At 54.4% G+C, this 66,020-nt stretch overlaps 7 protein-coding genes across 12 annotated transcripts in view; all 7 read right to left on the bottom strand.

The window, feature by feature from the left end:
* The window catches only part of Klk5 (kallikrein related peptidase 5), an 8,129-nt gene extending 6,170 nt beyond the window's left edge, over positions 1-1,959 (bottom strand). Inside the window, exons 1-2 of the mRNA XM_046466165.2 lie at positions 1,750-1,959; positions 1,406-1,489 (exon numbers count right to left, since the gene is read on the bottom strand). Of these exons, the coding sequence (XP_046322121.1) occupies positions 1,406-1,478 (73 nt within the window). The 5' untranslated portion in view covers positions 1,479-1,489; positions 1,750-1,959. The remainder of the gene's footprint in view (positions 1-1,405; positions 1,490-1,749) is intronic.
* A 4,415-nt stretch (positions 1,960-6,374) lies between these two features.
* Positions 6,375-14,286, bottom strand: Klk6 (kallikrein related peptidase 6). Of its 4 annotated transcripts, XM_046466162.2 has the most exons (7): positions 14,159-14,286; positions 12,983-13,092; positions 12,558-12,608; positions 12,019-12,175; positions 8,683-8,930; positions 7,453-7,589; positions 6,375-7,004 (listed from the first exon to the last, which is right to left on the bottom strand). In XM_046466162.2, exons 3-7 carry the CDS (start codon positions 12,604-12,606, stop codon positions 6,852-6,854), a joined length of 744 nt encoding a protein of 247 aa, XP_046322118.1. In that variant the 5' UTR covers positions 12,607-12,608; positions 12,983-13,092; positions 14,159-14,286; the 3' UTR covers positions 6,375-6,851. The 4 variants fall into 4 exon arrangements, with proteins under 4 accessions (XP_046322118.1, XP_058442003.1, XP_058442005.1 ...); XM_058586020.1 differs by lacking the exon at positions 14,159-14,286 and having other exon boundaries at positions 12,983-13,215; XM_058586022.1 differs by lacking the exons at positions 12,019-12,175; positions 12,558-12,608; positions 12,983-13,092; positions 14,159-14,286 and adding an exon at positions 9,002-9,684.
* A 7,316-nt stretch (positions 14,287-21,602) lies between these two features.
* On the bottom strand, positions 21,603-26,218 carry Klk7 (kallikrein related peptidase 7). 2 transcript variants are annotated; one of them, XM_046466163.2, is made up of 6 exons: positions 26,109-26,218; positions 24,871-24,988; positions 24,380-24,543; positions 24,028-24,271; positions 23,699-23,835; positions 21,603-22,418 (listed from the first exon to the last, which is right to left on the bottom strand). In XM_046466163.2, the coding sequence occupies exons 2-6, from the start codon at positions 24,941-24,943 to the stop codon at positions 22,263-22,265; spliced, it is 774 nt and encodes a 257-aa protein (XP_046322119.1). In that variant the 5' UTR covers positions 24,944-24,988; positions 26,109-26,218; the 3' UTR covers positions 21,603-22,262. The 2 variants fall into 2 exon arrangements, with proteins under 2 accessions (XP_046322119.1, XP_058442002.1); XM_058586019.1 differs by lacking the exon at positions 26,109-26,218 and adding an exon at positions 25,980-26,079.
* Positions 26,219-33,280: 7,062 nt separating this feature from the next.
* On the bottom strand, positions 33,281-38,422 carry Klk8 (kallikrein related peptidase 8). Its single transcript, XM_046466160.2, has 6 exons — positions 38,316-38,422; positions 37,815-37,889; positions 37,209-37,368; positions 36,752-37,014; positions 34,950-35,083; positions 33,281-33,867 (listed from the first exon to the last, which is right to left on the bottom strand). The coding sequence occupies exons 2-6, from the start codon at positions 37,882-37,884 to the stop codon at positions 33,712-33,714; spliced, it is 783 nt and encodes a 260-aa protein (XP_046322116.1). The 5' UTR covers positions 37,885-37,889; positions 38,316-38,422; the 3' UTR covers positions 33,281-33,711.
* Positions 38,423-39,023: 601 nt separating this feature from the next.
* Positions 39,024-44,323, bottom strand: Klk9 (kallikrein related peptidase 9). Of its 2 annotated transcripts, XM_046466159.1 has the most exons (5): positions 44,210-44,323; positions 43,881-44,037; positions 41,290-41,555; positions 40,047-40,183; positions 39,024-39,719 (listed from the first exon to the last, which is right to left on the bottom strand). In XM_046466159.1, the coding sequence occupies exons 1-5, from the start codon at positions 44,250-44,252 to the stop codon at positions 39,567-39,569; spliced, it is 756 nt and encodes a 251-aa protein (XP_046322115.1). In that variant the 5' UTR covers positions 44,253-44,323; the 3' UTR covers positions 39,024-39,566. The 2 variants fall into 2 exon arrangements, with proteins under 2 accessions (XP_046322115.1, XP_058442001.1); XM_058586018.1 differs by lacking the exons at positions 43,881-44,037; positions 44,210-44,323 and having other exon boundaries at positions 41,290-42,042.
* Positions 44,324-46,897: 2,574 nt separating this feature from the next.
* On the bottom strand, positions 46,898-51,433 carry Klk10 (kallikrein related peptidase 10). The gene is made up of 6 exons (XM_046466158.2): positions 51,362-51,433; positions 50,760-50,861; positions 49,783-49,960; positions 48,835-49,109; positions 48,442-48,575; positions 46,898-48,039 (listed from the first exon to the last, which is right to left on the bottom strand). Exons 2-6 carry the CDS (start codon positions 50,845-50,847, stop codon positions 47,887-47,889), a joined length of 828 nt encoding a protein of 275 aa, XP_046322114.1. The 5' UTR covers positions 50,848-50,861; positions 51,362-51,433; the 3' UTR covers positions 46,898-47,886.
* Positions 51,434-52,362: 929 nt separating this feature from the next.
* Positions 52,363-61,569, bottom strand: LOC124107800 (kallikrein-11). The gene is made up of 11 exons (XM_058586039.1): positions 61,533-61,569; positions 61,070-61,229; positions 60,127-60,386; positions 59,506-59,639; positions 58,585-58,692; positions 57,419-57,479; positions 55,777-55,851; positions 55,237-55,393; positions 54,605-54,870; positions 53,954-54,090; positions 52,363-53,447 (listed from the first exon to the last, which is right to left on the bottom strand). Exons 1-11 carry the CDS (start codon positions 61,567-61,569, stop codon positions 53,295-53,297), a joined length of 1,548 nt encoding a protein of 515 aa, XP_058442022.1. The 3' UTR covers positions 52,363-53,294.
* Between the last annotated feature and the right edge of the window lie 4,451 nt (positions 61,570-66,020).

Genomic DNA, 66,020 nt, shown 5'->3' with positions numbered 1-66,020 from the left:
GGGTGGAGTCGGAAGAAGTGGGCGGAGCTAGAGCAGGACAGGAAAAGGGCCACAAGTGTAGGGGTAGAGAGGGCTGGCTTTCTTTTTCTTTTACTCTTTTTGGTACAGGGGATTTAACCTAGGGGAAATTTACCACTGAACTACATCCCCAACCCTTTTTATTTTTATTTTATTTTAAGGCAGGGTCTCTCTAAGTTGCTTAAGGCCTTACTAAATTGCAGAGGCTAACTTTGAACTTGTGATCCTCCTGCCTTAGCCTCTCAAAGTTGCAGGGATTATAGGCGTGCAACACTGCGCCCAGGGAGAGGGCCGGCTTTCAGAATTGTGCCTTCTGAATCCTCCTACAGTTCTCTCCCACCACTCACAGACCCACGGACAACACTGACACCCGCTGTGTCACTGTGTCACGGGAGAAGGGAGGCCTCGGCATTGCCTGCATTCACAAGCATACTCCAAGAAACACGCACACAGCCATTGTCACAGTCGTGCACACGCGTAACTGCACAGAGAGATACCATGGTCTCCTCAGGCACTGCTGATGTACAGTTGTCAGGTGGCACACTGTCCCTATGCACACACACGGGGGCAGACTAGCAGCCACCTAACCTGTCAGTGGCATGCATAGTTGCCACTGTGGTTGGATTGGACACTCCCACACACACTTCATGCACAGGCACGCTGACATGGTGACAAGATTGTACTCAGTGGATGTTTGCATGTCCAAGTCACTTACCTACATTCACCTTCCTGCAGCCACCTTTGCACATTGACAGTGGCTTCTGCACCCCCCTACATACACACACACAGCTGCACCATCACAAATACAGCAGCAGTATATGCATAGCCTCACACAAACACACAGTCACCCCCGTGGGCTGCAGCCAGCACGAGGTCACAAATGCAAGTACCCAGACACAACCACACAAATGGCTACCTGTAAGCATATGGTCACTCATTTTTGGTGACTGCCATTTTGATGGTATGCAATCTCACAACACGGAGGGAAAGTTCACGGTAACAAGAACCCTAGGACCCTGCGGTCATACAAAGCCAAGTAGCCATACATGGCTGAACATACAGTAGCATTCAGCACATATATTCACCCACAGTAGTGGAGCCAACCACAGACTTAAGTGTACACGCGTGTGCGCGCGCACGCACACACACACACACACACAGCCTCAAAGGTCAAGTGTGGCTGGCAGTCACCTGATACGCAATAAGTCACCATGCACAGGCACCTGGGTGTGTGCCCCATGCAGTGCGCAGCCACAAATACAGATACAGACTCACACTCGCCCAGTCCTGGAGCCACAGATGGTCTCACACAGTCCCCAGGGGACAAGCTCCCCGGTGTCACACAGCCACCCAGAGTCCCATGCACACACATGGGGGTCCTGTTTACCTGTGATACTTAGAATCAGGGCTGAGATCAGGGTACCCAGAGTCCACATCCAGGGAGGTCCTGCTGTAGCCATGGCCTCTGCACCTGAGGGGGCCAGAGGATGGGGAGGCCCCGTGACTCTGGGAGCCCTTAACCCACTTTCCCTCCCTATTTCTGGGCAGTGAGGGACCAGGAGGACATTGCCCCACCATCTGAGCCAAGATGAGACCCAGGGAACTAGAGTTCAGGGCAGAGGACGTTTCCGCGAGGAGGGAGGACAGAGAGAAAGAGGGTGCCTTCAAGATCAGAGCCACACGCGGGGTCGCTTCTCCGTCCCTGCCTGCTGAGCACCCTCCAGGCCTCACCTGCCGCACTTCCCCGCGTCCCCGGGCAGTGGGTGGGGGACCTGCTCCCAGCTCAGCCGCAGACGTCTCGGCCGAGCTGCCTCCTGCCGCCTCCTCCTCCTCCCGGGCTCGGGCGCAGTGCTGGGTTATAACCACCCACTGGTCCCTGGGGCGCATTCCCCGGTAGTGAGGCGCCAGCCGATCTGCCCGGCCGCCGCTCCTCCTGCCTCCCCTCACCTCCGCCTCCGGAGCCCCCCACACCCATCCCGAGGCCACGCCCTCCGCCCTGGCCCCGGGATGGGGAGGGTCTCGGAGGTCGCGGGCCGCTCCCCCGCCGCGGCTGCCCTGGGCTCCGGTCGCCCTGCTTGGCTGGAGGCTTTCTTCCTTTCTTCTCTGAGTTTTTCACGCGCTCAGCGGCCCCGCACCCCGGACCCGCGCTTCTCTTCCCGTCCTTCCTCCAGACTCTTCGCTCTCCCGCCTCTGAAGTTTTGCCTCCAGATATTTGGTCTCCCGCCAAGTCAGTCTCTCTCCCCCCAACCGCCACACCCCTCTTAGGATCTCTTGTGTCTCAGTGTCCCTGTCATTCCGTGTCCCTGTGTCTTGCTGTTCTCTGTGATTCTGTCTTTTGCAATGGTCTGAATGCTCTGCTTGTCAAATCTACCTTAGAATCCTCAAACCTTTATTTTCCTCGATTTCCTTCTGTTTTGTAACATTCCAGCTCTTTGGCAGCATAACTGAAAAGCAGGCAACCATGCATATTTGAAGTGTGCAATTGGATGAGATTTTACATCAACACGCACGAAACGTGACTATAGTCAAGATGATGAAGGATCCATCGCCTGCTGCTCCTCAGGCCCTTTCTGTAGCCTGCACCTGTGTCTCGATTTGTATCTTTCCTTCTCCATCTTATACCTCTTTTCTCTGGGACTGATTCTTCTCAATCTGTGTCTGTCTCCTTTCTTCTCTCTGTGTCACTGGTTGGGTGTTGGTCTCTCTGTATCTTCATGTATCTGTCTCCCTCATTCTGGGTTTTGGTCAGGGGAGACCCAGGCCACTGAGCAGAGGAACCCCTCAGCCCCTCGTTCTGCCCCTCTCCCTGGGGCCCAGGACATGGGGCAGAAAAAGACAGGGACTCAGCCTGGGGCACCCCACAGGTGCCTTGGCCCGGATGGTGACAGAGTTGAGCAAGGCTGCCTATGGATTGGAAAAGAGGCCAAGAGCCAGGATATGGGGCGGGTGGCTCTTGGCCCTTCAGGAAATGGGGCACTGGGTGGGGAGCCTGAACCGCGGTTTCTCCCTGCCCAGTCCTGGCATGTGGCGCTACCCCTCCTGACCTCTTTATGTCTGCCCCCAACTCCATGTACAGACTCCTGCCTGCACTAGGAGATAAGAGTCAAAACGGTCATCTGCCATGTGCCAGACTCAGATCTGTCCTGAGCAAAATGACCTGAGATATGCAGTCCTCCCTGGGCTCTCACCTCCGAGGGCAGGTACCTGGCTTCTGCAACCCAGCACCTGTCACATGAGAGGTTTTAGAGCCCAGAGGCTGGAAGTAGTGCACAGGGGAAAAAAATCTGAAGCTACGAACACCTGTGCTGAGGTTTATTTTGTTATGGGCATTGATATTTCATGCACAACGAGCGACCCACTTCTCTGGGTGTTTCCGCCCCACTTCTGTGGTCTTTTAAGTTCAGTTTGCAAAACTTTTAATTCTATATTTATCTTAACAGTCACTTTTATGGAGCTTTACAATACTGTTTGTTCCCATTTATAAACTAATTAAAAGCCTTTAAACATCTTAAACCACATTTCTAAAACCTATACATTCGATGTCTTCCAAAAGTCCTTAATTTTTAGACCCAATATCAAGGATTTCAGTAAGTTTGTGCATCTAATTGTATTGCAGTTATAAATACAATTAACAGTGCATCCTTCCAAATATCCCAATATTGGATGTAAATTGACAACTTAAAAATCACAAATCAGTGAATTACACATTTTAAGCTGAAGTCGTAAGGCTATCCCTATAGAAAGAAAAACTCTCTTAGACAAAAAGAAAAGTATCATAAATGCCAAATGCAAGAGGTTCTGCTTCAAAATAATTCATGCAAAGGGGTGGGCTTTAAAGGCTTCTCCACTTAATTCTAACACATACCAGCATTAAAAGAAAACTTAAGTGTAGAAGAGCAGTTAGGAGCCCACCCCATGGCAACAGTCCCTTGGCATCTAAATGCTGGCCTGGCCACCACCAGTTGTGAAACTTTGGCTGCGCCACGGACCCTCTCTGTGCCTTGGTTTCCCCAACTGTAAATGGGAATGATAACGTGTGGGAGACCAACCTTGTACGTGACTGAGTCACACTCCCCGGCTGGGTGCTGAGGCTCTCAGTCGCAGAGATGTGGCAGAGCTTTCCCCACCCTTCTTGGGTGCGAGGGTCGGTGTCTCGTGCATGGGTGTGTCTTGCTACAGTCCCAGGGGTGAAGCGACCGCTCACCTGTTCCTTTGTAATAGAACCCCTTGCCCTGTTTAGGATAGAATCTTCCATGGAAGTGCCTGTGTGTGTCCCCTCCTCTTACTGTGCCCTTGGGTGTGGCCTACCCAGGTGTCAGTCAACCTGCTGACAGTGGACATCATGAAGATAGACTCAGCCCCCTGAAACCTGACCCCTTGCCTCATTTGAATAGCTTCTCCTCAATAAAAGGGGTCAGCGCGTGATCTCGCTCTCTTTCTGCGGACCCTTAAGGTCAGAGAAGCCGTCACAGCGACCCCAGAGAAAAAGGTATTTGTGTCTCTTGTGTGGTTATTTCGTGCAGCCCAGTTAGCCCAGTTTAACTGGAGTGACCCCTGAGCCTTTTAGTTGCGAACCGAAACCCGGCAATAACGGTACCTTAGAACAGTGTCTGGCACGGCTTCTTATTGTGGGAGATGGTCGGTATTCTCATTATCCATTAAGGAAGAAGCTTCCCTCTCCATTAACTGAGGTTGACTTTGTGCCACGACACTCGGCTGGATCAGGTCACTCCAGGTGAATTGGGCTGGCTACTAAATAACCACGCAGAGACAGAAATACCTTTTTTGGGGTTTTGTGATGGCTCCTCGACCTCAGCTTCCACAAAGGAGGCAAGAGAGGCAGGTGAAAAGAGAGACCACGCCTGACACCATCCTATTTATTGAGGGGAAGGCATTTGAGAAAGTTCAACCCAAATAAGGCAAGGGACTGGGTTTCAGGGGGTTGCTTGGTGATGTCTTGTGATTGACAGCTTGGAAATTCACATGCATCTCAGGGGCTGTGTGGGGATCATAGGCAGAGCGAGCAAGAAGGACACATAGGTCGCAGAGCCCAGTCAGAGCAGCAGTGTCAGTCAGTCCCCTCCTGTGCTCAAAGGTGCATAGCCCACACACCCAGCCCATTGCTGGTGTGACAACTGTGTTCTGGGCAGTCATCGAGTGGGTTTCTCCTGGTGACCCTGGGAGTTACTATTCATAACTCTTAGTGGGCGTCAGGGGTGGGTGGAGGTGGCTGGGGCCATGCCCAGGGCTTCCTGTTCCGTCTGCTCACTGGAGTTAGCACTTTCATTTGGCCCCTGGATGAAATGTCATGGTTCTTTGGTTCATGCGTGTGCGTGTGTCTGTGTGTGTGTGTGTGTGTGCGTGTGCACGCATGTGTAGTGGTGGGGATGAGACCCAGGGTCTCATGCATGATAGGCAAGCACTCTACCATGGAGCCACACCCCCAGCCCTTTTTATTTTATCTCGAGACCCTGCTAAGTTGCCCAGGCAGGCCTTGAACTTGTGATTTTCCTGCCTCTGTCACCCGAGTAGCTGGGATTATAGGTGTGTGTGTGTGTGCCACTATGCCTGACTGGTTCTTTGAGTCTTAAGGCAAAGATCTTAAAGTCTTTCTAAGACCCAGGTCTGCCCTTGTCTTTCTCCTCTGAGCCCTCAGCATCAAGTCCAAGTTCTTCTGCTGACACTCAACGGCATCCTCTTCCACTGACCTTCATTTCCCGCCATGTCACCCACTTCCACCTCAAGCCCCAGCCTCCACCATGCAGGGTGGTCCTCAGGTCTCTCTCCCCCACGTGCTTGTCTGCAGTTCTCTTATGAAGCCCCCATGCACCCTACCTTCTACTTGTGGCAAACTCACATCCAGTCTCCGTTCTCCAGCCCTGCCAGTCCCAGCCCCAGCTCAGCCTCATCCTCTCTCCCTGCACCATTATCCCAACTCCTCCCTGCCCCCTGGCTCCAGTCTCTCCCCTCAGATCCGTCCTGCATATGGCCCCAGTGCTGCTCTTGCTCATAACACTTCTATGGCTCCCCATTACCCTTAGGGAAACTCCCAGCTTCTCAAGCTGGTGTCTGAGGTCCTTTGAGATCTGGCCTCTGCCATCCTCTCCCATGTTACCCTCCACCACTCCCACTCACACACAGTGGTCTCCTAACCCTCTCTCATCCCTCTTTTGCTGCTACAAGGGGAGCTTAGGAGAGACAGAGCCATCCCTGAGGGCTAATGCAAGGTGGATGAGTCAAGGGTAGCTTCCTGGAGGGGCTGAAATGAAATTGGAGTGTAAAGGAAAAATGAGAAAATCTGGGCTTCCAAGAGGCAGATGTGGAATAAAAGCGAAAAGCACCTTAGTAATAAAATTCATCCTTTATTGGGCGCATGCCGGGCCAGGCACTGTTACATGTATTTCACGTGCTTGTAACCTCACATCGTCCCAGTAGCCCCATCCCATGAGGAATACACTGTTTAATGTACTCTGTAAAGGAAGGTACTGCCCGAGGATAGCAAACTGGCCCTCCAGCTCAGTATCTGCCAGTATTGGACCAGCATTCTGTCTGCAGGAAGGACAAGCCCAGGCAGGGAGAGTGGCCTAGAGGGGTCTGGGTTCTCTTAGTAGTGGGGGAAGACTGCAGCCCTGTCCTTGCTCTCCCACCCCAGTGGAGCAAGGGAGGAGCTGGGGTCAAATCAGGGAGGATTTGTGCTCTTGCATCATTGCTTTATGAAGCGTCAAGGGTCACAACCAGGCAGGTGCGGAAGGAAGGCAAGGTCAGGGGAAGAGAAATTCTGGAGCCAGCCAGTAGGGTCATAGGTCAAGAGTCGGGGATATCACATGTCAGGGTCATTTGGCTTGAATGGTTTTCCGGATCCAGTGGGTATATCTGCAGACGTCGGTGTAGACTCCTGGCTTCTCCTTTGATCCACATGGGACGTTACCCCATGACACAAGGCCTCGCAGGCGGTTTCCACATACCAGCGGACCCCCAGAATCACCCTGTGGGAAAGAGGGAGAAAGTCAGGTGCAGCAACCTGGAAGGGGGGGACGGACAGACAAGGCTCACATGGAGCAGAGTTAGAGGTACTCAGAGATGGAATGGATGACTCAGGGAGAGAGAAAGACGGAGACGCCCGCGGGGTCACCCTGCTCCAGAGCATGGTCATCTCCAAGCAGAGCTCCGGATGGGCGCCATGTGTGAGGCAGAGCAGCTCCGTGCACCACCTGCCTCCTTCGTGTGTCTTCTCTGGTTTGGATCCCTCCTTCTCCGTCCTTCTCTCTGCATTTCCTGCTTCTGACGACTATCTTAATCGCTGCCTGTCCCAGCTCCCTCCCAGCCCATCTCTCAGGCTCCCTACAGTTCTGTTTTGGTCTCTCTTCTTGTCTCTGGCTGTGTGTTTGTGTCTCCGTCCTCGGCTGTGGAACTGGCAGGTCGCGGTGGCCTCACCTGGCAGGAATCCTTCCCGTACTTCTCGTCGCCTGCGCACACCATGTTGGGGGTGATCTGGCCAGGATAGGCCCGCTCGCACTCCTCGGGCGGCACCAGGTGGATGTATGCACACTGGATGGTGTCGGGGAAGTCGCCTGCCACGAGAGAGGGCGGGCTTGCTGGACGCCCCTCCCCGTCCTCCCCAGCATCCCTCCACAGTGTAAGGCCACCTGTTGGTCGCATTTCCCATTGTTCCCCTCTCCTGTGTGCCTCTCTGGCTTAGAACCAGTTCCATCGTCCCCGCCTCCTGATTGGTCGCTTTCCCCATCATCCTCACCTGCCATTGGCCCACCGTCCCAGGTGCCATCTCTGCCCACATCTCTTTCCCTACAGGCTTTCCCTTTTCTCTCCTCCACTTGTCTCCCTTCCTCCCATCCCCCCCTCAGCAGTTCCAGTTGGTTGGACTCTAGGACTTTCTTCCTCTCTCATCTCCCTCCTGAGCATTCACCTGTCCTTCATCAGCCCTTCTTGCCTATTTGTTCATCCGATTACTCGCCACCTGACCGTTGGTCCTGCCCTTCCCCATTGGCTCTTCATCCCCTGGTCCACAGCCCTCATTGGTCCTTTCCTTTTGACCCCACCCTTCTCCATTGCCTCTCAATTCCTATTGGCTCTTCATCAGGGAATCCGCCTTGTTCATTGGTGTTTCACTCCCAGACCCTCCTCCGTGGTTCCCACTGATCCATTGAACCTGTGCTTCCTCTGATCCTTCCTCTAATGACTCCCCTCAACCACTGGCCTTTTCCCATTTGACCCCTTTCCCACCAGCTGCCTGTACTCTGTTTGCATTTGGAATTCACATAACAGACTCCTCTGTTGATCGATCCCTCTTCTTCTATTAGTTCCTCCTCCATTTATCCATTCTTGCCCATAAGTGCATCTTGGGGACCGTTGGCCACCTTCCTGATTAGAATATTCCTACTGGTCAACCCTTGTCACTGACCCTTCCTTTTCCGGCCCATCTTTTCCATGCTGTTCATCCACTGGTCTGCTTTCCCCATTGGCTGTTCACCCACCGGCCCAGCTCCTAAGGATCCCTCTCACGGTGGTGCGCCCAGCAGACCTCACCACTAACCCATCTTCCCATGGCCCTTCATCTTCTGACCCACCTTCATTTTTGACCATTCACCCTTTGCTCACCTCCCCCATCGCCATTGGCCTGTTCCCCTGTCACCTCCCCTCACTCACCATCTGCGGTCTTGCCCCAGCCCAGGATGTGGCAGCTGGTGTGGTTGGCCAAGCAGTTCTTCTCCAGCGGCAGGGGCTGGATCCATTCAGAGAGTTTGACTGGGTATTCCAGACGCAGCAGCATGATGTCCTGGTCATGGGTGGCAGCGTTGTAGCCAGGGTGGGCCACAGCGCGGACGACAGGGCTCTGCTCCTGTGAGTTCTCCCGTTGCCGGAGGTTGTGCTTCCCCAGGTAGACTTGAAGCTTTCTGCAGGGGAAGCAGGCTGGGTCTTACCGGGGCCCATGGGCTGCGTCTGAAGTCGGGGAATCATGACTCACCTGCTCTGCTCCTCCCACAGCCTTCCAGAATACCCTGGGGGCTATCCGTGACTGTCTATTTCCTGCCCCACATCCAAGCTGTCCAGAGGCCCATTTGGCTGTGTGAGTTATATCCAGCCACTCACCTCCACCATTGCTACCATCTTGGTTTGAGCTGTCGTCTCTTACCTGGACTACCGCAGTGGCCTGCTTACTGCCTTTGTCTCTCTACAGTCCACCCTCCACAAAGCAGCCAGAGGGTTCTAACAAGGAAAGTCAGTCCTCTTGTGCTCACACCCCTCCTGCAACTCCCCGCTCAATCAGAGTGAAGGCCAAAGTTCTCTCCATGGTACAGACAGCATCTCCTCCTTCTCTCCCCCTCCTCCTCTTCCATCCACACTGGCTTCCCCTGAACACAACAGGGTTCCTCCCACCCCAGGGCCTTTGCAAGAGCTGCTTCTTGTGCCAGCAAGACGGGTATCTGCCTGGCTCTCTCCCTCAGCTCCTTCAAGTGTCACCTTCTCAGTAAAGCTTTCCCTCTGCCCAGTGAAAATGCAAATATCCAGCCCTGCTTTCCTTTTCACCAGAGAACCTGTCGCCGTCACCCGCCCACTGTGCATTTATTGCTAAATATTCTCTACTGCGTCTCCTCCTCCTGTAGCACTGCCGTCCAATACAGCTTGCCGCCATGATGTCATGTTCTCCACCTACGCTGTCCAGCACGTGGCCACCAGCCGCATGTGGACATTGAGAGCTCAAAATGTGCCTTTTTTCCCATTCATTTTTATTTAGTCAGCCCCTGGGGGCTGCTGGCCGTGGTGCTTGTTAGCTGGTGAGGCCCTAGGAGGTCAGCCCAGAGACTTTATTCTGTTCAGATACAGGATCCCCAGGGCTTCAACCAGCATCTGGTACGTGATACGTGTTTGATAGATATTTTTGAAACAAATCAAAGAATTCCTCCCTTGCTCAAAAGTCTCCCACTGCCCTCAGAAAAAAGTCCAAGCTGCTCAGCCTGGCCTTGGAGACCCCGTGGGATCCGCCTGCTCACCTCCCGCCCTTCTCTCCCACCACCTGCTGCCCTCCAGTGAACTAGTCACTCTTAGAAGATCCAAGATTGTTGGATCTTCAGGGGCCTCATTTTGGCATTTCCTGGACCTCCAATGCTCTTTCCCCTTCTTCCTTTGGCTACCAGTTCTCCTATTTTATGCCTCAGCTTGAATCACATTTCATGGAAAGTCTTTCCTGATTTCTCCCATCAAAAGTAGGAGCCCTGTTTTTTCCTTCTTTAGCCTTACGGTAATTATCTTGGATTTTGAAGATGTGTTTCTTAAAGATCTGACTTGCTACTTCTTTCTGCCCTGATGTGTCCCTGGCTGAAGCTCTACCACCAACTCAAATCTGGCACTTTGTGGTATTCTTAGTCATGTGCACCAAATGAGTGGATGGTGATGTTGGGGGTGACCCCGGGTCTCCCTGGGGGCCTTGGAGTTCCTGAGTCTGCATGATTCTGCATCCCCCACACGGGGAGTCCTGACAATTGGTTTCTAAATACCCGAATTGTCATTTACTACTCATCTGAGCTCAGTTTCCTCATCTGCTACTGCAGGGATTCCAGGACATGGGTGTAAACTGTGTTCTTCACTGTGTGATTTAACCCTGGTCTGCATTTAGCACTGAACGCGACAGCATCTGGAATCTAACTGGTGATCCTGAGGTCCTGGGCTGAGCCCCGGGCCCTCTGTGCTTCCCTGTCTAGAACTGCTCTTTGGATGATCCTGTCCAGTCCCATGTCTTTAAATACGATCTGTTTGTGGATGTAGCCTGAATTTTACCTACTCCTCTGAGTGCTCCCCTGAGTTTCAAGGGCCCACCTAGTGTCTCTGCTTAAACACCTTCAGGTAGCTCAAACTCACCTCAGCTGTAAGGAAATGTCTGATGTCCCCTTCCTGTATGACAGGACTCCCAGTTGTTCAGGGCAAGCACCTGGAGATCAGCCCTGCCTCCTGTCTCTCCAGTCCTTTGCTATCATGTCCTTGGTCTTAAAATACCTCCCAATTTCCCTCCATCCTCACTGCTACCTCCCTGGTCCAAGTCACCATCTCATGTCCCCAGGTGACAGCAACAGCCCCCACTTGGGGCTCCCTTAATCTCCTCTTGCCCTGTCCTCTTTCACATGGCTAGGTGCTCCCCAAAATGTAAACCTCACTCTGTTGAGTCCCACTGTAGTTAAGAGTTAAACCCCAACCCCCCCCCCCCCCAGCATGTCCTTCAGGGCCCATTAGAAGGCAAGTTCATGAGAGGAGCAATTCTGCCAGGCTTCCTGCCCCGGCACTGCTTGGTACAGTCAGTCCTCTGATCTGCGGATGCCACATCCACGGAGTCGACCAACCTTAGACTGGGGAAGAAAACTATCTATACTGATCATGTACAGAGTCTTTCTTTCTTGTCATTATTTCCTAAACAGCACAGTGGAACCACCATTTGCATAGCATTGACACTGTTTTAGGGATTAGCTGGGTGCAGTGGCTCAGCCTGTAATCCCAGTGGCTTGGGAGGCTGAGGCAGGGGGATTGTTGAGTTCAAAGCCAGCCTCAGAAACTCATGGAGGCCCTAAGCAAGATCCTGTCTCAAAATAAAAAATAAAAAGGGCTGGGGATGTGGCCCAGTGGTTAAGTGTCCCTAGGTTCAATCCCCACCACTAAAACAAAACAAAACATTGTCTCAGGAATTATAAGTAATCTAAAAAGTATTTAGGAGGATGTGCATAGGTTATATGCAAATACCACGTCATTCAATATTCAATATACCATTCTCGAGCACCTGAGAGTTATGCTGTCCTTATGGGATCCTGGAACCAACCCCTGAGAATTCCCAAGGATAATCAGTACTCCTTTAAGTACTATCTGGATGAACTTAGTCATGTGGGGGGGCAGGGGGTTGTGCAGGGACAGGTGGAGGCTTGGGTCTGCCTCCTCCTAAGCCTATGAGACACCTGAAGGTCTAATTGCTTCAGCTCATTCTGCAGCGCACAGACTCACGGTTTTTTGCAGTGGGCAGCTGTGAGGACCCACTGCGGGTGAATGAGGACCCCACCACAGAGCAGGTGGCCCGAGGTGTAGAGGGCAGCTTGGTAGGGGTGAGATGTCTTCTCACAGGGTCCACCATGGACCAACTTATTCTGCTCCTCTGCCCAGGCTGAGGGAGAAAGGGTCTGGGTCAGAGAGGAATCTGGGCATGCCCACCAGGCAGACCCACCAAGGTGACCCCAGTCAAGGCCATCGCCACTCCCCGCCCAAACCCAGCCCTGTGTCCATCTTCGTCCTCACCTTCTCCACCGCCCACTCCTTCCCCATCTCAGTGCCCATCCTCAAAGCCAAACTCATCCCTAAACTCTACCTCCAACCCCCGCTCCGGTCCTCCCCACCCCTTCTCCCCTCCTCACCCCATTCTTAACTCTTTCTCATTTTGAAGGCACCCCCCCCCGTCATGCCTTGGCACATCCCACCCTGCCGACTTCTTCCCCATGGACGGCAGACTCCACCACCAGCCTCCCCCATCTAGGTTTCTTTCCTCCCACCTGCAGCCACGAGGGTGAGCGCCACCATCAGTGTCTTCTTCAAGTCCATTCCTGGGGGAGAGGCCAGCGGTGCCTTAGTGCCCCAGCCTCCCCCTCATCCTCTCCTTCCTCTCCGCCTGCTCTGCTCCCCTGACCGTGACCTAGCCTTTCCCTCTGGCCTCCTGATCTTCTTTCCCCAAACCCATGCCTTCCCTCTGAGGGTCCCATGAAGGCAGGTGCCAAAGAGAATCCACAGCCACGTCTCCTGGGCCGGAGGCTCAAAGATTCTGAGTCGTGCTTTCTGCCTCTGCAAGCTCTAGATCACCCCTTGGAGGCAGGAGTTCAGCCAGAGGGTCCCTGACCTTCTTCCCAGCTGTGGGACTTCCCCTCTGCACCTTTGTTCTGTGCCGACCTTGTCACTCACCCCCACATCTGTAGGTTCTTACCTGCGGGTGGCCTGGGGCCTCCTAGCCACAGGTTTCTTGGGTGGGAGGAAAGGACAGTAGCTTATCACTCACGCAGACAGGGAGGCCAGGCCTGGAGAGTCCGGGAGCCCCTGGCAGAGAAATAGGGAGAGAAGACTCACAGAGCAGAACCGGTGTCTCCGAATCAGACACACAGGGAGCAGGTAGGGACGTGGGTGCTGCAGGGGCTGTGCACAGGACCTGCCTGGCTCCCTGGCCTCCTGGGAAGAGGCTGGGTCTGTCCCCAGACGCTCCCTGATACTTCCTTTTAACCCCTGTCTCCCCACGTCCTGGAGCCTAAAGGCTGACCCCACCCTTTTCCTCCTAACCCAGGCCACCCACAAGCATTCCTTCTGCCCCACACCTCGGCTCCTGGTGACCCCCTGACCCAGCTGTCAGGAAGGGAGTACTGATCCCAGAGTGCACTGGGGGTCTGGGCCCCAGGTCTGGGGGAGGAGGCTGGGCCTGGACCTCAGGTCTGAGGGAGGAGGCTGGGCCTGGACCCCGGGTCTGAGGGAGGAGGCTGGGCCTGGACCCCTGGGTCTGGGGGAGGAGGCTGGGCCTGGACCCCTGGGTCTGAGGGAGGAGGCTGGGCCTGGACCCCTGGGTCTGAGGGAGGAGGCTGGGCCTGGACCCTGGGTCTGAGGGAGGAGGCTGGGCCTGGACCCCTGGGTCTGAGGGAGGAGGCTGGGCCTGGACCCCTGGGTCTGAGGGAGGAGGCTGGGCCTGGATCCCGGGTCTGAGGGAGGAGGCTGGGCCTGGACCCCTGGGTCTGGGGGAGGAGGCTGGGCCTGGACCCCGGGTCTGAGGGAGGAGGCTGGGCCTGGATCCCGGGTCTGAGGGAGGAGGCTGGGCCTGGACCCCTGGGTCTGAGGGAGGAGGGCTGGGAATCAGGACTTTCAGGTCTGAGGGAGGAGGGCTGGAGTCTGGGGAGCAAGGTAAAGTGGAGTTTTTTCTCCTTCTTTTTAGACTTCTGAGTTTTTGAGAAGCTGACTGAGGATCCAAATGCCAGCCTCCCAGATAATCAAATGGAGGCCCTGCCTCAGGAGTCCCCCACCCTGTCTGTGAACTTCTGAGACCTGCAACCCTCACTCCTGGGTGGGGAGCACTGAGGCCCTGCACCAGCTGCCTGGGTTCAGTGGGGTTGGGGTGACTCACCTGCCCAGAAGTCCCTCTGTGGGTGCTGACGACCTCTGTGTCCCAGGAGAGTGTGAGCAGCCAGCAGTGAGAAAGGGTGTGTCCGCTCGCTGGCCCTGGCCCCCGGCGAGGGCTGGGGAGCAGGCCCAGGCACTGTGGGGAAAGGGCCCCAAACAATCCGGCTTTGTCCGCCCTGCACCCAGTGCCCTGCTCCCAGCAGCTCCGTTTCTCAACCTCTTTCCAGGCAGGCGGGTGGGAGGCTGTGTCAATGGCTTTCCTTTGTCCCTGTCTGATTGGCAGTCGGGCCAGGTCCTTGACTGCCCACCTGGTCCTGCCTGGGTGTTTCAGCTCTCTGGATCCTCCTGGCCCGCTCCTCTAAGTCTGGCCACCTTTGGGGTCTCTGGCTCCATCTCTCCATGTCTGTCTCTCTTCTCCCTCTCTGGTTTGTGTCTCTCTGACCTTTGCCTCTTTCTTGCTTTCTCTGCATCCCCCCCTCCCCGCCTTGGCTTGTTTTCTGCGGGTACCTGCAGGTTTCCTGGGAAGCGTGTGCCCATGGAGTTGGTCTCGGGGCTGCAGTGGTGGGAAGCTGGCAGGGCCCCGGAGCAGCTGAGGGCTCACTGGTGAGATGAGGGCACTCAGGGAGGGACACAGAGGAGAGGGAAGCAGGGATGCAGATGACTCGGGAGCCACAGGGTTTGGTGAGAAGTGGGGTAGCAGGAGGCTACGCAGGGATCTGGGAGAATTTGGGGAGGTGCCTTTGAACTTGGGTCTGGAAACTGGAGGCAGGTGCTAGTCAAGGACAGAGGGTGTGGCCCCTCAGGTGACCTCGTTTTCCTTGCACTATATCTAACTGTCACCCTAGATCGCTCAGCTCCCATCACCTTCACACAAGGTCCAAACTGGCATTCAGGATCCTCTCTGGACCCTTCACGCCTGGTCCCACCTGCACTTAGCATCTTCTTCTTGGGACCTAATCGCAGTCCTTGGAGCTGTAACCCTGTCCCCCTGTCTCCTCTCTGTGTGGGCTCACCTCCCGCGGCCCCATGTTCCTGGCTCCTCTCAAATCAGACCCCCCACCATCCAGGGGCTCCTGGTCTCTGCTTCCCCTGCTGGGCCCCAGAGGGTCTCTGTGCCCTGATTCCGATCCCTGCTTCTCACCTCCCTGCTGTGGTTCCCCACACCTCATAGGACAGTCTCTGTTCTTGACCTGGTATTTGAGAAACTTCAGCATCCAGAGAAGCACTAATCAAGACGCACATAATGCCCCCCAACGCTTACGGTTTCTAGTAGTCACATTTCTTTAAAAACTGGAACGAAGGCTGGGGTGCAGCTGGGGGTAGAGCACTCGCCTAGCATGCTAGCCCCAGGGTTCCATCCTGAGCACCCCCAATAGTAAAAGTAAAAAAATAAATAAAAAGAAAAAGAAGTAAGATCTTCTGTGTTCTCACCACACACACACAATAAGAATCAACATGTGAGGCCGTGTGTGTGTCAAATAGCTGGATTTCGCCCTCACACAAGGTACACATGACTTTTATCAAGACCTCATGTTTTACAATATAAGTATGCCCAACTTTTACTTGTCCATTTAAAAATTTAAGAAGGAAAAAAGTAAAAAGAAACACGAATTCATTCTAATACTCATTTAACTCAAGGTGTTAAAAATTAACATCTTAGAGAAATGCAAATCAAAACTAAGATTTCATCTCACTCCAGTCAGAATGATAGCTATTAAGAATGCAAACAACAATAAGTGTTGGCGAGGATATTCGGGAAAAGGTACACTCATACATTGCTGGTGGGACTGCAAATTGGTGCAGCCAATCTGGAAAGCAGTATGGAGACTCCTTGGGAAACTGGGAATGGAACCACCATTTGACCCAGCTATTCCTCTCCTCGGTCTATACCCAAAGGACTTAAAAACAGCATACTACAGGGACACAGCCACATCAATGTTTATAGCAGCACAATTCACAATAGTTAAACTGTGGAACCAACCTAGATGCCTTTAGTAGATGAATGGATAAAGAAAATGTGGCATATATACACAATGGAATATTACTCAGCAATTAAAAAAAATAAAATCATGGCATTTGCAGGTAAATGGATGGAGTTGGAGAAGATAATGCTAAGTAAAGTTAGCCAATCCCCCAAAACCAAATGCTGAATGTTTTCTCTGATATAAGGAGGCTGATTCATAGCGGGGCTGGGATGGGGAGCATGGAGGATTAGACGAACTCTAGATAGGGCAAAGGGGGGGGGGAGGGAGGGGGATGGGGGTGACAAAAATGGTGGAATAAGATGGTCATCATTGCCCTAAGTACATGTATGAAGACATGAATGGTATGACTCTACTTTGTGTACAACCAGAGACATGAAAAATTGTGCTCTATATGTGTAATATGAAGTGTAATGCATTCTGCTGTCATAGATAACAAATTAGAATAAAAAAATTATCATTGGCACATGAAATTACAGTAAGAAAATCAGCACAGGGATCTTTGGGTACCCCCTGCTTGGACTCTGCCATCTTTGACATGTCAGCTCCTCTCAGGGACACTCACCACACCTAGGGCCATCGAAAGCCAGGGTGGCTGGGGGCAGCTGAGGGTGGCGGGGGGTCGTGGGGAGGCCGGGGGGGGGCCGGGGGGCTGAGGGCGGCCGTGCCTCCCATGTTGCCTGGCGTGCGCTGCCCACCTCTCTGCGCTCCACCCCCCAGGGGTCCTAGCAGCGCGTGCCCCTGACCTTGGCCTCCACTCTGCTGGGCCCTCTTAGAGGCTCTCGCCACATTTTCCAGGCAACAACCACTTGTTCTTCCGGCCTTTCCTGGGCCTCACCTCTTCCTTCCCTGAACACCAGTCACCTCCACCTGCTGCCGTCATTAGTCACTCTCTCATGTGGTTCCCACAGCCTGTGCCTCCTTCCAGTCACCCTGGACCAGGGCCATCTGAATCAATGTCCCTGACCCCCACGGGACTTCAGGCTCTTGGGGACAGGCCTGGGGCTGACTCACTGCTGGGTCCCACGTACCTGCACAGGACTTGGCCCAGAGGAAGCCTTAGGAAATGTTGACCTAATGACTAAAAGACTTTGTTACGCCCACTTCTGTTTTACAGATTGGAAAACTGAGGCTCAGAGAGGGGAAGTTCATTGCTCAATGTCAAACAGTCAGGAAGAGGTGGAGTCTGAATTGGAACTTGACCTCCAACATGGTGGTGAACAGGGCCCATCTCTTGGCATCCCCTTGGTGGTCAGCCTTGGGGAGTGGAGGAACTTCTAAGAGAGACCCAAGCCTCCAACTCTAGCCACTTGACAGTGACTGTCATGGTCTTGCTGTCCCCCCAGCCATCCTGTTTATTCATTGGATATTTGTCTCCAAAGTGACTTGCTCTGCAGAGGTCTAGGTCTTCAATAAATTACTTTTAAAAAAAATTTTATATTTGACAGTGGAATGCATTACAATTCTTATTACACATATAGAGCATAATTTTTCATCTCTCTGGATCTCTGGTTGTATACACAGTATATTCACACCAATTCGTGTCTTCATGCTGCACTTTGGATAATAATGATCATCACATTCCATCATCATTAATAACCCCATGCCCCCTCCCTTCTCCTCCCACCCCTCTGCCCTATCTAGAGTTTTTCTATTCCTCCCATGCTCCCTCCCCCATCCCACTATGAATCAACATCCTTATATCAAAGAAAACATTCATCATTCAGTGCATGAATGGATTTAAAAATGTGCCATGTGAACACACTGGAATATTACTCAGCAATAAAAGAGAATAAAACCATGGCATTTACAGATAAATTACTTTAAAAATCTTTTTTTTTGTAGTTGTAAAAATGGACAGAATGCCTTTATTTGTTTATTTTCATATGGTGCTGAACATCCAACCCAGCGTCTCACAGGTGTGAGGCAGGTTCTCTACCACTGAGCTACAGCCCCAACCTGATAAATTACTTTTTTATAAAGAAAGTTCATAAGAGAATGAGCAGGAAAAATACCAGGAGTCGTAAATAATAAAATCTAACACCTATTGAAGGCTTATTCAGTGTCAATGTTCCAGAATTTTCTACATATTAACTTATTTAGTCTTCATCACAACCCTGTGAGGCAGGTACTCTTTCTCCCAGTTCAAGGGTGAAGGAGAAGCTAGGCACAGTGGTGCTCACCTGTAATCCCAGCAGCTCTGGAAGCTGAAGCAGGAGGATCTAACGTTCAAAGCCAGCCTCGATTACAAATTGGTGCAGCCACTATGGAAAGCAGTATAGAGGTACCTCAGAAAACTTGGAATGGATCCACCATTTGACCCAGCTACCCCACTCCTTAGTTTATACCCAAAGGACTTAAAATCAGCATGCTATAGGGACGCAGCCACATCAATGTTTATAGCAGCTCAATTCACAATAGCTGAACTATGGAACCAACCTAGATGCCCTTCAACAGATGAATGGATAAAGAAAATGTGGTACATATACACAATGGAATATCACTCAGCCTTAAAGAAATTATGGCATTTGCAGGTAAATGGATGGAACTGGTGAAGTTCATGCTAAGTGAAATAAGCCAGTCCCCCAAAACCAAAGGCCTATTGTTCTCTCTGATAAATGGATGCTGATCCATAGTGGGGGAGTGTTGGGAGTCCCCCCCCCCTCCAAAGACTAACTTCCCCATCCCCCAAGAAGAGCCTTCCAATGGTGAGCCCTGCTGGTTCACATGATCCTGCCCTCCAATGGTGAGCCTTGCTGGCTCACATGATCCTTACCCACCAATCAGACTAGCCCTGCTGGCTCACATGATCCTTACCCACCAATCAGAAAGCACCCCAGGCAACTGTCAAACCATTCAACCATTAAACTGTCATAACTGTCAAACCGCCCCTGGCTCTATAAATATGCAGAGCTATTCCTCAATAAATGGGCATTTTCTCCGACCGCAAGCCTTGAACGTTCTTTCAGGGAGAGGGTTAGGGAAAAATAAAGGAACTTGGGTTTGTGCAGAGGGGAGTGAGGGGAGGGGTGACACTGTGGGGGAGGGAAGGACAGTAGAGTGGGACAGACATTATTACCCCTATACATGTATGATCACACTACTGGGGTGGCTCTGCACCATGGACAGCCAGAGGAATGAGAAGGTGTGCTCCATTTGTGTGCAATGGGTCAAAATGCATTCTACTGTAAAATTAATTAATTAATTAATTTTTTAAAAAGCCAGCTTCAGCAAGGGCAAGGCACTAAGCAACTCAGTGAGACCCTGTTTCTAAATAAAATACAAAATAGGGCTGGGGGTGTGGCTCAGTGGTTTGAATGCCCCTGAGTTCAATCCCCAGGACCCCCTCCCCCCGACACACATAAAAAAGGCTGAAGGAGAGGGACAGTGAAGTGATGCAGGAAGGGTAATCAGCTGGGGGGGCTGCAGCCACGTGGTGTACGCACGACACCCTGGGTTCCATGCCAGCATTGCACACACACACACACACACACAAATAGAATAGCTGGGATTTAAATCCAAGAAGCCAGGTCTTGGAAGCTGCTGCTTTTGACTACTATATTATACTGTCTGTTAAAAAAAAATGATGTTATGATTTTTTAAAAAATCAAAATGAGGAGCTGGGGTGGTGGCTCAGCAGTAGAGTACTTGCCTAGCATGTGTGAGGCCCTGGGTTCGATCCTCAGCACCACATTAAAAAAAATAACTAAATAAAATAAAGCTATAAAAATATATATTTAAGGGGTTGGGGATATAGCTCAGTTGGTAGAGTGCTTGCCTTGCATGCACAAGGCCCTGGGTTAGATCCCCAGCACCAAACAAACAAACAAAAATATCTTTAAAAAAATATTCAGCTGGGCTCAGTGGCGCATGCTTGTAATCCCAGTAGTTTGGGAGGCTGAGACAGGAGGATCGCGAGTTCAAAGCCAGCCTCAGCAATGGCAAGGGGCTAAGCAACTCAGTGAGACCCTGTCTCTAAATAAAATACAAATATGGGATGGGGATGTGGCTCAGTGGTGGAATGCCCTTGAGTTCAACCCCTGGTAACAATAACAACAACAACAACAACAACAAACCCAAAAAACAAAACCAACCAAAAAACCAAAACCAAAAACAAAAACAAAAAACCAATTTAACATGAGCACCATCGCCAATCTTTGCAAACCAGCCCACCTACAGATTGCCCATGGAAGCAGAGGACCAGAGGCCTCCAGGCCAATTCAGTGCAGCAGTTTTTTTTAAAATATATTTTAGATGTGTGTTGATTTGGAGTGGATGCAGGAGAGAGAAGGAAAATGGCTGAACTTTGTGGGGTTGAGTGAATAAAATCCCTTCACATTCCTTAAATTCAACACAGGCCCCAAGACAGAGGGAACTGAGGAGCTGGGGTCTGAGAAGAGGGCTGGGGTCTGAGCTCCTGGGTCTGAGGGAGGAGGCTGGGCCTGCCCCCCTGGGTCTGAGGGAGGAGGCTGGGCCTGGACCCCTGGGTCTGAGGGAGGAGGCTGGGCCTGGACCCCTGGGTCTGAGGGAGGAGGCTGGGCCTGGACCCCTGGGTCTGAGGGAGGAGGCTGGGCCTGGGCCCCTGGGTCTGAGGGAGGAGGCTGGGCCTGGCTTCCTGGTCTGAGGGAGGAGGCTGGGCCTGGACCCTGGGTCTGAGGGAGGAGGCTGGGCCTGGCTTCCTGGTCTGAGGGAGGAGGCCTGCCTCTTGTGAGCCTCCTCTCTGCAGAGGATTGGTGGTGGCAATCCCTCGGTATGACAGGCTTAGGGGGATCAGGAGAGTCTCAGGGAGGTGAGATGAGTGGGAAGACCTGGGGAATGTTGGTGGGGAGGAAATTCTGGGAGAGAAACAGGAAGGACAGGTAGGAGAAGCAGCTCTTGAGCTGGAGCGATCCCTCTGTCAGCAGCGTCTGAGGTGTGACTGCCCAGAGTTGTCCAAGGGCAAGTGGCTAGGAGGCCACCTGCCTCTGAGTCACAGGAGACTCCCCTGCCCCTTCGAGAGCCCCTTCCCCATCTTTGTGGAGCAGGAGCCCACTCACCACCTCCTTCCTCTGGCACCTGGACACGGGTTGCTGATGTGGGCAGGCCTCTGGGGCTCCCCTTGTCCTGTTACCTGCCACCCACCCCTTTCTCCCTGCTGTGTGTGGCTCAGGAGATGCTCAGAGCATTTTCACATCCTGCTACCTGATGTAGTGGGCAGCTCCTCTCCTCCTTCTTCCCACCCTTTCTATCTCCCACTTTACAAATGAGAAAACTGAGACCCCCAAAATGGAGAGAAATGATGACCAGGTGTGGAGGAGAGACCAGGCTCAAAGTCAGACACACTTTCCTAGAGTCTCCTTCCTCAAGGAGTCCTCCCTGGCAACCTTAGGACTTTGGAGCTTTCTCAACCCTATTTTTCAGGCTATGAATATGCACATCCATAAAGGAGTCAATAGGAGAAAGGAGGCTCTCAGCATTAACACCACCTGCAGGTTGGCACATGTCCTTCCAGGTTTTATTCCGTGAACATTTCATTTTACATATATTCTACATGGTTAGGATCACATAATTTTTTTTGTGGTTTTCTTTCATTTAACATCATATAGTGTAAACATTCTTGCATGACACAATTCTGCCCGAGTATTATTTTTAATAACTTCGTAACCTCCTTGGACAACCTGACCCAATGTCTAGACAAGCCATTCCTTTGGAACGTATTCAGTGTTTCCATGATTTTGCCACAATACATAATGTGGTGATGGATTCAAACCTCATTGATGTTTTTTTAAATTTTGGTACTTTCTCCCTAGAATTGGAGCTACTGGGTCAAATGCACTAAGTGAGGTTTTCAATTCATGTGGCCAAACCACCTTCCAGAAAGATTGTACAAATTTACTGCTCCAGCGTTTGAGAGTGTTGGTCTCACTGCGTTTTCCACAGCACGGAGGGTTTTTATTTTATTTTCTTACTTCTTTGGGTTTTAGAGCCTTGCTATTTTGACAGGTTTATAAACATGGTGTATTGTGGAGGTTTTATTATGTCTTTAAGGAAAGAAAGTCAGATATGACTTTACAGGTCATCCACGTCCTTATCTCCGCAAGCTTTCTGTTCAGAGCACACGGTGATGTATTCACTCTTGGTGTTGCATTATCGATACCTTTTCATGGTCTCTTTTATCCAACTGGTAAACTTGCAGACTTGGGTGTAGACACCTGGGTCATTGGGTTGGCCACAAGGGAAAGTTCCCCAGGACACTATACCTTGCAGGGTACCTTTGCACACCAATGGTCCTCCTGAGTCACCCTGGAGGGAATAAAGGAGGGGAAATGGATTAGCTTTGGATTCAGAGCAAAGCCCCCTAGAGGCCTAACTCAGTCTTCTACACCAGCTCACGGTCTTTGTCTTGCCAGACCATTGGCTTCCACTCTGGCCAATGAGAAGAGACTCATCTCTGTGAACCAATGGGAGAGCAGGAATTAGTACCCTAGCAGAATGGACAGACCAGGTCCTGTGAAGACATTGGTTTGAGCCTGGCCAACGCAGCCAATCTCAGGAAGGGGGCGGGGCTCCCAAGGATGCGTAGGCCATTAATTTTCCCACACAAGGTGTTTGATAAGGACTTGTTCCAAGCCAGTGGGCAGAGGAGCATTTCTTCAGTGGAATGATGTATGACCCCTCCTGCATGAAGTGGGCCAGGGAATTCCAGGACAGCAACAGGGGAGCTTTAAACCAAGCGTGGGACCCTCTGAGTGTGAGACTCAGGGTCCCTACACAGCTTGTGCATTCACGAAGCCAGCCTTCAACAGAGGAGGGAAGGATGCCCACTCTGTTCAGAACATGCTCTCGTCCTTCCTCGTCCCTAATGACACTGTTCTACCTCCCCTAGAGCTGAAAGGGAGGAAACATGGGCAGGTGGGGACCAAGCCTGCCCAACACAGAGACAACAAAGAGAAAGAATGAAGTTGGGCATAAAGAGAGAGATGTGGGGAAACATTCAGAGACAGAGGGTGGTGACAACAGATGAGGAAGAGGGGACCGGATCAGGACAAGGGTCAGGCAAGTGAGGAATTAGCATCAGGCATAAAATCTCAGTAATCACAGTAAATAATGCTTTAAGATAATACTTTCAAGATCAAATGTAAATCAAAAAACTACCACCTGGATGACACAATAGCAAATTTTCAATAATAACAGCATCAGTCCCAGGCTGTGCTGAACCAAGCTGGTGCCTGAAGCAAAAGGATATTCAATAAAACAAATCCACTTTTCATTTAAAATTGTGACACTCTGTTCATTGTGGGCTTTTTGCATGAATAATATTAAAAATGTGTTGCTTAGAATATGATTTATCTTAATCACTGAGTTTTTGGTGCCTGAGGCTGCTGAGTGGCCCCACCCATCTTTTTCAGTCCCATTGAACTCTGCACATGCCCAGGGTCGCAGCAGTCCCTGGGTGGGTCCTGCCCCTGACCTGGCAGAGAGAGGGGTAGAGAGAGCTGAGGAGGCCAGGCCTGCAGAGACGGCAAGGGCAGGTTCAGAGCTGAGAGGAGGCAGGCAGGGCGGCGGCTGGAGGGGGTGCTCACGTTGCAGGTGTTGGTCTTGGAGTCAGGGACACCAGCACACAGCATGGTTTTCCCCAGGAGGTCCTTGTAAACCTTCTTGCAGTCCTTGGAGGAGATGAGCTGCACATCACTGCACATGAGCGCTGCTGGAAAGGTCACTGCAGGGAAGGGGACAGTGTCAGTCAGAGGCGTGGGTGCCCGGGCTGCTGGTGCTGATGGGGAGAGGATGGGGCCAGAGTACCCATAGGGCCAAGGCCAGGCTCCCAGATCTGAGGGAGGAGGCTGGGCCTGGACCCTGGGTCTGAGGGAGGAGGGCTGGGCCTGGGCTCCTGTCCCTGAGGCAGCCTCACCATCAGGGCTGGTGGTGGTGCCCCAGCCAGAGACAGTACATGTGGTGCCCGGGGGTTCGCAGCTGGAGGGCAGGTCGACCTTCTTCACTTTTGACGACAGCCTGGCCCTGCTGTTGAGCCTCACAAGCATGAGGTCGTTCGCGTGGGTCTTGGTGGAGTAGCCAGGGTGTCGGAATGACTTTGAGGCCCTGATCTTCTGGGCACTCTTGTCCCCCAGCCGATCACTGCCCAAGTGCACGTTGTACTCACTGGGAGAAGGAAGTGACATTCAGAGACCTGACAGAGGGAAAGGGACAGGGACCCAGAGAGGGGTGGAGGCCTGGCAGCTCCCCCGCTGGCCGCGCCTGGCCACCTGCCTCATCCTGCAGTGGGCGGCGGTGAGCACCCAGCGCTCGTCGAGCAGCACGCCCCCGCAGTGCAGCTGGCTGTTCTTGAGCAGGGCCACCTGCCACGGGTGGGAGCCTCTTTCGCACGGGAAGCCATCGATGATCTTGTCCCCACTCTTGTCACCCTGATCTGAGGAGAAACGTGGAGACACGTGCGTGAACGGCCGCAGAGCCGGGGCGGGGCAGCCGCCGGGACGCAGGGCGGGATGCAGACGCCAGGGAAACGCACCGCGGATGGAGGACATTCTCAAAGCCCGCGGGAGCGTCTCATCCCAGGCCGAGAGGATGGAGAGACGCTGAGGGGAGGAGACACGGCCCTGGGCAGGCAGGGGCCCCTGGAGTTGGGAGGAAGCCGCAGAGAAGGGGCACAAAGCCAGGCAGCCCCCCAGGGGAGGAGGGGGCGCCGACCCAGGGATTGCTTGGAGAGCTTCAGGGGGGATGCGGGGAAGGGCCTCACCGTCTTGTCCAGCAGTTCCCAGGGCTAAGGACAGCAGTAGAATTAGCAAGGACAGGAGAAGGGATCCCTCCATGGTGCCTCTCAGGGACTGCCAGATGAGGACTGGCCCCTGCTGGATCTGAGAAGGGGAGAGAGTTCAGGACATAGGACTTCAGCTCAACCCTAACCCTCAGGCCCAGGAGTCCAGCCTCCTCCCTCAAACACAGGAGTCCAGACCCAGCCCTCCTGCCTCAGACCCAGGGTCCAGGCCCAGCCTCCTCCCTCAGACCCAGGGTCCAGGCCCAGCCTCCTCCCTCAGACCCGGGGTCCAGGCCCAGCCTCCTCCCTCAGACCCAGGGTCCAGGCCCAGCCTCCTCCCTCAGACCCAGGGGTCCAGGCCCAGCCTTCTCCCTCAGGCCCAGGGGTCCAGGCCCAGCCTCCTCCCTCAAACACAGGAGTCCAGACCCAGCCTCCTCCCTCAGGCCCAGGGGTCCAGGCCCAGCCTCCTCCCTCTGACACAGGGGTCCAGGCCCAGCCTCCTCCCTCTGACACAGGGGTCCAGGCCCAGCCCCTTCCCTCAGACCCAGGGGTCCAGGCCCAGCCTCCTCCCTCAGACCCAGGGGTCCAGACCCAGCCTCCTCCCTCAGACCCAGGGGTCCAGGCCCAGCCTCCTCCCTCAGACCCAGGGGTCCAGGCCCAGCCTCCTCCCTCAGACCCAGGGGTCCAGGCCCAGCCTCCTCCCTCAGACCCAGGGGTCCAGGCCCAGCCTCCTCCCTCAGACCCAGGGGTCCAGGCCCAGCCTCCTCCCTCAGACCCAGGGGTCCAGGCCCAGCCTCCTCCCTCAGGCCCAGGGGTCCAGGCCCAGCCTCCTCCCTCAGACCCAGGGGTCCAGGCCCAGCCTCCTCCTTCAGACTAGGGGTTCAGGCTCCAGCCCTCTCCTCTCAGTCCCAGGAGCCCAGACCCAGCCTCCCCCTTCAGACCCAGAGGCCCAGGGCCCACTATCCTCCCTCAGGCATCCCTCATACCCAGGAGTCCAGTCCCAGCCTCCTCCCTCAGACCCAGAAGTCCAGGTCCCCTGGCCCTTACAGGCTCAGGTATGCAGGCTCCCATCCCTCTCCCACCCTGTGAACCTGTAAGTGGGAATCCTCAGTCTCTTTCCAAGTTGCAGGCCTCCAGCCCCACAGCACCTGGAGTCAGCCGGTCTGGCCAGCATTACTGCCTCGCCCCCACACAACCTCCTTGATAAGGTCCCTTCTCACCTTTGGAAGGTTGATCTGATCTCAGCTCTGGCCTCTGTTGGGAGCCAAGTGTCTGCAGCCCTCTGCAGGGCTGTCCTCTTATACCACCCCCACCCCTGTGCCCGCCCCCAGTGCCCTGGGGTGCAGGCAGAGCCGGCTGCAGGACACCTTCTTCCTGTGTTCAGTTAGGGTTATCTGGAATCCCTGGGGCAGCCAAGTAATTGATACCACACTGCTTCCCCACCCTCCTTCCCGCAGCCAGGCTGGGCGGCACCCAGCTAGCTCACCCCCACATATTCGGGCCCCACCACCCCTGCTGGTTGCTCACTGGGAGGGCCCAGGTGCAGGGCCTGAGGAGCAGGAGAGGAGCAGGATTCAAGAGAGGCAAGGCACAGCCGCTGGCCGTGTCCTGGGTCCTCCTCTGGGGTCATTCCCTTGCCCTCACCTGCTCTCAGGGTGGCCTGGGCCCTCCACCCTATGGCTAAGGAGCCTGTGGGAACCCGGACAGGCCAGATCCCAGTCTTACCTTTGAGCCTGAGCTCGTTTCCAACTGAGGGTTTACTGTTAAACGCTGAGTCTGTGTTCTGTTTATTTCTATTCATGTCATATGTAGGTTTCTCTCTATAGCAGGTATATGAAATAAAAAATGTCTATAGCAAATATTATCTAATGCAACCTTTTTTTTAAAAAGAGAGAGTGAGAGAGAGGGAGAGAGAGAGAGAGAGAGATAATTTTAATATTTATTTTTTAGTATTTGGCAGACACAACATCTTTGTTTGTATGTGGTGCTGAGGATGGAACCCGGGCCACACGCATGCCAGGCGAGCGCGCTACGGCTTGAGCCACATCCCCAGCCCAAATGCAACCTTTTTTAATATTTATTTTTTAGTTGTAGTTGGAAACAATACCTTTATTTCACTTATTTATTTTTATGTGGTGCTGAGGATCGAACCCAGGGTCTCGCACGTATGAGGTGAGCGCTCTACCACTGAACCACAACCCCAGCCCCACCTTTTTTTTTTTTTTTAACTTTACAAAATATTGTGAACAGTTGTCCCTGCTGGTCCCTTTAGATCCTTTCCCCTTTCTTTGTAATGTTGTATGATATTCCATACTATGGCCTTAGTATTGTGGCTTATGTACTCTGCTTCACCTTGAAGTTCGCTTGCGGAGTTTTGAATGTAATAATGAGGAGTAAATTGGTTTCTTCATCTTTGCTAGTTGCATTCATCCTTCAAATGTCTACCGTGTGCCAGAAACTGCTCTGGGTACTGGGGCCATGACAAGACAGGTTTCTGCCTTCATGGGGACTGCCTGCTTGGTTGACTTGGAGACCCAAAAATAAACACATGGAAATAAATAAGCTCATGAAATACAGAGTTTGTTAAGTGGGGGTGAGTGCCACGGAGAGAGACTGACATGTGATGTAGTTCTAGCCAATGAGGAGTGAGGGGGAGGCCCTGGCACTTCTGAGAAAGCAGGGAAGAGGGTGAAAGAATTATGGGTTCCCTCTGCCCTCCAGGATTCTGGGCTCTCATATTAGGAAAGATGTTTCAAAAGGCTCCTGGTGAAGGTGGCATGTGCACTTGAAGGAGGTGATGGAGGAATCCATGCGGTCACTTGGGGGTGGAGAGTTCTGGGGAGAGTGAATGGGCAGGTGTGTTAGACAAGCAGCAGGCGCAGAAGGCCACGCAGCTGGAGCTGGGTGGGGAGAGAGCTGACAACTAGGCAGAAATAGAACAGGACTCTGGTGGCGGGGACCTTGAAGGCCAGACTCAAACGGGAACCATTTTCAGATTATTTCTTCAACACGATAGAATTGATCTCAATTTCTAGATCAGATTCAAAAAGTGATCCAGTCTTCAGCCCTGAGCCCAGACCTGCTCTCAATTTGACGCCCCCCCTCCACCTTTGACCTGTGTTCCAACTGTGACAGGTATTATGTCTACCCAGGCTTTTATTCCTTCTGCAAACTCTGATTTTCTTTGAATAACCTTTTTTTTGGGGGGTACTGGAGATGTGCCCCCCTTTTTAAATTTTTTTTTTGAGACAGACTTTCACTAAGTTGCACAGGGCCTCACTAAGTTGGCTTTGAACTTGCAATCCTCCTGTCTCAGCCTCCCAAATCACTGGGATGACAGGCGTGAGCCAACACACCTGGCTTTTTGGATAACCTTTTATCCTCATCATGGCCATAATCCTGGAGGATCCAAGTATGGAAACCACATGATGCTTGCTGCTGATTGGTTTAAAATTGATATGTGATATGGTCTTAGCCAATAAGGAGTGAGAAGACCCCCCCCCCAACTTTTTTGAGAAAGATGTCCTAATTTTCCCAAAGACAACACTGGAAGTTTCTTTATTTACCCATGGTGTCTCTTCTGAATGCAGATTCTGGAACTGCGTGAGCGGACCAGGAGGAGAAGTGGGCAGAGGATTAAGCCAAAACACTGCCGGAGCCCACAGGTCATCGGCTGGGTCTTCCATGCCATCGCTGGGGTGGCAATCCGCCAGCTGTGCAGCCCCATCATCACATGGCTTTTCCAGGCTTCCTGTGGGGGTCCAAGTCCTTTGGTCCTTGTAGTCAAGTTCATCCTTACTGACACCTCAGTGTTCCTGTAAATCCCAACTCAGATACCAGATCTTGAGCCGGAGCCATGAATCCAAATCCAGTGCCCATTTGAATCCCTATCTGGAAGCCACTGTAGTCACCAAACCCAACCCTTCCTCCAGCCTTCTTCCCCTGTCCACAGAGGCCCCGTCCTTCACGCACTTAACAACACGTAACAGGCAGGGCTGTGCCAGAAGGGGTAGGTGCTGAGTACTGTGGGGCAGGTCACTCTGAAAACACACCAAGTCCCCGTTTTGTCCAAATTGAAGAGTCTTTATTGTTGGACCGGCAGAGACTGCTTCCTACAGGACCAAGCTATCTCTGCAGGAAGACAGCCTCGAGCCTCAACATTTTAGGATATTTAAAGGCAAAAACCGCAAAACCCACATTCAGGTTGACATAGCAACCAGCAAGCAAGCAAGCAGGCAGGAGTCCAGGAGCTAAATGACACCATTAACCAAACAATGCAATGTCCTTAATTGTATTTTCACTCTATTTCAGTATTTCTCATAGGATTTTCCATAATCATAATCAAAAGAGAAATGGATCAAAGTGACCCTAGTCGAGTACAAGTTAAAGGATGGCTACTAACGTCTAATCAATTATTCCCCAATAAGGTACACTGCCCAAGGAAAATGGGAACCAAAGAGAGGGATTTTACGTCCTATAAGAATTGCTACTTTGTGTTGCCAAGTATGCTTGCTAGGCAACTAGTAATGGGTACAGAGGCGGGGCTTTCCCACGGGAGAAGCATTTCTGACATGCTATGGAGTCTCAGGGTAAAAATGGAGTCTGTTTGGTCATTGCCCATATAGCCTGGCCCTTAACACTGAGGGCACCTGCACAGATCGGGATAGAGCCCTTTTCCTCAAGGAGCTGTGGGTCTCCTCCAAAAGAACAACCTCAAATAATTCAGAATAAGCAAATGTAAAATATGGTATGCTCTGAAGGAAAAGGACGGGGTATCGTGAAAGCACATCAGGGAATTTTGACAATGAGCTCAGAGTTGAAAGAACAGCAAGCGTTGACTGGAAGTTTATGGGCGGAGCAAGGAGGACACACTGTGCAAAGAAAGTGACAGGTGCAAGGGCCCTGTGCTGGCCGAGGTGTGGATGCAGCCCAGAGCCAGAGGCCGATGGGGACAGGCCCCGAGGAGCCTTGTGTGTTGCAGTGAGTCCCACTTTATCCTGCAGACAATGAAGAATGACTTGGACTTTAGTGAGGAGAATAGCATAACAAGACCTGTATTTCCAAAACGTCACCCTGGCTGCTGTATTTGGGGGATGAGAAGACCCTGGGAGACTATGAGGAAGTCATTGCTCTTGTCTAGGGAAGGGACGTTGGTGACTTGGACAAGGACATTGGGAGGTGGAGATGATGGTAAGTGCATGGATTCAAGTTATGCTTAGGAGAGAAAATCAACAGGTCCAAGCCAACAACAGATGTGTGCAGGGTGGAGGGTGTCAAGGCTGTGGCCTCTCGAGGGTGCTGATGGAGGAGGGGCATGGCTGGTGTGGCCAGCTGCTTCTGACAGAGGCAGAAAGAGCTGGGACGCCAGCTTCAAGGTTAACCCTAATGCCAGCCAACACCAATCTTCACACTAGCCCTGGGCTGAACTCCAAACCTTGACTGGTACACAATCGTAACACCAAATTCTGCTCATCCTTGACAACCCCAATTTCTACCTGAACCCAGAACTTCAACCCTGACTTGAGTTCCTGACTTCAAATATCCATACAGGCCAGAACCCAGACCTCAATAACCTTGACCCTGGATCTCCCCTAACCATAAGCCAAACTCAGCCTTGACCCAAATACCGAGTATCACCGTAGCCTCAACCCCAGACCTGCCCCACGTACAACTCAGACTTCAGTGTCTGCCTTGGCGGCAGGGAGCCCACTTGATGTCCTCCCCACAGATCCACCCAGCTGCCATCCCACACCAGTCCCAACACCCTGACCCCAGTCCCACCGTGATTCTCATCTCCAACCCAATTCCTACCCTCAATTCTATTCCAACTTCTCCCCAAACTCCACTGTCACTTCTTCAACTGACCCTTCATTAAACACAAACTTGAAAATAAACTCTGCCAACTAACTCGGTTCTGACGGGGGTGCTGGGCTAATTCAGTTCAGGCTAATTCATTAGCCCTGAGATGTTGACTCCCGTCAAATCCAACAGCAGATTCCAGAACTGGGCCCTTGGCCTTGCCCACTGCACAGCAGGGCCCTGGCCTTGGGGAGCATCAACCTTCCTGATTTGAGCTCCCAAAACAAACGCAGGCAGACCCTGGGCCATGTGAGGTCACAGCCCCATGACCCAGCACCTGAATCTTTCCTTCCTGGCTTCTCAAATAGAGGAGTTTTAGCAAGACTCGCGGGATGCTATCTCCTGCCCACATGTTCATCCCAGATCCTCTCATCCCTCGGTTCCCTGCCTCCTCAGCAAAGGAAAGGTGCTATGTTGGCGGGGAGCCCTGTCATCCATCCCTAAATCACCAGATGTGGTTGGCAGACCTGTCACCCTGGAAGCTGTGGCCTTAATTATTTAGTCTGGCTTTGTTGCTAAATGCTGGTCTTCAGGAGCAGAGGCACTCTGTTGTTTTCTTTAGCACCTAGCCCAGACCAGAAAAGATAGGAGGGACTTACACAAACACTAGTTTGCAAGCCTCTGGCACCCACAAATCCACTGCCTTTGTGCTCAGGCCTCCCTTGATCTCTGAGCCATTCTGCCTCAGGGTATCATAGAAAGAATGTGGCTCACAAATCAGTCCAGCCCAGGTTTGAGTCCCTGTTGCCCACCCTGCAACTTCAGGTAAGTGACTTCTCTTACCTGAGTCTCATACTTCCCTTCTCTAAGGCGGGGACCCGCAGAGCTTACTTCTCGAGCCAACTGGGAGGATTATATAAAAATGATGGGAAGTTGACAGCTACCCAGCAGGCTCCAAGTTAGTATCAGCTCCCGTGATCCACCTCCAGGGAAGGAAGCAGGTTGCCACTCAGCTCTACCTACAGGGGGCGTGTTCAGTGTTCTCAGATCTTATCTCTATTCTTATCTCTATCCGGCCCAAGTGATGATTGACATCTTCATTTTACAAATGAGGAAATGGAAGTTTAAGAGGTCAGATCCCCTGGGCAAAGTAGCACGCTGAAGGAGCAAGTGTCAGAATTTGACTGTCAGGGATTGAAGAGCCCACGGTATCCCTACTGCACAGATGCATACTCTGAAAAGGAAAGTTCCCTGTTCCACCCTCAAACATCTTGAGTCTCTCTGCTTTCAAAACAGATTCAGAAGCCCTGGGCCTGATAGAGATGCATGCCCCCACATGGGTTAGAGCCCCCTGTGCCCTTCAGGGTTAGTCCCAACACCTGTTGCTAAGTCCACCCAGACACCTGGCCTCATACCTCCCGCCCTCTGACCCATGTCCTGAACCTCTGTCTGGTGACTCATCCTGCAGCACATGATCACATGAGAACTGGCATCTGACCATCCTGCCCCGAGGGACCCTGGACACTGTGACTCTAGCACCTCCTGACTCAGCCTGTGGTTTGATGGCCCATTGTTTCTGACTTTCTGGATTCCCTTCTCCCTTGAGGAGTTGCTCCCTCATTCCCTGTAATTCTGGAAACACTGTCAATCATAGGTCCCCAATCCCAGCGGCCCACTGGGCCACAGGAAGGACTCAGGCCAAGCCAAGGAGTCCCACACTTGACCTTTAACAATAATGATGGGCCCAAGGGGTGGGGCCAATTCAAGCTGGACCAATCAGATTTGGAGACTGCTGTGAGCAAGACATCTCAAACACCCATAGCCCTAGTGGAGAATGGCCTTCCAACAGCCCTGAGTGGCCAAGTTTCCTACCATGTGACTCCACATAGCCACCCATTGGATAGGACTGGTTACCTGACCAGAACGCAAACAAATGGTCACTCAGTGACCTATGCTGTGGCTAAAGGAGAAAAGGTGAGCTGGACCAGTCAAATTCTCTTTTATAAGAATAGTCTGAAATCCTAGGACAGTTACTATTTATGTCCTCACACTATGTACCCCCCACCTTTCCCTAAGAAAATGTTTATTTATTTATTTTTCCAGATGCTCAGGATGGAACCCGAGGCCTCACACATGTCAGGCAAGTGCTCTGCCACTGAGCCACACCCCAGCCCTCCTAAGACAATTTATGTGTTTTTCTCTAATGAACAGTTCCCCAAAGGTGCAATACTCCACATTTCAATTTGGACACATGTCATTTCCTACAGTCATGGCAGATGCCCCAAGACAACTCTAGGTTGTGAGAAGGATTTCTAGGATATGGGGGCTAACAGGAATATTTTTTTGCTAGTTCCACAGGTGTCATTTGTAAATACCTGTTCTCTTCTCTATGCAGACTTCACAATTGAAAAAAAAAAATCTCCCCAAAGCTTACAACACTTTAGCTGCTCAAGAACAACAATGATTACAGCTAAATGAAACCCTTTAAAGGGACATATATTTGCTCTCATATGTGGAAGCTAGGAAAAAGGAAAAGAAAGTTGGGGGCGGATCTCATAAAAATCAAAGGGAGAAAGTAGGAGAAAGAGACTGAGGGTGAGAGGTGGGTAGGGAGGGGCGAAGTGCTGGGAGTGACGCTGGCCAAAATATATTGTCATCTTGTGGGTATGTAGGAATATGTTAACAACAAATCCCATCATTATGTACAATTGTAATACACCAATAAAAATATGGGGAAAAAACTTTCAAGACTATCTTTCACATCAGCCTCCTGGATATTGAAAAATTTTGAACGTCTTTTCTCTCCTGAAAAATGTTCCCACTCACCCAAGTCCTTGCGAGTGGGGAGTCACTTCAGGCAGTGGGATGGCCAGAGTAGCCAAGGGGTCCAAGTCTCCGCAGCTCTCCCGCCAAGCCCGCCAGCAGGGGGCAGCACCTCCCCCTCCCCGGCAGGCAAAGCACAGACAAGCAAGAAGCCAGCCAGTCTCGTGAGTTTATTAAAGGAGGCCCGGGGTCCCCCCAGGATCATCCCCTCTTTCCCATGGTCTTCTTGATCCAGTCCAGGTAGCGGCAGAGGTTGGTGTAGACACCAGGTCTCTCGGGCCGCCCGCAGGGGTCCGAGCCCCACGACGTGATGCCCTGGAGCAGGCCGTCGCACACCAGCGGGCCTCCCGAGTCGCCCTGGAGGGGGAGCCAGACGGCGATGTCAGCCAGACGGCGATGTCCCTTAGCCACCCACAGTCCCTCCTGCTGCAGCACCTGGCACTTAGACTAGGTCTTCAGCAGGATTGGTCCCTGGAGCCAATGGGGACGAGCACCGGCCCCTGAGACCAATCAGGAGGGAGAAGGCGGGGACACAGGATGTCCAAGTAGCCCTTGGCCAAAATCCTGACCAGTGAGGGAAGAGTGAAGTCTCTAGGGTCCCACCCAGAGAGAAAACGGTGGGGACCAATGGAGGGGACTGAGCTGTTTCCTCCGTGGATTCCAGTTGCCAAAAATGGGAGACGGAAACAGAATTCTAGTGGAGACAGACGCACTGACACACACACACACACACACACACACACACACACACACACACACAGAGCAGATCCCCGGGGAAGAAACCCCTGACCCGTGGAAATGACTTCATTTTTGGCCAATGAGGAAGAGAGCATTGTCTTCAGGGACCAATCAGTAGCGACGGGGGTGGAGCTTCCATGAAGGAGTCAAAGCCAGGGGACCCTGGAGCACCCCGGAGCAGTTACAGCCAACAGGGGAAAAAAGGCCCCAGGAAAGGGGATGGGAGCTTACTGATGAGGCAGCAAAGTCGAAGCCAACGTTCCCTGGCCACCTGGCGAGGCAGCCTTGCTCCGCACGGAAGCAATCAGAGGAGAAGGGAGCCATCCCAGGGGACCCAGGAGGTAGGGGAGGGAAGTGGCTGGTGCCAGCAGATTCCTGGCACCGGGAGGGCGCAGGGAGCCTGCCTAACCTCCAGCCAGACTCTGTCCCCTTCGAGGACGTCTCCCTAATTGTCTAGAGCGTCCCTCCCGGCAGGTCATCCTGCAGGCAAGGGTTCCTAAGAGGATGACAGTCACATCCAATACTCCTGATTCCTATGCCCTGTGACCTCGACTGGGAGTTTGGCTTCCTGTGTGCCTCCTTCCCACTCAGCAGGGGTTGGGGCAACCTCTCTGGGTACTAATTCCTTGGAGTCCCCTTCTCAAGACTGGAACTCCTGAGGGGCCTGCGAGATGAGGGAGGAGATCTCAGAAGTCACTCACCTGGCAGGTGTCAGCCCCGTTGCTGTTGCCCGCGCAAAGCATGCCATCTGAGACCTGCCCTGGGTAGGCAGCCTCGCACTTGTTCTGGGAAAAGATTTGCACTTCTGCGCAGTTGAGGGTATCAGGAAAGTTCTCTGAGGAGAAAGAGGTGGTAAGAGAGCAACCCTTTCTTTCCATTCCCATCTGGATCTAACCCCCACTTTGTTCACTGGAAGCTGCTCTGAAGGAGTTTTCTAGAACATTCTGCTGGGCCCATGTTCTAGATACATTAAAGGAAACTGCAAATAATACCACAGACGTGTCTTTATCCATCTAGAGAGTGGCTCTCTGATCTTATCTTGTCCTAAGTCATTTTCAAATCGAAAGGCAGGTGACTGGGGGGAAAGGGGGTGTGATGTCTCCTTAAGACACCTCTGACCCTCTTAGCTAGTCTTCTTGCCCTCAGACCAATAGGGGGGAGGGGGGAGGGCTCAATTTTAGATAATTCCACTTTCCAAATGTCACTCTTTCCTAGAAACATTTCCTGGCTCCTCTAATTAAAATGCCACCCCTCTACCGCTCCCTACATTTACCCTCCACATTATTTAATTACAGCTCTTAACTCTACCTGATATTTTATTTTATGTGTATTTGCTTACTCTCTATTTCCCTCACCTGGCAATGCAACTCCATAAGGACAGGGTGCTATGGTTTGTTCATGATTGAATCCCCAATGCCTACGATAGCACCTTGGGGCATGCTAGATGCTCAATAAATAAGTGTTGAATTAATACTTGAAAGTGGAATTCATCTTTCTCTTTAATCTCCTTTGAAGAATAAACATAAGAAAAAAATTTTCTGTGCTAGAGTGAAATGCTCACAATCTCATGTAACCACAGCAGGTCTTTGAAGGACAGACACATTCCTTCATTTTCTTGTTACCTCAATTGTTCAACAAATACTTGTTGAGCACCTTCTATGTACCAGTCACCATCCCAAACACTCAGAACACACAATGGAGAAAACAGATGTAACCTAAGGCCTTGTGGAGCTGAAGGGAGTCTCTTGGATGATGATTCTCAACTTGCAGATGAAGAAAGGGAGGCTGGGAGATGGAAAGGGACTTCCCCAGGTAAAGGGGCAGAGCTGTGGTTTAGGTAGATTCATGAGCAGATGTGTTTCTGCAGCAATACAACATCTCATCTGCATCAGGAGTCAGGCATGCAGGGACCTGAATCCTGCTTTGCCACTTCCTGGAGGATCCTATTGCTTCTGAGAGCTGAGCCCCAACTTTTATTTTCCACTATGAAGTAAGGCAAGGGTCTGTCTAGATTCTGAAGTCCCAAAAGGATGCCTTTAATGGAGGTCCAGACTTTTGGACCAAGAGTAAGAAGGGAACTAGGGACCTGGACCACTGAGTGCTGGCGGGGGCGGGGGAGGGTATAAATTCGTTTCCTGGGTTCTACAGGGAAGGGACTGAGGAGCCTGCTTTCCTGGGCTCCTGCAGAGCCCATATATCCCAGGTCTGTTATGAAGATTATATGAAATCATATACAATGAAAGTTTTCATGAGATGGTGTATCTACCAAAAAGAGGGCTTTTGGGTTTGTTTTTCGAGCCCTGCTTAATGATCTGTTGACTCTCTTTCCCTCACCACTCCTGTCTGGCCTTCAAGGTTTCCAGTATGGACCTCTGGTGAATCTCAACATCACACATCACTTTCCCTTCTTTATCTTCTGTGGGAGCTGTGCCTTGCCCATGGCTCAGCGTCCACTGGGCCAATAGCTCCTCTTCTCCCTCCCAGTAGTGGCCAAGCCCACTACCTCGGGGGCTGGTGACAGTGCCCCAGCCCGATATAGTGCACTTCTGGCCCACATGGGCGCATTTATCCGCCAGGTTGATGGGCTTCACTTTGGGCCCCAGGGATGCTCGACCACGTAGTCGGATGAGCATCAGATCGTGACTGTGGTCATCCATGTCGCTGCTGTTGTAGCAGGGGTGTTGGATGGACTGAGCCACTGTGATTTCCTGCTCGGGCCCGTCTTTACTCTGCAGGCTGTGGTCACCCAGTCGCACTGTGTACTTCCTGTAAGTGGTAGGAGGTAGCTTGGAACCCAGGCAGGAGCACCTGAGGACTGGGGCACCCAGCATCTCCTCCCTCAGGACCCAGAGTCCAGACCCCAGCCCTCTTCCGTCAGACCAGGGGTCCAGCTTTCTTCCTGAGCGAAGGCCTAAACCCCCTCAGACCCCAGCCTGCCTCTGCCCCAGAGATCCACTCACATTTTTTTACAGTGGGCAGCTGTGAGGATCCAGTTGGCACCAACAAGGACAGCCCCGCAGAGCAGTCGCTGGCCCTGGAACAAGGCCGCCTGCCAGGGCTGAGAGTGGGCTTCACACTCCTGGCCCTCCAGGATCTTGGACCCCTGTGCCTTGGTGCAGCCTGCGGCAGGAGGGACAGGGTTGGATCTCCACCCTCGGGGTCAGTGCCCGGGCCAGGACAACCACTGTGGGTTCAAACGGACACACGGCCAGTCCTCCGCGTGCTCGCTCACTGACGGTCCCAAGTCATCGTGAGTCACATAGCCAAGTGTGCGTCCGCATGCATTCACACAGATCCTCATACGATACTCCCACGTGTGTCTGTGCAGGCGCCCCCCTGAGTACTGATGCCATTTTCAGCAGAACTGAACCCACTCCCAAGCCTGCGGTGTCTTCCACACCTCCACCCACACCCAGGAGGCCCACAGAGGCTCCCACACCAAGTCACACGCTTCACACGCCCCACACCGCCACACGCACCCACATACCCACCCAGCTTTCACCCAGGCTCCCAGCACCACTGCGGCCTTCTGCCCCCTCCCTTCAGAGTCCTCCCGGTCCCCCTACCTGCCCAGGCTCCCAGCAGCAAGAGCAGGATCCTCCAGTAAAGAGCTGCAAGGGGTGGGGGGCGTCCCATGGTGTCTGAGGGAGGGAGAGGGTGGGGCTGAGACAGAAGGGAGGAGCCTGAAATTTTGGGGCTGGGGAGGGAGCCAGAGGATCGGGAGCAGTTGGGCTGTTGTGAGTCCTGTACCAGGAAGGAGCTGGGGATCCAGATTCTTGAGTCTGAGGAAGAAGGGGACAGGAGCCCAAATTTCCAAAGCTAAGTATCGGGCCGGGTGAGGCTGGGGAACTAGATTCCTGCATTCCGAGGGAGGAGGGAATTCTGCTCCTGGACTTCTGGGTCTGAGGAGAGAAGGACCTGGGAGTGGGACTCTGAGTCCGGGGAAGTGGGAGTTGGGGTCGGATTGCTGGGACTGGAGGGAGGAGGGTCTGAGGCTGGGGTCCTGAGGCCTGGCGGGGAGGGATCCCTGGGCCTGAGGTCAGTGTCTGAATACCTCTGCACCTCACCTTCCAGAATCCAGGGGGCGGGGTCACCTACTGATTTCGGGCTCAGAGGAAGAGGCCCCGGTACTTCAGTTCTGTCTGCCTGGTACACGATTCTTCAGCCTTTTAACTGGGAATCCCCGCCCCCTGCTCCGCCTCCTCCCGCATCTGAGCTGGGGACGCATCAGGGAACCTAGGGTGTGTGTGAAGAGGGGCGGGTGGGGGCTGAACCGAAGTCTTGGGGACGGGGCTGGAATCTTGAACTGAGGAAATGGAGAGGGGTGCTCAATGCTGGGGCGGGGACCCCCGGGTCCGAGGGAGGAGGGCTGGGGTCTGCGTTCCAGGGTCAGAGGAAGTGCTGGGGCTGAATTCTCCTCTTTTTGGAGGGAGGGGCTTGGAACCTGATTCTTGTGGGAGGAGGGGGCTGCTTCGATCACCCGGAAGAAAGGCGGGTCTTCTGGATTCGGAGTGCTGAGGGCGGACCGGGCCCGCCCGCGGCCCCGAGAGGTGCGGGATCTGGGAAGGCAGGTTTGGGAAGCACCGTGACCTGGTTTCCCCTTACCCTGGGGGTGGCGGGACCAGCCCAAGCAGAACTCAGCCCTGCTGCAATGGAGACGATGGAGACCGACGTCAGGCAGGACTTACTAGGGGTATGTGCAACTCGGTGGCGGAGCCCTCATCTGCCCTTCGCCCCCCATCAGTGCCCCCCTCATTCCACAGCACAGGCAGATGGAAGGCGCGGCTCCCCGCTTTATTGTAAAATCATCCCTCGGCTCTGAAAGGACCGAGACCCCCAACTTCTCCCAGTCGGGTCCGCGCCAGGATTCAAACCCAGGACACGCCCAGGGCAGGGCCGCGAGGGGCGGAGCCCAGCAGGACTGAATTTCACGTGGGCGGGGCTACAGAGCCACTGACGTCATGGGGGGCGGAATCGCTGGCGGCGGAGGCGGGGCCCAGAGGTGAAGTCCCACTGGGAAAAGTTCGGAGGGGAGGGGCTACTTAGTTGAAGATGTTCCTTAGGGCGGAGCCACACGGTGGGGCAGTTCCAGGGGATGGTGTCCGTTCTTTGTGACGTCATAGAGACTTGGCCAAGAGATGCGGACGGGTGTCCCTGCGCCTTTCCGAGGGGGTGTGGCTACACCGCGGTTTAAGCGCGGGGGCGGAGCCTGAGGGAGCGCACAGCCTCAGTGTCAGGGCTTAGTCTGAACGGTGACGGTCGTGGCTGGATCCCTGCAGGAACTCGCGTTCTCGCACAGTCGACCTTAGCTTGAGGGTTCAGTTTTCCTCCATGGTTTTTCGAATCCAGTCCACGTAGTGGCGTACGCTAGTAAAGACAGTGGGACGCCGGGGTCTGGAGCAGGGCTCAGCGCCTCCAGACACCACGCCTGCAAGGGTCCCATTGCAAACCAGGGGTCCCCCAGAGTCACCCTGTGCACGAGAGAAGAGCAGAGAAACTGTTAACGCCAGTCTATTCATGACAATTACATTGGCCACTTCCTCTTTCTGGGAAGTCCCCCAGAGTCCTCAACTGTCCAGGTCTCCAGTCTTTCCTCTCTCAGACACAAGAGGAAAAGCTCAGAGACCCATCTCTCCCCAAGACCTGGCATTCTGAGCTCCTAGCCCTCTCCTTCCCCAGGACTCAGTGCCCCCTCCCCACCTCCCAGTCTCCTGGGAGCTGGGGTGGGGGTCTGGGGTTCCAGTTGTCTCCTCCCCCAAGATCAGGCCTATGGCCTCCTCCCCACAGCAGGGTCTTACCTGGCAGGAGCCTCGGCCCCCCTCCCACAGGCCGGCACATATCATGCTGTCTGAGATGTGGCCTGGATAAGCCCAGTGACAGAGTTTGGCATCCAGGATGCTGATGTTGGCACACTGCAGCGTGAGTGGATACCGCACTGTTTAGGAAAGAAAGCCACAGAAAATGAGCTGCTAGTCCAGCAATTCCCCTTCCTGAGTCTTCTCTGAAGCCTTTCCACTGGAGAACCCACAGAAGCACATCATAAGACTCAAGGATGGAGACAAGAGATGGAGACATAGACAGTCACAGATGTAAGAGAAACAGAGGGATGGAGGGGAGAGAGACCAAGAGCAAGAGAAAGACAGAGGAAGCTGCAGAGAGAAAGAGACGAGAGCTGTGCATCACTCACTTGGAGGGAAATAAACCGTGGAGGGAGGTAGAGGCTCTTTAAAGGGAGATTCTCAGAGGAGACCCAGAGACATGGGAGGGGAGCAGGGCAATAGGGAGGGGACAGACGGTCACTGACAGAGACAGAGACACACATAGAGATACTGCATAAAGCTCGAGGTAAGCTACAGCCCGTCCAAGAGAGACAGACAGGGATACAGATATGCATGTAGAATGTATGTGACACAGAGCTACAAATCAGGTGCTCAGGGGACTTGCTGGGTAAATACAAGTCCCCGTGGGGACTGTGCAGCTGGCGGGCAGCCAGAGGGGTGGAGTGCAGCGAACCCATATCTTGTCTGAAGAGGGCAGCCTCTACTCACTCTGCCCAGGGTACTATTCTTGGGATGTGGGCAACTGTTATCAGTTCCTTAAAATTTCAAGCAAATCCAGAAATCTGGCTTTCTAAAGTGTCCCCGTTTTTAGATGTTGGCAGCAACAAATTCAGACTGATTTGTTTTAAAGACACTTGGGAAACTAACACTAACATGAAAAGCCAAATGTGGCTAATGGTTGCCAGTGTGAGTGAGATGGAGGTTTGATTGCAATTCTAAGATGCACAGATGTTCACATTGAAATGACTGTGGAACCGGGATGTGTTCTCCAGTCCGTGAGGTCAAACAGTCAACTGTACTTTTTTCCATTCTTAGCAGTTCATAAAATAATTATGCTTCTTAAACTTTATAGCATTTTAGATTTGATGAATAGATAGGTGAACGGGGGAGAGAACAGAGGAGAAAAGGCAGAGACCGGGGCAGGGAGCCCAGCCCTGGGCCTGAGACCCAGGGGCTGTGTCACAGGCAAGGAAGGCCATACCCTTGGGGCTAGACACTGCCCCCCAGCCTGAGATGAAGCACTGAGTGCCTGGGGCAAGGTAGGTCTGGCTGAGGCTGAGGGGCTGCACAGCAGGACCCAGGCGTGCCCGCCTGGGCAGACGGATTAGCATGATGTCATCGTTGTGGTCATTGGCACTGAGGTCCTCATTGAACCCCGGGTGGGGGAAGAAGTCTGTGACCCGGAACAGCTGCTCTGGACCCTCCCACTGCCAGAGGTGGTGCTCCCCAAGGCGCACCCACAGGTACCTGCTGGGACAGACTTCAGAAGTCACGTTAGAGGGAAGTGGTGGGGGGGAGTCAATCAGCCTCAGTTCTCTTTTTCTCTCCATCCGGATACTCTGTGACCCTCCACAAGCCATGCACCCTTTCTGGGTTTCTGCTTCCAGCTCGACTTTCTGTCTCCCTCTGCTTGTGTAGCCCTCCCCCAACGGTTCCCCTTCATAGCCTACCATGCTGAGTGAGCCACTGTCCTTCCTGCCCCACCTAGAGTTCCAGTGGTGACCTGGGTCCCCTGGAACCTTGTAGACCACACAATTAGAACCGAACAATAACAACCCCACCTCCTGTGCCCACAGGGCTGTTGACTTGTGTGGGAGTGGCTCTAGGTATGTTTTGAGATGTATGTGTATGGAGAGAGATGAAATATGGAAAGTCCCCAAATTGGGGATCATCCCATGGCCTTGGGCTTTTGCTGTCATATTCTTTACCCTGCAAGTCAGTTCTACTTCTTCTTCTTCTTCTTCTTCTTCTTTTTTTTTTTTTGTGGTGCTGGGGATTGAACCCAGGACTTTGTGCATGTGAGACAAGCACTCTACCAACTGAGCTATATCCCCAGCCCTAGGCAGGCCTTCTTGAGACCTAACCTTAAGTCCTCTTGCTGTAGTCCCAGCCCACCTGTTCTAGTCTAGGTCCATGCTCTGAACAGGTGGGGGCCCTTTAGGGGTCCACATGTTCATCCCCCATCTCTGACCCCTGACTTAGGCCCTAGACTCATGACTGAGAATTTGGGATTTAGGGAGTATGAGCTGGTATTTCTGTCTCTGTCTCCCTCTCCACCCTCGTGGTCTTGACTCTGTGTTGGGGAAGTTATCCCCTACACCCCCATCTTTGCCTCTGAATCCCTTTTATCTGCCTCTCTCTTTTTTTGTCTTTGGGGCTGAATCTAAACATTGATCTCCCATTCCGAGGTACAGGCTTGGGTTAAAAGAGACCCCATCGGGCTGGCGATATAGCTCAATTGGTAGAGTGCTTGCCTCACATGCATAAGGCCCTGGTCTCAATACTCAGGAGAGAGAGAGAGAGAGAGAGAGAGAGAGAGAGACCAATAGAGAGAGACCCCGTTGTGGAGCAATGCATGATGGGAAATTCCCATCTGGCATCCTGAACCAGCATTTTTGCTTCTCTCCTGAAGAGGATATTAGAACAGACAGGTTGGCCTCTGTTCAGAGATAGCATATGGAGATGCCTGCATCCCATAGACCCTAGGATTCTACTAAAGTGCCCAGAATCTAAGATTCTGGAATTTGAAGATCCCAACACCCACTGTCTATTGTTGTAGGAGTCTCAGAGGCTCAATTTTAGAATTTTATGGATCCAAGATTCTAACATCCTATATTTCTGTGAGTTAAAAAGTACTGGATTGGGCTGGGGTTGTAGCCCAGTGGTAGAGCACTTGTCTGGCATGTGTGAGGTCCCGGGTTCAATCCCCAAGACTTCCAAAGACAAAACCAAACCCTAGAATATCATCATTCTAGAATTCCATAAATCCCTGATTTTAGAAATTAAGTGTCTATGAGTCAATGAATTTAAGATTCAAAGCTCTCTGAGTTAAGCTCCCTGTCTTTTAAGACTCTGGCATGATCAAATTCTGAGGTATTGATTCTACATGTTTATGAAAATAGGCTTCTAGAATTCTGGAATCAGTGTCTGTGAATCAAAGATTCCATGACTGTAAGTCTCAATGTTCCATGAGCCTAAGACACTTGGAACCTAAGATTCTAGGATTGCACTAGCCAACACTGCCACTGAGCACTTGAAATGTGGCTTGTCCCAATTGAGATGTGTTATCTGTAGAAAATACATGCTGGATTGCAAAGCTTTACTTAAAAAAAAAAAGTGAGCTATGTCATTCATAAGTATTTAAAATGTTATTACATTTTGAATCAATATTTTGAGTATGTCCAATTAAATCTATTATTAAAGTCAAATTTGCCTGTTTCTTTTTACTCTTTAAAGGTGTCTCCTGGAAAACTTCAGCTACACCTGTGTCTGGCATGACATTTCTACTCCATGGGCTGATGTAGACCCCCGAGGTTCTAACAGTCTCTGCATCTGTGATTCCAGAATATCAAGGCTCCAAGATTTCCAGACTCTAGGATTCTGGGTTTCTCGGGCCAAAGCCTCGAATCTTAGACTCCTAGAACCTGGGATGTTTTAGGGCTCTGGAATGAAGAGTTGGACTTCTGGGGTCAGAAATGGAGGTCCCTCTGTGCTCCACCCTGAGGCCCCTCCTCCGCCACCCTCTCTGGCTCCCCATTCCGCTGGCCAGCGTGGCTGGTCCGGGGCACTCACGGCTTGCGGCAGTGGGCAGCTGTGAGCAGCCAGCGGTCACTGATGAGAGTGGCCCCGCAGAAGAGCCGGGTGAGGTAGAACAGGCCAGCCTGCCAGGGCTGTGAGTTGCGTTGACACTCCTCCGCCCCGATGGTGCGGGTGTCTGCCCAGCCTTGCCCTGGGGTGGGGGCAAGAGGGGTCAGGGACAGCAGGCAGCAGGCGGGAAGGGAGGGCCTGGGAGGGGATGCCGAGCCCAGAAGGCAGGGTGCCTGAGCTGGGGCGGGGAGGCCGGCTCAGAGGGGCTGGGCAGGAGCCGAGCCGAGAGGGCAGCAGGGCTGCGGTGGGCTCACCTGCCAGAAGGGACAGCAGAGCCCAGGTGAATCCCAGCTTCATGACCTCGGGGCGTGCGGGTCCTCAGCTGGCGCTTGGCGCCGGAGCTTCTTTAAGGTACACCATGCATCTCCTTCCTCCTCCCCGGGGCCGCCCCTGTGATTAATCAGCATTGGGAAACGTCCCTGGGGGAGGGGGAAACCCTGGGGTTGTGCTAGGGGTGGGGGAACCTGGGGAGGGGCGGTGGGCTCAGGGGGATCCCCCTATTGGGAGAGCTGGACCAGAACTCCACTAAATGGGGAAGGGGTGCAGGTTTGTGGAGGGGATGTGGGTGGCTCCTCTGGGCCTTCAGAGTGGGGGCTGCTCTTCCCCATGACCTTGGGCTGCAGGATCTGGATCAGAATCTCAAGGTCTGGAGGAGGCAGGGTACCTAGGGCAGGATCCCAGGAGGAAGGTGAGTGGACTTTGGGAGCCGGAGTAGGGCGCTGGACCCACCCCTGGGTGGCTGCCCAGAGCCTAGGCTGGGGGAGAAGGACCAAGGCAGGCAGAGCGAAGTGTCAGGGGAGAGAGGAAGAACAAGAGGGGGACGCCAGTGAGAAGACCCCAGGCAGGCCAGGGCCACAGGGAGCCCCACACTGCACAGAACCCTCTCTGCCGGGGGGACTTGAGCCCGTCCCAGAAAGAGAGAGGCCCCTTCCACGGCTGGGGAGCCTGTTTCCCGCCCGGTTAATCCCCTCCTGTCCCAGCCTGCCCCCTTCCCCACAGCCCCACCACCCCAGGGACCAGGTGCCCCACCTGCCTGGACCCACGTGCCCTGCCTCCTCTCTTAGTGCCACCTGATCTCTGCCAAGTCCCAGGAGCTTTGGCCATATCCTCCCCACCCATGTCTCCCCTCCCTGCCTCCTTTGTCCTTCCCATCACCCTCTCGCCTGGCCTCTTTCCCCATTTCTTCTCACCAGCTGGGCGCCCCTGAGGAGCCAGGCCCAGGTCTGACTCATCTCTGTGTCCCCAGAATCACCCGTCTGGGCTGGGCCCACAGGAGTCCTCAGGAGATGTCAATTGATGAGTGACTGTCTTTCCCCACAGCCTTCTTTATCTGGTGAACTCTTACTCATCCTCCAAGGCCCAACCTAAATGTCCCTCCACCAAGGTGCCTTCTCTTAGTTCTCCAGGCAGAGTCAACCCTGGGTCCCTGGGCACTCACAGCCCCTTCCGCTCTCCCTTGGCCTCGGGCTTATCAGCTGGGGGGCTCCATTTGGCTATCCCCAGCTGTGGTCTCAGGGTCTGGGCTGTGCGGTCTGGAACTGAACCATCTGTGCCCAAGTCCCCTGCTGGCACTGGGTAGGCATGTGACCTAGGACAGGTCACCAGGCCTCTCTCCTCTGCTCAGAAGCAGTAATATCCAGGGTTTCGGGGGGCAGTGGGGGGCAACGGCTAAGAGATTGGGAGCACCCAGGAGCGGGCCGACTCGCGGTGGGTACTCAGCCCGGCTCTCCATCTCCTGCGGAGTCCACACAACCTTCCTGAGAGCATGACCTGCCTGTGGCCAATTCCTCCCTCTCCCAAAGGACCTACTGTGTGATGAGAGCCCCACTAAACTGCTTTACAGGATACTGAAAAGCTATCTTCATTCTGTACCTAGTGTAAGGCATATTGCTCATGAATATTAGCCCATTCAATCCTGGTGAGAGTCTAGTCAAGCAGGTATCTCACCGCAGAGTGGAGAACTGAAGTACAGAAAGCATTCGAATAACTAGCTCAAGGTGCCATGGTGATATGCATTGTCTTCTTTAGCTGGCGAACTCCTACTTATCCTTTAACATCCCCCCCCCAAATATCCCTTGGTGTGAGAAGCCTCCCAACTCCTTCAGGCAAAGTCCTCAGATGCTCTGAGGTGTGTCTGTGGTGCACGGACTGATGGATTTGTGTTCCTTGTTCATTCAACAATACGCTGATGGTTTCTGTGCCAGGCACTGGAGCAAGTGCTTAGAATACAAGTACCTGAGTCCTTGTCCTCACGGGGACGAACAGTCATTATCAAGTAAACAGGTGAATGAAATAATTCCAGCTATAATGAGTGCTGTGAAAGAAATAAAGGGAGCAGTGGGATTGGTGACCAAAAGGGGACACCTTTCCAGGACAATCCAGGAAGGCCTCCTGGAGGAGGTGACCTTTGAATGGAGACCTGAATGACAAGAATGTAAGTCCTGCCTGCCTCCCTCCTGGACCTGACGCACAGCTTCCTGAGGGCAGGGCTTAGTCAGACTCAGCTCTGGGGCCTGGCACAAGACGCAGCTGCGTAAACAGCACAGAGTGTGTGAAGGCATGGATGGATTGACTGGAAATGTGTCCAGCCCTGAGTTCCACCTGCTTCACTTGTGATCCCTGGATGACCAACCGCGCTGATACACAGGACTGACATTTCCTGGGTGTGCTATGGGGTGGGACGAGGAAGAGCCAAGGGAAGGAAGTGGTATACCCTACTGTGTGCTCAGACCTTGACTGTCCATCTTCTGAGGGCTCTGTGGGAGCAGGGACCTTGTGGTCACCAGTGTGTCCCCATCACCCAGCATGGGGCCTAGCATAGAATAGATGCTCAATAAATTGGTGTTTGAAAGGGCAACACAGTCCATGCTTTGTGGAAGAGTCCTGCTGTGTCAATGTTCAGCTGCGTCATAACTTACAACTTCAGACTCCAAAGTCCAGGTGAAGCTGAGACCCTCGAACATCTGCTTGTTTTATTTTGCCTGGATTCTGTGTGTAAGCCCCCCTCCCCCCAGGACAGAAATATTTACAGAGACAATTTCAGGAAGAAGGAAACAATCCCTCCTTCCAAGCTTCCAGGACAAACATCTCAAAGCCAGTTAATAACAAACCAAAGATTCTCCCTAAACCTCAGAGGCTCTGAGCACCAAGGTAGGAAGCAAGGCTTGGCCCTCTGGTCCTGGGGGCCCGGAAGGATGCAGGGTGAGTTCCCTTGAGTTCAGTGACCCCATGAAGGCAGAGAGCAAGCAGATGAGTCAAGGGCAGCCTCACGGCTGCTGGGACAGAGAAGCTGCTGTTGGGTGGACCCAGAAGTGGGAAGTAGTGGGTGGGAAGGAGGAAGCAGGTGCACGTGCTCCCTGAAGCTCAGATGGAGAGCAGGGAATGGTTCTCCCATCAGCCCAGGGTGGGGCTGGGGTTTGGAGTGAGGGCTATGCTGGACTCTCTTCTGCCTTGGACAGAGACACTATTACCACGATGTGGTCATGACAACAGGTACCGTTTAGTCAGCGCGCACACTCATTGATCAGGCTTACATGACAATTACCAGATCAGGCACGTTCCGTCACCTGTGCCTGATGGTGCATTTAAGAGGTAGGCACTTCATTGTCCCTGTTTTTCAGGTGAGGAAACCAAGGCTCAGAGAGGGTACATGGCTTGCCCCAGGTCACCCAGCAGTGAATGGTAGAGGAAGCCAGGTCGGCTGACTCTGATAACTTTGCTCAGAGATTAGGTGACTTTCGGGTTCCTCACTTTTCCTGAACAAACCTTTGCCACAACTTTCTCTTCTTTGGCTCCAGAGTGAGCAGAGGACAGGAGTGTCAGGGGAATGAGGGAAGAGAACAGATGGGCAGGCAGGGCACGGAGGGTCTGGCCAGCTGGGGAGGAAGGGCCGAGGAGGAGTACAGGTGGTGAAGGGGTCTTGGAGGCTGGATCATTTGGAGCGTATGGTTTTCTTGATCCAGGGGACATATTTGCAGATCTGGGTGTAAACAGCCGGATGCTGGGCAGAGCCGCAGGGGTAAACGCCCCAGGAGAGGATGCCCTGTAAGGTCTGGTCACACACCAAGGGGCCGCCCGAGTCGCTCTGCAGGTGGGAGAAGGGAGACCCCAATGTGAGAGCTTCCACTCGGGGTCTGATGAGGAGGGAAGGGGCTGGGGCCAGGCTAGAGTTAGGTGGGATAATGATGGGGTTGGGTGGGGTTGGAGTTAGATGTGAGGTTGGCGTGCACTGGGGTGAGGATGGAAGTGGACTTGGGGTCCAGGGTAGGGTCAGGAGATGTGCTGGGGTTGAGGTTGGACTCTGGATCACGGTAGGTGAGGGGTGGATAGGGATTGGGAGATGGGAGGATGTGGTGGGGTGAGGACAGCTGGAGGGTGGGCTAGGGGCTGAGAGGGTGAGGACAGGGAGGGCCTGGGGTCAAGGATGGAGTAGAGAACGAGGTTGGGGGCAGGGACAGGCATCTCTTTCCTCCTGGCCATTCCCTACCTGGCAAGGGTCCTGGCCCTGGTCCAGTCCAGCACAAATCATGTTGCTGGTGATCACTCCAGGGTAGAAGACTTCGCATGCTTTAGGGGTCAGGAGAGTGACCCTGGAGCAGCTCAGGCCTTTGTTGTACTTCACTGATGGGAGAACATGCCAGGTAATTCCTAGGGCCAGCCTAGCCTCTGTTACCCAGGGGTTAGATGCAAGACTGCCTAGCCCAGGCCCCAGATGTCCTCCCAGGAATCAGGCCCCAGCCTCCCCCCTCAGGCCCAGGGATCCAAGACCAGCCCTCTTCCCTCAGACCCAGGGTCCAGGCCCAGCCCTCCTCCCTCAGCCCTGAGATGCAGGCCCCACCCCTCCTCCCTGAGATGCCAGCCTCAGGGCCCCCACTCTTGCCTCTCCGGGAGGATGTGGTGCCCCAGCCAGCGATCTGGCACTGGTCTCCAGGCTGGGCACAGCGGTTGGGCAGCTGCAGGACCTGGACGCGGGGCCCCTGCACAACAGGCCTGCCCAGCTTCAGCAGCATGAGGTCATGCTCATCTGTCCGCCTTGGCAGGAGGGGGCCTGAGCCCTGGAGGTACTTGGGGTGGACAACGGGGTGGCTAGCCAGGCGGAGCTGCTCCCCCTGGAGAAGAAGCAGGTGGTCGTCCCCAACTCGAGCCCACAGGGACCTGGGGAGGAAAGAGTCACAGGGAGGCAAAACCTTCTGGAGCTTGGGCCCCGGGCTCCGGGTCCCTGGGGTGGAGGGTGCAGGCAGGGAGTGAGGACCCACACCTGTGTCCTGAGGTAGGAGGGCTCTGAGGGAAGAGGGCCACAGGAGCAGGGGAGGCTGGGACTCCTGGGTCCCACGGAGGAAGGGGCTGGAGAGGGAGTGGGGCCTGTGGCCTGAACTCCTGGACATGGGGGCAGGGGTTCCTGGGTTCTGCAGGAGTTGAGGGCTGGGGGCTGGTCCTGGTTAGGTCTACCTCCTGCTTTCTCTATAATGACACCCAGTCCTTCTCCCTGGGTGGGGACTCCTGAGGTGAACATTACCCTTTACTTCTAAGTTCCTGACCACATCAGATCCCGACTTGGGCCTCTTGCATACAACTACCTACTCCCAGTGGAAGGGGAGAATCAGCTAGCTGGGCAGGCATCATGGACCCGGAAACACTGAGAAGGACCACACCGCCCCCTGGTGTCCACCGCACAAGCCCTGCCTCTCCATCACCAGGAAGGCCTCCACGATTAACCCCATCTGGAGCTGGGAGAGACCCAGTTGTTCCTGCTCTTCCCGCCCCTCCCTGGGATTGGTTTCCCACCCACTCCGTGGCGTCCTCTACTTGTCGTAGGAGCAACCCCTACTTGTCGTTCCAGCAGTGTGCTGCAGTGAGCACCCAGCTCTCGTCCACTAGGACGCCTGCGCAGTGGAATTTGAGGCCCTTGAAGAGGGAGACCTGCCAGGGCTGCGAGCCGCGCGTGCAGGGGGCGCCAGAGGCCGCAAGTTCCAAGCCTGTGTCATTTACTGGGAGCGCATCCGCGGCTGGAGAGAGAACGGAGAAGACGGGGCGGGGGATAAGAGCCCGTTGGAAGAATCTGGGGATTGGCCTGAAAGGGAGGGGGACACTGCCAGACACCAGAGAGTGGAGAACTGGGGGGACTGCTTGAACCGAATGAAAGTGGGCGAAGAAAGGCGCGAATGTGCAAGGAGAGGTGGACGGAGTAGCGCAAGTCAGAATGGGGGGGTCTGGAGGGGCGAGGACCTCACACCTGACGCTGCGGGCACAGAGGGGTGGTAACGCGGGGCCGCAGAGGGCTGCGGGGTGGAAAGGGGCGGAGACAGACTGCGGCTGATGACAGGGGGCGGAGCTAGAACCCGGCGGGATTCTAAAGGGGGCGGAGCTAGAACCCCGCGGGCGGCCAGGGGGTGGAAACCGAAGGCGGTGGGGCGGTAAGGGGGCGTGGCCAGAACGCGGCCGGGAGTTGCGCAGGTGGCTGATGGAAAGCCATCCGGGAGGAGCGATGGGAATAATCAAATGGAATTGGAAAACCCGAGAGGGTAAAAAGTGGCAAGGCAAAGCTTGGGGCAAAAGGCGGCCGAGTAAGAAGAGGTGGGGACAGAACGAGGCCGTGTGAGGGGAGCAGAAGGACTGGGGCCGGACAGCACAGTCTGACGGGGCGGGACACCAGGGGCCGAGCTAGCAAAGGGACTCCGCGGATCCGTGCTCGGGAACGTGGGGTGGGTGCGGGGGTCCCCAAGGGAGAAGTGCGCGAGGGCGGGTGGCAGCGCGTACTCCTCCCTTGGTCCCGGCCCTTCAGCCGTCCCCTGTTTCCCGTCTCACCCCAGAGTTGCGCCATCAATAGCGGCAGCAGCTTCATCAGGGCCCAGACGCCAGAGGCAGCGGAAAGGTGGCGGTGCGAGGGTTTCATGGCGAGGACCAGGGCTGGGAGACGGGAGGCGGGTTAAAACAGATGCGCAGTCAGGGACCCCCACCTCGCGGGTCTGTCCGTCCTGCCTGGGCCACCCCCGATGGCCGCGACCCGTTTAACCTGCAGCCGACCACCGCGGGGGCGGGGGAGCTGGCAATTCGGGCCTGAACTGCCCTAATGGGAGCAACTACCCTAATGACACCCTTGGTAGCTTCCTCCTCGAGTGGCTTCCTCCCTTCCTCCCTATGTCCCAGAGGAGACCTCCGAGAGCCCGGGCGGCCGCGGTGGCCAGCCCTGTCGCGCGCCGGGTTTCACCCTCCTTCGCAGGTGGGGGTGGGGATCCCAGACCTGAGCCAATGGGGACCTCTTCTAAATTGCACTGCTTTGGGATTTTCCCGTCCCGCCAATAGGGAAATCGAGGCTCAGACAGGGCTCCTGCCTGTGGCCTGAGGGTCCCCACCCAACCTCTCGTAATCCGCCCCAGCGCGGGTGGACGACAGGCATCCCGCTTCACCTGGGAGTCCTCAGTAGGAAGGAGGAAGAAGAACCAGAGTCCCCCGCCCTGCTGTGTGGGCCGTCAGAATCCTCTGCCCAGGGACCCCTGGCAGACCTTCCCTTTTAACCCTCGAGATCCCGGAAGCTTCCCCACCCTTCCCCCAGGGATTCACTCCCTCTTTTTCCCTCAGCCTAATTACTCCGTGGGTGAGGCTGGCACCCGACCTGGGCCCCAGATTCCTGCCCTGGGAGGGGCCCTGGAATACAGGCTTCTCCCTGTGACCCAAACACCCTTTTTGTGGCTGGATTCTTATGGGGACTGCCGGGGTCCCCTGTTTCAAGAAGTCTTTCCTGGTGTGGTTGTGGTGGGGGGAGGGTGCCCTGTCTCCAGGGAACCCAGGGGTGGGATGGCAAGTGATGATGTTCAGCCCCTGGAGAGAGGAGATGAACAGGGAAATATGCACCAGGGAGACAGGTGAGAGCTGGCAGAATGCCGAAGGGGAAGGAGGCAGAGGCCAAATAGCTGGATGGAAAGAGCAGGAGGGACACAAGCCAGCGGGGGGGGGGGGGGGGGGGGGAAGGGAGACCCTGAAGAACGAGGCAAGACGGAGGGAGGGAGGGAAACAGGAAAGACAGAAGAGGAAAGGAGCAGAACAAGAGGCCGAGAGAAGGATGCTTTGTGTCTGGAGCCCACCCAACAGCCGGCGCAGTGGGCTTCTTGTGTGTGTGACTGGTGATCAGTGTTGGGGGGGCGGTGGCCTTGCATCATACCATGCATGCCCATCTCACACCCTCCCTGCCATCTGTGTGTCTCCAGATGACACTCGGGCTTATGAATCACAAGAGGCCCAGGCTGCAAGGGGCATCAACATCACCTGAGACTACTCCCTTATTTGGGGTGAGGAACTGGCAGGCTCAGAGAAGGCAATGACTCACAAGAAGTCACACAGCAAGTCCACCAAACAACAGAGGGCCCTAATTCCAGCTCTGGGCCCTTACTCCTCATGCCAGATACCTCCCTTGCAAGGCGAGCAGAACATTGGAAAGGATCCTGAATTCCTGACGATTTATGAGGCACCTTGTCCTTCGGGAATTAACTTCAGAGGCTGTTCAGCTCAGCCCTGTCTGACCATCCTTTTGGAAAGGATGCTAAAGTTCTATATGCATATCTGATGTGGCTGTGGAGCATTTGAAATGCGTCAAGTGTGACAGAGGAACTAAGTTTCTGATTTTATGTCATTATTTTTTATTTAAATGGAGCATGTGGCCACCATATTGGCCAATGTGGGCCTCAACCAACTACTTGTCACGGAGGTTGGAATATAACTAGAGGTCCCTTTTGTGAGGCCTTGCTATGTGCGGGCTCACTTATTTACTGTGCTGTCAGACATTTGGGTGCACAGTTTTACAGCTAAGGAAACCGAGCTTCCGTCAAGGTGGGATCACTTGTTAGTTAAAAGATCACCTGGCTTCAAATCCTTGCCCTTCTTTCCCTTACTGGCCGAGTGACCATGAGCAAACAATTTCTTTTCTCCATGCTTAGTTTCCTCATCTGTAAAATGGGTATGATAATAGTGCTGACCTTTCAGAGTTTGTGAGGATTGTGTTGGTTGATGTATTTAAAAGCCCTTTGGACCAGGGTCTGTCTGGCCCATAGTAAGTACTCCATGGACTCATTCACTCTAAATATTTATTACAACCTTGGTGTACATCAGGAACTGTCTCTGGGGTTAGAGATATGACAGTGAACGTAACAGCTATCATCGCTTCCAGAGTCACAGGTTAGTGCCAGCCAGGCCGTCCCTGATTCCAAACCCCAAGTTCGTTATAAAGCTATAGCGTCTCCTGCAGCCAAGGAAGTGCACGGAAGAGTCCTGGCTTAGGGTTTCTCGAGAGCAGAATGAATGAGATCAAATGTTTACAGGAAGATGGGGCTGAGGGGTGGGTCCTGTTTAATTGTTGTTCATGGTCTCCTGGATCCAGTCTACATATTTGCAGACTTTTGTGTAGACACCGGGCTTTCTGGTGACAGCACATGGATCTTGGCCCCAGGAGATAATGCCTTGAAGAGACCCGTTACAGACCAGAGGGCCCCCAGAGTCACCCTGGGCATGGGAAGAGAGAGAACCAGTCAGAGCAAAGGGCGGAGGTTCTGGAAAGTGGGGGGGGGGATGGTGTGGGAAGGGAGGGAGGGGGGAGAAGATGTGTTGGTGATGGACTGGGGTGGTGAACTTGGGATTGTGGGTGGGAGTAAGGATGGCTTTAAGGTCAAATGAGTTTGGGGGGCTGGGGTTGTAGCTCAGTGGTAGACCACTTGCCTAGCATGTGTGAGGCGCTGGGTTCAATCCCCAGCACCACATAAAACTAAATAAACAAAATAAAGGCATTGTGTCCATCTACAACTAAAAAAAATGAGTTTGGGGATGGTCCAGTTGGAAATGGGGGTGGGCATGGGGCTGGGGAGTGTGTTGGAGTCAGATATGGTAACTGGGGATGGAGTGGGTTTAGCTGCAGGGACAGGTGGCCTTGGCACTGGGGTTGGGGTTGTGCATGTCACTGAGGTTGGGGAAGGGGCTGGGGTGTGGTGGGAGACCTGGCCCTGCCCTCTGACCTGGCAGGAGTCTTTGCCCTCTTTCTTGACGCTGGCGCACAACATGGTGTCCGTGATGTTGCCTGGGTAGGCACTCTCACACTCCTGGTGGTCAATGATAGAGATGTTGGCGCATCGCAAGGTGTGGGGCAGGCGCACTGCAGAGACAGTAGGAGAGGCCGTGGGAAGACAGCCCCCCTCCCCAGCCCCACGAGTTGCGCTCCTCCGGGGAGAGCCCTTGTCCTCTGTACACACGGCCAACTCGACTCTCTGCTTATACCAATAGCAAGGGTCACACCATTGAGCCAATCTGTCTGCAGTCGCTGTCTACATATTATCTCTAATGCCACCTTGGTGTGTGTGGGGGGAGAAAACCAAGCTTCAGAGAGGTGAAGCTCCTCGTCTGAGGTCTCCTATTAGCAGTTTTAGATTGCACATCACACCTGTCCCACTGTGAGGCTCAAATGCGTGTCTCTGTCCCCGCCCCCCACATGCCCAGTCCTGACTTTTCCATCTTTCCTCCAACAGATCCTACTCCTGACACCCCAGGCAACCCCTCTTGCATCACTATGAATCGGACCTGAGAAGGTTCCTCTGGTCCCTTGTGTCATTTCATCCTCGTGACCACCCCTCCCTTCCCACCCCCACCAGGTTCCCCTCTATAGTCCCTACACTGGGGGCTGGACGTGGTGCCCCAGCCGGAAATGAGGCAGCGGGTGCCAGCAGTGACGCAGTGTGACGACAGGGTGAGGGGTCTCACGGCCCTGGTAATGAGGGCCGGGGAGGACATTTTCACCAGCATGATGTCATTGCGGTGGTCCTTGTTGGGGAGGCTGTTGTTGAAGTCTGGGTGGGGGAAGGACTCGGTGGCCTTTCGCCTCTGCTCAGAGCCATCCTGATGCTGCAGGTTGTGCTCCCCCAGGAGGACCACGTAGCTGCTGAGGTGGGAGGGACAGTGGTCAGAGATGGAGAGGTGGAGGGGACACACGCGCAGGGTTGGGGAGGAGAGATGAGTGACACCTTCGAGAACAAAGGGACAGGGCTCCGCTTCCAACCCCATCTCCCTCTGGAGCTCCCTTCCAAGCTCCAACCCCACCCCCAACCCATTCCCAGAACCACCAGGTCCCCAAACATCCATCCCTCTGTCTGCAATCCCAACCGATCCCACCCATCCTGCTAACGCCCCCTCCCCATCTCCGCCGAGCTCTCCACCCTCCTCCATGTCCTTCCTGTCCTCAAGCCCCCTGCCACCCATCTCTCCACCTCCAGCCCCCTCCCAGCCCCGCCCCAGCCCCCGCACCCACGGCTTGCGGCAGTGGGCTGCTGTCAGGAGCCATTTGGGGGCGATGAGGGTGGCCCCACAGAGCAGCCGCGTCTTCTGGAACAAGGCCACCTGCCAGGGCTGCGAATGAGGAGGACATTCGTACCCCTTGATGATCCTGGTCTCTCCCCTGACATGCCCTGCAGGAGGTGGGGCAAAAGAGGGGCTCAGGCCTGAGAAGGGCTAGGCCCGGGAGACCCGGATGTGGGAGAGGAGAGTGAGGGGGTGGGCTGGCCTCGACCCGGGTCCCACGGGGTGTGCCATGGTTGGGTCAGGTGTTGAGGAACTGAAGTGCTTCCTCACTGGTGGCTCAGCCCTCCCCACCACGGCTCCCTGGTCCCTCCTCTGGGCCCCTGACCTCTCCCCATGCTGGCATCTAGAGGGGTTACACCCAGCATGGCCCTATGGTGGTCTCCATGCCCATGACACATAGGTCTGTCTAGGTTTTGAATACCAGAGGGTAGGGTTCCCAGCGATGGCAGAACCAGGGCCCGGCCCTCCCCATCTGTCACCATCACGGTACCTGTCACCAGAGCAAGCGTGATGAATCGCAGAATCATCATGGCCTGGAGCGGGGCAGGGCAAGGCCCGGGTTCCTCTGGGGACAAGAAGGGAGCCGGCCCTTAGCACTCTGAGGGGAGAGGAGGGCTGTTCACGACACCCTCGCCTCACGCCAGCTGCCCCCTCTCCTGGCCCTGCCTGCTTCCCCCAGGGAGGGGCCAGCCTGGGGAGCCCCCTGGTTCTCATAGCACAACAATCAACCTTAAGGTCAATCTTAGGCTCCAGGGTGGCCTGGAGGGGACTTGGGCCAGCTAGAAGCTTCTGGAATGCCAAGGAGCCAGAGGAAGTTGCTGGGAGGGGCTGTGGGGCGCGCCAGGGCCGGGCCTCTGGGCACACTGTGGAGGTGCTCTTCTTCTCGCCCCCCCACACCTGGCCAGGGTCCAGGCCCCATCCGGTAACCACCCCATTTTTTGTGGTCTCAACAGCAGGGCCACATGGAGGCTTTGAGGTCCGCCTCCAAGGAAGGAAGTGGTCAGCGTGGGACCGTGTCTGCCTTCCTCCTTTCCCCTTGGTGCACCCCTGCCCCTTTGAAAGACAGCCCGAGGGAGCTGGGCGGGGTGGACGGCGAGGGCTGTGCCCTGAGATGCCCTGCCAGCAGGGTGGGACTGAAGGGTGGACTGAGCTTCCCAGCTGGGGCCAGAGGTCATGGAGGTTGGGGGCAGCAGGTTGGAGGTGAGAGACCAGAGAGAGGTAGAGAGCCCCACCCAAGCTGGAAAGGACAGAGCAGAGGGGAGTGGGTACCGAGGCAGAGGAGGACTGGCGTCCAGGGTCAGCAGACTCCTGGAGGGGGCTTCTCTTCCCTCCCCGACTCACGGGCTCTGGGCTGGGGCTCCGGGGGACCGGCGGTGGCAGCTGCGGCAGGCTGGGTCAGAGCGCCAGGCACCAGGCAGGCCGGCAGGCAGGGGTGGCCCGGGGCAGACCGGGATGACTGGCCTCCAAGCCCTGCCTTGCTGCCTGGGGGCGGGGTGTGGGGGCCTCCCTGGCACTCTGCTGCCCGCGTCACCTCTCCAGGCCCCTCTTCCCCTGTGTCATCTGTCTTGTATGCACCGGTCCCCTTCTTGCTCATCTCTGAATCTGTTTCTGTCATTCTCTGCCACACTGGCCCTCTGTGTGGGAGGTCTTCTTCCTTCTGTCTCTAGGCCTTCGACCCTCTCTGCTCCTTCCTCCGTCTGGGCTCTGGGCCCTGTCTCTCGTGGCCTGTCCTTCTTCCTGTCCATGTCTCAGTGGCTCCCAAGCTTTCCAGTCCCTGTCTTCCTCCAGTTCCTCTGTCTCTGCCTGCCCTGCCCCTTTCTCCTCGAAGCCCCAGCTGGCTGTGGCCCCTGGCCTCCTCTGGGCCCCTCCCTTCTCCTTTCCAAAGATGGGGGAAACTGGGGCGTCAGGGAGGTGGGGCTGCTGCCAGGCGAAGGGGCAGGACGGCAGGTGAGAGAGGCAGGTCGGGGCCTGCACAGCCAGGGCCCAGCAAGGGGAGAAGAGCCCGGCAGGTGCCCCAAGCCCTAGGGCTCTCTGGATCCTCCTTCTCTGAAGCCTCTTCCCTCTGCGGCTCTCCCCACCTCCTGGGCCTCTGGATGCTGGACATCTGGGTCCAAGTCCAGCTGTGCACTTACTCGCTGCTGCGGGGCCTGGGCCTGACGACTTCCAGTCCTTCAGCCACCTCAGCCTCCTCATCTGGGAAACCCGGTGTGGAGCCCCACTTCTCCCAGCTGTTTGTTCTCAGATCTCCTCCCTGGGTCTTTCTCTGCTCTCTCCCTAACCAGATGTGGAACAAGGCGGGGTAGCCCTAGGTTCTGACAGCAGCCAACCCTGGCCTCAAACCCCGGTTCTGCCTCTTCCTACCTCTGTGACGTGGGACGAGGGACTCCACCCCACGAGGCTTCATCTGCAACATGGGGGTGACGGCCCTGCCTTGGGGTGGGGTGGGGGGTGGGATGAAGACTCCAGAGAGTCACGAGGAGAGCCCAGCTCTGTTGGGCTCAGTCAGTCACAGGCCTGGCTGTGCTGCTGAGCCCTGTCCTCCTCAGTCCCCGGGTCCCCATCCACACTTTTCAGAGGATGATGTTCTCTTTCGGCCTGTTGGAGAGAACCCCAGAGGTGGGCAGGACCCTTTGAGACAGGGGCCACATTCCACCACCCTGGGCCATCCAGACATTAAAATAGACTGACTTCCTGCACCAATATAAGTTGGCTCAACACAAAAGAGCCAAGCCGCCATTGGCCAATGTAAAAAAAGTCACATGTCATAGACATTTCATTAAATGGTCACTGAAATTTGATTTTCAGTTGGCATTTGATATTTTCTTTTTCTTCTTTCAGGTTCTTCATAGGCCACTGAAGAGCATATAAGCTCTGGGCACTATTTCTATCATGCCTGATGGAGAAAGATGGCCTTCATTTTTAGTATTACCAGTAAATTTTTTTGCTCCATTCCTGTGTGATCCCTGAGGGAAAACGCTACACTCTCTGATGTCTATTTCTGTATCTGGAGGTAGAGGAGCCCAGGAGGCTCCCTCCAGTCTCAAAGAGCTTAGGATCATCAGACAGACACAGCCCTCCTTCAGTTACACGGTATTTATTTCTGACAGTTGTGCAGTCCTCCCCTCAAGTCATGGGCCTCAGGAGGACTGACTAGAATCGCAGTTCCAAGAAGTTCCCCAGATCAACAAAAGATTCTGGTGCTGAGGGTCAGAAAGGCCCCCAAGTTGAGGGTGGAGATGGAGGAAGCAGGTCAGTTGTTCCTTATGATCATCCGGATCCAATCCACATACTTGCAAACATTGGTGTAGACTCCTGGGATGCCTTTTTGCCCGCAAGGCTCCACGGACCCCCAGGACACCAGCCCCTGAAGGACTCCCCCGCATACCAGGGGTCCCCCAGAGTCACCCTGTAAGACGGAATGCTGCATAAATAAGGGAGTCATCCTGCTCCTGCTTTCCTCCCCACCCCTCGCCTATCACAGATCCTTTCCTAGGCCTTAGGGGTCCAAGCCTGGTCTTGAGAGGGAGGAGCACAGCCAGGCTCCGGGAAGACAATAGAAGTGGCCAGCCAATCGAAGAGAGCACACTGTCCCTGAGGGCCAATCCCAGGAAGGGAGGTGGGACTCTTCCAGGACATTGGCTGGGCCGCTGGCCAATGAGTGAAGAGAAAACTATCTCCTACGGCCAATCCCAGAGAAGGAGGGCGGGACTGCACGAGGGCAGAGAGTTCTCTTAAGGACAGTGGCTGGGTACCAGGACAGTGAGATTTAGCAGCCTCCTCCTCCTTCCTGGGGGTCCCCAGAAAGCAAGAATGTGGAATCAGAGGGTAAAAGCCCACTGGCCCCTTCCCGTCTCTGTCCCCACATCTCTTTGTCACCCTGGAGCCGCACCAGCTGGAAGATAGTGTGGGGAATGCCCAGAGCCCTGGGTCTGGCAGCTCCAGATCCTGGCTGGTCCTTTGCCCTCCTCACCCTTTGTCCTTCTGTTCCCCCCTCCCTCTCTTTGGGCCACCTGTCCGTCTCCACCTCCCTCCTCCATTCCCTCCCTCGCTCCGTCCTCGTCCGGCCCTCGACCTGTTCTCCGCCTCCCTGAACCTCGCCTTCTTTCTCACCCATCTCTTCCTCTGTCCCCATTTCCACGAGTCCCTCCCTGCTTTGGTTTCCCTTCCTCAGCCCCCACTTCCTGTCCTGGGTGACCATGCACCTCCTGTGTGTGCTCACCTGGCAGGCGTCCCTCCCAGCGACCCCGCCGGCGCACACCATGTTGTCGGTGATCCTCCCGGGAAACACGGCCCGGCAGGCGGCATTGGAGACGATGGAGAGGCTGAGGCACTGGAGCCGGTCAGGGAATGGGCCTGGGGACGGGAGGTCGTGCTACAGGGTCCCTCAAAGTTCCCCCTCTTCATTTCCTTTGTCCCAACTCCAGAGTGTCTTCTGATCCTAGTTTATTTGACCCCAGAGTCTATGAACCTAAACCTCTGGCCCCTGACTTCTAATCTCAGATATGAGATAAAATCCCGATTTATACCCAGATCTGCAACATCTGGATCCCAGGACCTCTATACCCAAGCCCCTGACCCTTGACACCCAGATCCTACTTATATATACCTTTACTCCCCTGACCTCACTCTGACCTGATTGCATCCCTGACCTCTGACTTCTGACCCCACACCCACTCCCTTCACCTCTTTAAGTCCTAGGAGATCCCTCCTGATCTCTGACCCCAGACCTGGTCCTGGTGTCTACCGCACTCCCTTGCTGCCAGGCCTGACCTCTCTCCTGCCCTCTCACCCTCCACCCCGGGCTTTCCCTCTTCTGACCCCTGCCCAGGGGGCTCCTTACTCGATGGTTTGTTGGTGGTGCCCCAGCCGGAGATGTGGCACTCTGTGCCAGCTGCGGCGCAAGAGCTAGGCAGGGGCAGGGGCCGCACGGCGCGGGTCACGCGCACTGGTGTCCCCAGCCGCAGCAGCCTGAGGTCGTGCTCGTGGTTCTGCAGGGCTCCCCGGTAGCTGGGGTGGGTCACGGAGAAGCCGCTGCGCCGGATCTGCTCGGCCCAGTCCAGCCTGCTGAGGCTGTGCTCCCCCAGGCGCACCCAGTACCTGCTGGGGTCGCAGCGGCTCAGCAGGTGGCAGGGCAGCCCCGCCCCCTCGGAGCCGCGCGCCTGCTCCGACGCTCTTAAACAGTGAAGCCCAGGAGGTGATTGGAGTTGAATTCTTCCCTAGTTCAATGCCTGTCCCTGCCACTTGGCCCCATAGAGGAGTTGTCAGTACTGTCGTCTGAGCAAGTGGATTATGCATGGCATCTCTGTCCTGCTGTCTTTCAGCCCCTTCAGGTCTGATCTCCCCTTGCATCAAAAAACCCCAGAGCATCAGACCTAAAAAGTGGCTCATCTTACAAATGGGGCTACTGAGGCCCAGGAAGGTGACAGACCTTGTCCCTGTGGTTGCACTCAGTTTGGGGTAAATGTGGTCCAGGACCCAGACTGGGACCAGTAGTGGCTGAGACTGGTGACAGATGCCATATAGGAAAGGGTGGCACATGAGGACCCTCTGGGTCCTCCACCCACTACACCTCACCCCACCCAGCCCCACCCTAGTCCCACTCTTGAGGAAGTTCCACTCCTCATCTAACCTCAGACTCTTTTGTTGCAGAACTAGTTTTGTACCCTTGGCACCCTCATCCCCTAAGATCTATTCTGAGTGGTGCCTCCCTGGGGACCCTCCCTAGCACTTGCCTCCCCATCACCCTTCTTTGCCCACCAGGAAGGGCCCAGACTGGGGCTCACCTGCCGCTGCAGTGAGCAGCTGTGAGGACCCATCTGCGGTCAATGAGGACTCCCCCGCAGCGCAGGCTGGTGCCCTCAAAGAGCCCCACCTGCCACGGCTGCGAGTGAGGCAGGCACTCCACGCCATTGACAATCTTCTCTGTGTCAGCCTGGCTCGCCCCTGGGGACAGGCACGGAGCTAGAGAGAGGGGGTCAGAGACAGAGACCAGGGGTCAGAGAAAGAAGGGGAGCACAGAGATGGAGAGAGCCGGTCTGAGACACAGTGGCCCACCAGAGTGGCCCAGAGAGGGAGGGAAAGGGGACAGAGGGACTAGAGGGAAGCAGAGAGCCCGAGACACAGCGGCAGCAGGGCAGGCCAGGTGTGGGCCAGAGCCGCCGCCCCCCTCCCATCCTAGGGCCAGGCTGAGCTGAGCTGGAAGACGGAGCCTCTTCTCGCCCGTCCTGGCCCTGCCCAGGAACTCACCAAGAGTGCACAGGAGCAGGGTGATGCCCAGCCTCATAGCGGCCGCCGCCACAGCCTGGGAGAAAGGGACTCTCAGAGGTGGCCCTTCCCTGGCCTCCCACCCGTACCCTCTCTCCCCTCTCCCCTTCTCTCTGAAGATCTCTCAGGAGCTGACCTACTGTCCCCTCTACTTGTCCCCACATGCCACCCCTCCGTGGTGGATGGCCTGCCCCCGCTCACCTTCTCTGTGGCTGCAGGATCCTCTCTGTGGCTGTCCCTGGTTCCGCCTGCCTATCTCTGTGTCCACCTACCTGCCTGTCCTTTCATCTGCCGGCCACCTTTCACACTGGCCACCTGGCTCCTCAGCCACCTGTCATGCTGCCCCACCTGTCCCCTCTGTCAGCCACCCCAGGCCCCAGGCTGACGAGGCAGTTAGCTCTCTTTGTCCCAGCCCAACTGGGACTTCTGACTTCCGGCTTGTGGGAAGGGGACGAGGAAGATGAGGTGGGGCTCTCTAATCCCCAGGAGCTCTTTCTAGCTGACAGGTGACTCCTCGGAACCAAGGGGACAGGGCGGAAGGAACCAGGGTGGGAAGACCCGGCCCCTCCTCTCCACACCAGCTCGCAGCCGCTGATGACTCAAAGCACCGGCTCCTGGAGCTGGGTTCTAATCCCCACTCTCCAGTGACAAAGAACCGGGAGGGTGGGGCTGCCTGGAACCTGTGGGCAACGAGGCAGGAGGAAGGGGAGGCTGTGGAACCCGAATTCCAGGGCAGAGAGCACCCCAGAAAGAGAAGGGGGTGTTGCCAAACAGGTGTCCAGGGAGAGGCAGGGAGGCTCCCCAACTGTGTCCTGTCGGATTCTAAATTCAGGGTTCATTCTGGTTACCCCAGGACCCTTACCTTCCTGCTTTTTATTTTTACTTTTTGGTCCTGGGGATTAAACCCAGGGGCACTCAACCACTGAGCCACATCCCCAGCACCTTTTTATATTTTATTTAGAAACAGGCTCTCACTGAGTTGCTTAGCGCCTTGCCGTTGCTGAGGCTGGCTTTGAACTCGAGATCCTCCTGTCTCAGCCTCCTGAGCTGCTGGGATTACAGGTGTGCACCACCACACCCAGCACCATCCCCTCCTACTCTGTCTGCCTCTCTCTCCTTTCTGTCCCCGTAGCTCCTCGCACCTCCCACCTGGACACTCAGCCTCTAATCTCCCCCCTCTCCAGTCCACCTCCTACATGTGGATGGCTCTGTCTACACCCAGAGCTGACCTGCTCACAACCCTCTTGTGGCACCCCCCCGCATATCCCAGAACAAAGTCCTGGCCCTCCAGCACAGATCTCCAGGTCCCACAAGACCCACATGCAGCCCCCTCTTGGCTCTCTGCCCCCAGCTTGGCCTTTTGGGAACTAGAAATGCCTGGATTCTTGGTCCCCAGCCCAAGGTGCCTTTCCCTGCACCGCGAGGCCCCTTCCTGATCTCCTCATCATAGGAAGGAGCCCTGAAGCCCCCCGACCTCTCCAGGCTGGTCAAGTGCCTGTGTGTCCCCCTGGGAACCCACAGAGGGACCTGCCAAGAGCAGAGCGAGGCAGGAATGCTACCTGTGGTGTCCCTGTGTCCCTGGCATGGGCCTGGGGTACGTGTTTCTCGGTGGATGAGCAGATGCAGGCTCAGAGTGTGCCTTGCCCAACCCCCTTTGACACCCCACTCACTGGTTGTGAGCACCTCTCAGTGCACGATGGACCCCTACACCCCAAATTTTGTTCAATTGCAGGGACTAACAGTGCCCTGCACCCCCAAGAGGGTCAGTGATGCCTGGCATTCTCATGACGAGGTTTCCTGCGGGGAGGAGGCAGAGGTCCCCACCTGGTCCAAAAACATCCTGAGATAGAACGGAAGGGCCGGCCGGGTGAGGGGTCCCGTGCCCAGCCAGGGCGCGTGTGGGCTGAAGGAGCACCGAGGTTTTCCCATATATGGGGAAGAAGGGAAAAGGGAAAGGAAGACTTCAAAGTTATCAGAGGTCAGACATCAAAACGGAATCCAGCGTTTTATGAGGATCCACCCCCGAGCTGGGTGGATGAGTCACGGGGACCGTGTTTCCTAGACCTGCATGTGGATGTGAATGGGCCCGAAGCCCGAGTTCAGTAAAGGAAAGTCTACCCCGTCCAATGCCTTGTCCCAGAGCCACACTCAACATTCCAAAGGAATAAAATGTGTGCCCTGGTCATTGTCAGCCACCTGTGGAACCCTGAAGAGGAAAAGGAGTGTTTTGTCAAGGATGGCAGAGAGGTGTGGATTTGATCAATAGTTGGTACCTGTGAAAGAAGAGATTTCCAGAGTCTTCCCCCACAGGGCTAATGGCAACTCTGGAGAAGGAATTGCTGGGTCAGGACCTAAGGGCCAGGTCACTGGCAGCGGCTCAAGCACCTTTAAGAACATGCTCCTGCTGTGGATTGCTGGCAAAATCATCCTGAAGCTCATCCTGTCCCGTTCTCCCTCAGGGACACTCTGGGCAAGGGATGAGAGGCAGCCGTTCCCTAGAAGGCTCCAACCTGTGTGTTGGTGGTACTGCCACCCACGCAGTCCCATTGCCATTCACTCCAGCACCACTGCATCTGCAAGGAATGGTGGCTAGGGGGAGTCACCCTTTCCTGCAGGTGGGACGTGCCAGCGCCCTCAGACTCAGCTCCGTCCTGGCTAAGGAGGCCTCACAGCCATGCTGGATGTGTGGGCTGCTGCTTCCAGGGTTAAAGGCTTAAGCCATTATTGGCAGACAGTTCAGAGGTCACAGGCTCTGAGTCTGTGTTTCCTGGAAACCCAGCATGGGACCAGGAAGTGCCTCTCTCACTCAGGGCAAATGGCCTGAATCCAAAAGGACAGTCAAAAGCCCAGAGGCAACTGTGGCCCTCACAGTGGTCCAGACCCAGGAAGCCTGAGAAGCTGCCAAAGCCTGCCCGGTGAGGGAGACTCTGGGCGCTGGTGGGAGCCCGCCGTGTTGGGGTGGCCAGATTCCAGAGCCTTGGTTGGAGGCCTCCCTCCATTCAAGGCGGCTTGCTCTCCAACTAATGGCAAGAGTGGGCTTAAGTGAATTTTTTAGACGAGGAATACATTGCTTCCAACCCACTGCAGCCTGAAACATTATGTGTGTGTTTGGCGCTGTGGGTGCTCAGAGGCTCAGTAGCTATTTCTTGACAGTGCCAAGGCAGAGGGGTTCTGGTTACAACTGAATAATTTTCAGAAATTCAGCCTTGTACTCTGTGTGGCCAACCCCCTCCCCTGTACACGAGCTCTTTATGTGAAGGAGTGTGTCGGACAGATCCCCGGGACAGGGGCCACATCACCAGTGTGATGTTGTACCTGTGTGCCAACAGCCTGATGGCCTATCTCTGCTTCTGGGAAGAGTTGGATGTGGTGAGTGTCATGCCGTGGAGAGGCTCAGAACTCCATGTCTTCAAGCCCGAACTTTGGCTGCTGAGCACCGTCCTGCGTCACTTAGCCATGGGGATATGTCCTTGGAAATGCATTTGTTTTTGTCATTGTGCACACATGGTAAAACTCACTCACTACCTCAGTGGTCTAGGTCAGTGACTCCACATGGCCTCTTAATGCCATCGAGTCATGGAATATGGGAGATGGAGGTGTTCTGTTTCACAGTTAATATTCTTTTTTTGGCGGGGCGGTACTGGGGATTAAGCATAGGGGCATTCTGCCACTGAGCCACATCCCAGCCCTATTTTGTATTTTATTTAGAGACAGAGTCTCACTGAGTTGCTTAGTGCCTTGCTTTTGCTGAGGCTGGCTTTGAGCTCGTGATCCTCCTGCCTTAGCCTCCCGAGCCAATGGGATTATAGGCTTGTGCCACCATGCCTGGCTGTTTCACAGTAAGTGAAAAAAAAAAATATATATATATATATTTAATATTTGTTTAATTTTTTAGTTGTAGGTGGAAACAATATCTTTATTTTATTTTTTTTGATGCTGGGGTTTGAATGCAGTGCCTCACGTGTGCTAGGTGAGTGCTCTACCACTGAGCCACAATCCCATCTCCACAGTAAATAGTCTTTATAAGCAGAAGGCATGCACTCTAATAATCATTAAAAAGTTGGGCTAGGGTGCTTGCCTAGCATATGTGAGGCACTGGGTTCGATCCCCAGCACCACATAAAAATAAACAAATAAAAAATAAAGATATTGTGTCCATCTATAACTAAAAAATACTAAAAAAATAAAAGTTTATACAAACATGAACCAGCATCATAGCCATGTGTCCTCATGATCAAGTACATTGTCCCGAGCCATCCATGGGCTGTGTGTGTGAGCTGTGCACATTTGAGTGTATGGTCTGTCATTGTGCCCCGATTGGACTGTTCCACACAAAAGTGCCTGTCGTCTCGCTCTGCCTGTGACCCACACAGCACCTGAGATGGGTGTAGCTTGCCAAGGGTCAGTCAATCTGCTGACCACAAGACATCACCAAGCAAGACTCCACCCTTCAAAACCCTACCCCTTGCCT

This window comes from Marmota monax, unplaced genomic scaffold, assembly GCF_021218885.2.
Source record: "Marmota monax isolate L192 unplaced genomic scaffold, Marmota_monax_Labrador192_F-V1.1 WCK01_AAM20220418_F8-fsc00160, whole genome shotgun sequence".
NCBI classification, from domain to species: Eukaryota; Metazoa; Chordata; class Mammalia; order Rodentia; family Sciuridae; genus Marmota; species Marmota monax.
Note: the sequence above shows the minus strand (reverse complement) of the source record. Positions and strands in the feature narration are given on the sequence as shown.

Coding starts and splice junctions, on each gene's coding strand:
- Klk10 (XM_046466158.2), bottom strand. CDS start 50,847: ATGAAACCCTCGCACCGCCACCTTTCCGCTGCCTCTGGCGTCTGGGCC. Junction 49,961..50,759: donor ATTGATGGCGCAACTCTGGG/GTGAGACGGGAA, acceptor TTCTCTCTCCAG/CCGCGGATGCGCTCCCAGTA. Junction 48,576..48,834: donor CACCACATCCTCCCGGAGAG/GCAAGAGTGGGG, acceptor TTCTCCCATCAG/TGAAGTACAACAAAGGCCTG.
- Klk7 (XM_046466163.2), bottom strand. CDS start 24,943: ATGGAGGGATCCCTTCTCCTGTCCTTGCTAATTCTACTGCTGTCCTTA. Junction 24,272..24,379: donor CCCACTGCAGGATGAGGCAG/GTGGCCAGGCGC, acceptor TCTCCCAGTGAG/TACAACGTGCACTTGGGCAG. Junction 23,836..24,027: donor CACCACCACCAGCCCTGATG/GTGAGGCTGCCT, acceptor CCTTCCCTGCAG/TGACCTTTCCAGCAGCGCTC.
- LOC124107800 (XM_058586039.1), bottom strand. CDS start 61,569: ATGAGGCTGGGCATCACCCTGCTCCTGTGCACTCTTG. Junction 55,852..57,418: donor CCCAGGCCCCGCAGCAGCGA/GTAAGTGCACAG, acceptor TCTTGTCCCCAG/AGGAACCCGGGCCTTGCCCT. Junction 55,394..55,776: donor CACGCTTGCTCTGGTGACAG/GTACCGTGATGG, acceptor CACCTCCTGCAG/GGCATGTCAGGGGAGAGACC.
- Klk6 (XM_046466162.2), bottom strand. CDS start 12,606: ATGGACTTGAAGAAGACACTGATGGTGGCGCTCACCCTCGTGGCTGCA. Junction 8,931..12,018: donor GCTGCCCACTGCAAAAAACC/GTGAGTCTGTGC, acceptor CTTCCCCTGCAG/AAAGCTTCAAGTCTACCTGG. Junction 7,005..7,452: donor ACGGGAAGGATTCCTGCCAG/GTGAGGCCACCG, acceptor TCTTTCCCACAG/GGTGATTCTGGGGGTCCGCT.
- Klk9 (XM_058586018.1), bottom strand. CDS start 42,007: ATGACAGCAAAAGCCCAAGGCCATGGGATGATCCCCAATTTGGGGACT. Junction 40,184..41,289: donor GGCAGTGTCTAGCCCCAAGG/GTATGGCCTTCC, acceptor TTTCCTAAACAG/TGCGGTATCCACTCACGCTG. Junction 39,720..40,046: donor GGGGCCGAGGCTCCTGCCAG/GTAAGACCCTGC, acceptor TCTCGTGCACAG/GGTGACTCTGGGGGACCCCT.
- Klk8 (XM_046466160.2), bottom strand. CDS start 37,884: ATGGGACGCCCCCCACCCCTTGCAGCTCTTTACTGGAGGATCCTGCTC. Junction 37,015..37,208: donor GCTGCCCACTGTAAAAAAAT/GTGAGTGGATCT, acceptor TACCACTTACAG/GAAGTACACAGTGCGACTGG. Junction 35,084..36,751: donor CACTGTCACCAGCCCCCGAG/GTAGTGGGCTTG, acceptor CTTTCTCCTCAG/AGAACTTTCCTGATACCCTC.